The sequence below is a fragment of the Triticum aestivum genome, chromosome 3D (assembly GCF_018294505.1).
Source record: "Triticum aestivum cultivar Chinese Spring chromosome 3D, IWGSC CS RefSeq v2.1, whole genome shotgun sequence".
NCBI lineage: Eukaryota > Viridiplantae > Streptophyta > Magnoliopsida > Poales > Poaceae > Triticum > Triticum aestivum.
The window spans coordinates 26,539,550-26,611,638 of NC_057802.1; the positions used below are offsets into that span (position 1 = coordinate 26,539,550).

Sequence of the window (72,089 nt, forward strand, 5' to 3'; positions counted from 1 at the left end):
AGCATCTCATCCAGTTGTTTCTTCAATTCCACCAATTCTGATGAAGGCATCCGATAATATTTCTTGTGTATCGGGGTGGTTCCAGGCACCAAGTCAATTGCAAACTTCAATTCTTGGTCTTGTGGCACGCCTGGTAATTCTTCAGGAAATACATCTGGATACTCACTGACCACTGGAATTAATTCCACCTCTTCTGCCACGGCTGCGAAAACCATATCTTTCGTGGGTATGCGCTTGCGGGCATAAAAACTTGTGGTGCGACCTTCCGTATTTTTCAGGGTAACTTCTCTGGTTGCACAGCTGATGCATACTTGGTATTGGGTTAACCAATTCATGCCTAGAATAACATCCAATTTGTTGGAGTCGATGATTATCAAAGATGTTAGAAACTTGACGCCCTTGATGTCAATTTACAAATTATGGCAGACAAGATTGCTTCTGAGTAGGGATCCCGGGGATTGTACCAGCATGTGTTTTCCCAAAATCGAGCAAGGAAAATTGTTTTGGGCAGAAAAACTCCGCAAAATAAAAGAGTGGGAAGCCCCATAGTCAAATAAAATTACGGCGGGTATGTCATTAACAAGGAACATACCAATGACAACTTCCGGGGGTCCTCTTGGGCTTCGTCTACGGAGATAAGATGGATTTGCCCTTGGATCATATCTTGGGCGGAATACGGCTCCATGTAGTTGACTTGCGGATGGAATGGAGTTGCTTGTTTGTTGTTCTTGGGACACAATCTGGTGTAGTGTCCAGTTTGACCACAGCTGAAGCATGAATTGTTGCGCTGACAATCTTCGCACACCGGGCTGGTCACGATATTCTTGACTTGAGTGGTAGTCTTGTTGACATTCTGCTGCCTGTTGGGTTTGTACTCAACTTGAGTCTGTTGCCAAGTACGAGCCTTCTGCACTGGTTGCATATCCTTCTTCGGCTCGAATTTGCGCTTGTGGTCGTTAACAGCTGGCTTGTTGTCGTGGAGGAGCTTGTGTTCCCTTTCTGCGATGAGGGCCTTGTTCACCAGAGTCAGGAAGTCCGGAAAATCAAACATGCTGAGAGTGCACCTGAGATGCTGGTTCAGTCCTCCAAGAAACCTATCGATCTTCCGTTCTTCTGTGGCCACATCATGGAGAGAATAGCGGGCCAAATGGTTGAATTTATTCAGATACTCGTTTACTGTCATGCTGCCTTGAGTGGCGGCGAGGAATTCGCGCTGCTTGATTTTCATAATTCCGGTGGGAATATGATACTTGCGGAAATGATCCTTGAATTTTGTCCAAGTAATTTCCTCGTCCGCGGGCCATATTGCCTTGGCATTATCCCACCATATAGCGGTAGCTCCTTCGAGATAATGCATTGCGAAGGGAACCTTGTCTCCTTCTTCAGTGCGAGCAATCTCCGGTTTCCTTTAAATAGTTCTTAACCAATCATCGGCGTCCATTGGATCAATAGCTTGTTTGAAGCTGGGAAGGCTTGGTTCGCTCAAAATCTGACAGCTTGGAGTGATGACCATTCTGATTTCCATTCTTCCCAACCATAACTTGCACACTTTTCAATATTTCCAGCAAACCGTTGCTCCTTCTTTCTTCAAACATCCGCAGGATTTGCTCAGTGGAAGGCGGATGTGGCGGTGGAGACGGAGGTGGCTGGTATGGCTCGGGGGGATGTCCTGCCTGTCTTGCGGAGCGACGGACAGGGACATCCTCACCAGCTTGACTGCTGCTGCCTCCACGCGTCATCCTATTATTCATTTTTCCCAATACATAGCAACCATGATGGGAAAATTCCAAAAGCCAAGGACAAATCCCGGAAGAAAACCGCGAATGAAAACCAAAGCGAATAAAAGGTTCCAACATAATTATAAATAGGCTCAACATGAAAGTAAACATCATAACGGGTATACTACCCTCATACATGAAACTAAGCATCATGACACGTGCGATTACACCCATAAATCATACTCATGACGAAAGCGATACTCTAACGGTCTACTGCTCGGACTGCACTGCTGCGGGCTCCTCTCCTGAGCTGGACCCAGATCCTGAACTGATAGTAGAGACCTCCGGGTTATGAGAGACGCGACGGCCCTGCCTCGAGGGCTCTCCCTCAGGGGCAGGCAGGGGATGGGATCTAAGCATAGGAGCGGCAAGAGTAGCGACAAGGGAAGCCCACGCAGCAGGAGCACTGCGAGGGGTCACCGTCAGAGGGCTAACGGCACCCTGAGAAGTCACCGGTGGAACAGAGACTGGAGGAACTGGAGTATTATAGATGACAGTAGGAAGAGGGTTCCTAGCACGAGCAGCGGCGAGAGCTGTCCGGGCGCGTGAAAGCTCCCGAGCTAACTCGTAGTTAAGGAGATAACTAGCAGTGATATAGCGGGAAAGGTGACTAGTGGGACGATCGCACGCCGGATTAATCAAAGGAAAGCAAATACGCCCATTCTCGTGCAGAGATGGGTAGTAGAAAAGACCTGGGTGGGTGTGCATGCGAACCTCGTTGTAGCGCAAGTCTACAAAAGCCTCGATAGCAGCAAACTGAACCGCCTGAGATGGCGTAGAAGCAAGACCACCCTTAGTAGAACGAGTGTAAGTGCCAGAAGGGGAACTGTGGTGTAGAGTGACCTCAGCATAATACTCATACAATGCACCGGCCACATGCTCTCGATACACCCGATACTCTGGATCAGCACCCTCTGGGTAGAGTCGTCGCCACACGTTCTGAAGCAGGTGCGGCGATGTGTACGGAGCTGGCTCAGGATGGTACAAGATCGGTACTGGAGCCATCTACACTCACAAACCATACAGTTAGTAATAGCAACAGATAAACATGCATGCAATGCAACAACCAGTTTCTATGACTACCGGCACTCAAACGAAGCTATCTACCATTTCACTATCGCACTAACGGTCTAGCGTGTCCTACAATCAGCGCGGCTCTAATACCAAGCGTTGTGGCATCCTGGCTCAGAGCAACCGGTTTACCTTGCATTGCCAGCCCAGAGATCAAGTCTTCTGGCAATACACAACAACATGGTACAGAAACAACCGCTTTATTGATACTAGCGGATTACATAAGTCTGATATTACATCGAGATACGAGGACAGGCGGCACACACGATGCTGCTGAACAATATGTACATTATTTAATGAACATGATGAGGGCCTCGATCACTTGAACTACGCGGCAGCGGAAGAACGGCGAAGTGGAACTCCATAGCACAGGACGTGGACACGGCCTAGACGCGAGATGCGCTCTGATGCAAACCGACTTGCCTGAAAGCTGGCATGACACGCCAGGTCAGTACATTGAATGTACTTGCAAGCTCACAACAAACATAAGCACGATGACAAACAATATCATGACAATTAAGCAAATTAATGCAATGCAAGAACTACTACAGATGCAAAGAAAACCAATATGTGCACCGAGTCTCACGGACTCGCTTACCAGACGGTTACATTGTAACCAAAGGTGACCATACCAGGGTCACAACTGAAACCAACCACTCATGAACAACTCATGAGTTCATGAATCACACGAAACACAATGCATCACAACAATCATTTTAGTTTGCAAGATTAATTATAAAAGTTGATCCATGGTGTGACTTACTTCCGAGCTATGCCCACAACCGAGGATGCGGCTATCGATAGATTAAATACACTCTGCAGAGGTAGCGCACTTTACCCACACTACAGAACCCTGGCCTCGCATCCCCATTCGGGTGGACCAAAGCATTCCGACGAAACCCTCCCTTTGTCATGGCACTCTCCCGGTCACTCCGACCAACTCCCTCTCAGGGCTAGGTCTTGGGTGGCCCCGTGTCTACCAAAGACACCAACGACCACCGTCGTGGCAAAACTGTCCCAAACAGGGACAAGGTACCATAAAAACAAAAACGAGCACACAAGGTTATGTCTGCTTACCGGGCCAGGGTATGCACGCCCATAACCTTCCCTCGCGGGAGGCACCGTTGAGAGGCACAACAAAGGACCGAATCAAGACCTTCCCACAAGGTAAATGTGGTCGCACTGAATAAACACCCGATTCAGTGGCACCATGATGTGATCAACATCATATTCAAGTTGAAATTAATCAAGTTTAACTTTGACAAAAACTTTTTATAAAATAACAATGATACTAAGCCATAACCATGCAACTAATCGACATGCAACGCAAACAACTCATAGACATGGATCAATCTTATCAACATAATTATCTTGCACTACTCAAGATCAAAACTTCTCTACTTATAACTCATTTTCATTATCAAGCAATATTTTTGTTAGTTCATCATTTAAATGAAAATATCACTTCATAAAAGAACTATCATTATTTACCATAGCAATATAACTAGTGCAAAATCTTATTCAACTTGACCAAACAAGTGCATGCATTTAACCAGTAACTAAAACAAGCATATCAAGCATGGTAAACTAACTAGCAATCAACAACACACACACACACACACACACACACACATATATATATATCAAATTTTAAATCCAAATAAAAACTCATATTCAAGTAGAAAATCATAGATATTGAAATAACACCATCCAAATGCTAGTGTGGCTTGCCTTAGTGTAGAGGAGGATCACACCCCTCTTGGTTTGCTTCAAGACAAGCTTCTCCTTCTGAAAAGAATTTAGAACCACAAAAACAATTATCAAAAACTATTCTGAAATTTACCAGAAATTCTAGACAGCAAGGAAAAATCCACCTTTTGTGTGCTGCAAGAGCTTTCTGAAACAAAGACAATGCAAAAAGAATCAAATCATTTGGACTTATGGTTTAGAAATGGTGGCTGGTCAAAGTTTAGTCAAATTTCTGAATAAATTTGAATTAAACAGAAATCCAGGGGGTGACGTCGAAGGCGTAAAGCAAGAGTGCGCCTCCACTCGTACCGCTTTGGGCGCGAGTGGTGAGGTTGATGGGTGGGTCCCGCATGTCAGGAGAGAGAGGGGGAGAGCGAGATCAGAGAGGGGCGGCGTTTCGCCGGAGCTCACGCCGGCGACGAGGGGGTTTGGGGCTAGGCTAGAGGGATAGGATTGAAGCTGGGCTCATGGCGCTCCTGCCCATACCCGTGGCTTGGCTTGGGGTGGATGGAGCTGCTCGCGGTCGAGCTCGCAAGCCTCGGTGGCGGACGGGGTTCGCCGGAGTGGTTGAAGATGACGGCTAGGGGCAGCTCCGAGGGCTCAGCGGCGTCCAGGCAACACCAACAGACCCCAATGCCCCGCCCGAGCAGCTGCTTGAGCTCGAGAGGCACCGGAGTGTGGTGGCCTTGCTGCGGAGGTCGCCGGAGTTCTCTGGTCGGGGCGACGGCTAGAGGCCTGCCCGACCGAGTTGTGGCCCGTCTACGTGCTCGTGGAGGTGGTGAGGAGTGGTGCGTGGCTAGGAATCGAGGAGGGGGCGCTATAAATAGCCGGAGCGAGGGGAGGGATGTGTCGCCGCCGGAGCCCTCTGGATGCGCAGCGAACGGCGACGAAAAGCTCCAGTGCGAGGGGGCAACCATACAGCGTCAACGCAGGAGGTGCCCGCGCTCGCAGATGAGCACAAGAGGCGGTGAAAGAAGCGGACAAGGGCACACACGCACTGTGGCTTTTGGCTGCGACATGCCCGTGTTTGCTGCGGCATCTCCGGCTTCGGCGAGCGCTAGGGAGAGGTCAAGGGCAATGGGTCGGGGCTGTAGGTGCGGCGCGGCAGGCGTCAGCGAGCGCTGGATCGAGCACGCGTAGAACAGAGAGGAAGGCGCCATCCAGAGCGCGTCGAGACGCTGCCAGGCACCGTGTCTTCATGCGGTCACCACGCTGGCATGGTCAAGACGACGCCCAAACGCTGCCAAACCTTGTCTACGCTCTAGTCCACGCAGTGTTTAGTCTAGGAAAGTTGATAGCTCATAGCCAGACCGACCAGACTTGACTCAACTAAGCTGGCAAGTTTCTGACCAGGAACTTGGTCGCCAAGTTAAGCAATTTCTAGAAGGTCATTAGGGCTGATCTCCTGGGGTTTAGGTTTTCTTAGGAGGGTGTTTAAGCTCAAGAAAGATCAGGGCCAAAAGATCAAGGAAAAATGCACTTGCTGTACAAACTAGAATTTTGGGCCAGAAGAGAAATGATTTTCTATAGCAAAAATATTACAAAACGTTATGCAATATTTTGCTTGGGAAGGTGTGCCAAGGTTCAAGGAATATTCAGGAATTATTTCATATTTTAGGAGCAAGAAAAAATGGGGTTGCTTTGGAGCACAAGTTTCTGAATTGAGTTTCAGAGAGAAAAATGAATATTTTTCTTTTGTCAAAAATATTCATTTGATTATTTTGGGGATTTATCAGAGGAATAAAGTTGAATGAGGATTAGATCGGTCACTTTGGTGAAAGTCAAGGATATGCCCAAGTGACAAGTCCATTTGAAATGATTCCAAAACCCAAATCAAAGCAAGGCAAAAACCAAGTCCGAAAACAGAGAGAAGGCAAGTCCGGAAAAAAAGAGAAAGCAAAATCCATGCTGTAACAAAACAGAAACTGGCACTGGGCTCTAGGTTAATAGGTTAGTCCCAAAAATCATATAAAATAGCATATAAATGCATATAAAACATCCTAGATGGATAATATAATAGCATGGAACAATCAAAAATTATAGATACATTGGAGACGTATCAAGCATCCCCATGCTTAATTCCTGCTCGTCCTCGAGTAGGTTAATGATAAAAACAGAATTTTTGATGTGGAATGCTACCTAACATATTCATCAATGTAATCTTCTCTATTGTGGCAAGAATATTCAGATCCATAAGATTCAAGACAAAAGTTTAATATTGACATAAAAACAATAATACTTCAAGCATACTAACCAAGCAATTATGTCCTCTCAAAATAACATAGCCAAAGAAAGCTCATCCCTACAAAATCATATAGTTTGGCCATGCTTCATTTTCGTCACACAAAATGCTCCCATCATGCACAACCCCGATGACAAGCCAAGCAATTGTTTCATACTTTAGTATTCTCAAACTTTTTCAACTTTCACGCAATACATGAGCGCGAGCCATGGACATAGCACTATAGGTGGAACAGAATATGATGATGGAGGTTGTGTGGAGAAGACAAAAAAGGCGAAAGTCTCACATCGATGCAGCTAATCAATGGGCTATGGAGATGCCCATCAATTGATGTCAATGCGAGGAGTAGGGATTGCCATGCAACGGATGCACTAGAGCTATAAATGTATGAAATCTCAACAAAAGAAACTAAGTGGGTGTGCATCCAACTTGCTTGCTCATGAAGACCTAGGGCATTTTGAGGAAGCCCATTATTGGAATATACAAACCAAGTTCTCTAATGAAAATTCCCACTAATATATGAAAGTGACAAAATAAGAGACTCTCTATCATGAAGATCATGGTGCTACTTTGAAACACAAGTGTGGAAAAAGGATAGTAACATTGTCCCTTCTCTCTTTTTCACTCATTTTTTGTTTCTTTTTGTTTTTGTTTTTTTGGCCTTCTCTTTTTTTGGCCTTCCTCTTTTTTTTCCTCACACAGGACAATGCTCTAATAATGATGATCATCACACTTCTATTTATTTACAACTCAAGAATTACAACTCGATACTAGAACAAAAATATGACTCTATATGAGTGCCTCCGGTGGTGTACCGGGATGTGCAATGATTCAAGAGTGACATGTATAAAAAATCATGAATGGTGGCTTTGCCACAAATACGATGTCAACTACATGATCATGCAAGGAAATATGACAATGATGAAGCGTGTCATAATAAACGGAACGGTGGAAAGTTGCATGGCAATATATCTCGGAATGGCTATGGAAATGCCATAATAGGTAGGTATGGTGGCTGTTTTGAGGAAGATATAAGGAGGCTTATGTGTGATAGAGTGTATCATATCACGAGCTTTGGATGCACCGGCGAAGTTTGCACCAACTCTCGAGGTGAGAAAGGGCAATGCACGGTACCGAAGAGGCTAGCAATGATGGAAGGGTGAGAGTGTGTATAATCCATGGACTCAACATTAGTAATAAAGAACTCACATACTTATTGCAAAAATCTACAAGTCATCAAAAACCAAGCACTACGTGCATGCTCCTAGGGGGATAGATTGGTAGGAAAAGACCATCGCTCGTCCCCGACTGCCACTCATAAGGAAGGCAATCAAAGAACACCTCATGCTTCAAATTTGTCACACAACGGTTACCATACGTGCATGCTACAGGACTTGCAAACCTCAACACAAGTATTTCTCAATTTCACAATTACTCAACTAGCATGACTCTAATGTCACCATCTTCATATCTCAAAACAATCATCAAGTATCAAACTTCTCATAATATTCAATGCACTTTATATGAAAGTTTTTATTATACCCAACTTGGATGCCTATCATATTAGGACTAATTTTATAACCCAAGCAAATTACCATGTTGTTCTAAAAGACTCTCAAAATAATATAAGTGAAGCATGAGAGATAAATAGTTTCTATAAAATAATACCACCACCGTGCTCTAAAAGATATAAGTGAAGCACTAGAGCAAACGACAAACTACTGCGAAAGATATAAGTGAAGATCAATGAGTAGTTGAATAATTATGTAACTATGTGAAGACCCTCTAACATTTAAGAATTTCAGATCTTGGGATATTATTCAAACAGCAAGCAAAACTAAATAAAATAAAATGACGCTCCAAGCAAAACACATATCATGTGCTGAATAAAAATATAGCTCCAAGTAAAGTTACCGATGAACGAAGACGAAAGTGGGGATGCCATCCGGGGCATCCCCAAGCTTAGGCTCTTGGTTGTCCTTCAATATTACCTTGGGGTGCCTTGGGCATCCCTAATCTTAGGCTCGTGCCACTCCTTATTCCATAGTCCATCGAATCTTTACCCAAAACTTGAAAACTTCACAACACAAAACTTAACAGAAAACTCGTAAGCTCCGTTAGTATAAGAAAATAAATCACCACTTAGGTATTGTTGTGAACTCATTCTAAATTCATATTGGTGTAATATCTACTGTATTACAACTTCTCTATGGTTCATACCCTCCGATAATACTCATAGATTCATCAAAATAAGCAAACAACACATAGAAAATAGAATTTTTCAAAAACAGAACAGTCTGTAGCAATCTGGATGTTTCGAATACTTCGGTCACTCCAAAAATTCTGAAACATTAGGACGACCAGGATAAAAAGCATATTGATCTACTGCAGTTGGAATTGGTATTTTATCGCTCTCTGGTTAAAAATGATAATTATTCTCGTGAGCGCATACTTTCTGTTTTTATCAGCAAGATCAAACAACAATCACCCAAGAAGATCCTAAAGGCTTTACTTGGCACTTTATTCAAACAAAAACTATAAAACATGATTACTACAGTAGCTTAATCATGTGGGCACACAAAAACAGTAGGGGTAAATATTGGGTTGTCTCCCAACAAGCGCTTTTCTTTAGTGCCTTTCTAGCTAGGCATGACGATTTCAATGATGCTCACATAAAAAATAAGAATTGAAACATAGAGAGAGAATCATGAAGAATATGACTAACACATTTAAGCCTAACCCACTTCCTATGCATAGGTATTTTGTGAGCAAACCATTTATGGGAACAAGAATCAACTAGCATAGGAAAGCAAAACAAGCATAACTTCAGGATTTTAAGCACATAGAGAGGAAACTTGATATTATTGCAATTCCTACAAACAAATATTCCTCCCTCATAATAATTTTCAGTAGCATCATGAATGAATTCAACAATATAAACATCACATAAAGCATTCTTTTCATGATCTACAAGCATAGAATTTTTACTACTCTCCACATAAGTAAAATTCTTCTCATTCGGAATAGTGGGAGTATCATAATAAACTCGAATACTATAAATTGTTTCCATATTAAAAGAGTAATGTTCAGAAAAAGGGTAATCATAATCATGACAAGTTTTATAAATATAATCATCACTACTTTTTATAGCATAAGTGTCATCACAATAATCATCATAAGTAGCAACTTTGTTCTCATCATACTCAATTGAAACCTCTTCCAAGATAGTGGAATCATTACTAAATAAAGTCATGATCTCTCCAAATCCACTTTCATAATTGTCACAATAAGATTCAACACCCTCCAAAATAGTGGGATCATTACTTCCTAAAGTTGACACTCTTCCAAACCCACTTTCATCAATATAATCATCATAAGCAGGAGGCATGCTATCATCATCATAAATTTGCATATCAAAACATGGGGGACTAAAAATATCATCTTCATTAAACATAGCATCCCCAAGCTTGGTACAAACATTAATTGCAGCAAATAAATTCTCAAACATGTCATTCTCATCAAACATAGCATCCCCAAGCTTGGGCCTTTTCATATCATAAGCATAATCACTCTCATCATTAATAGTATGGATAGCACCAATATTATAGCAACTATTATCATCACAATGAGTAGTAGGAGCAACATCATTTGAGAGGGATGCCTTTTTACCTTTGCTTCTCCGTCTTTTATTTTTCTTCTTCGCATCATGTGTGGGTTTAATCCTCTTTTTGGAGCTCCTTATTAATGAGATTGGTTGAATAGAAGGCTCCTCCTTGTTACCTGATTCATCATAAGAAAGAATAGGAGGATATTAGGAAATCTCTTCCCTTTCATTAGTATTCTCTTCATGTTCTATTTGTTTTCTTGTCTTTATGTAATTTTCAATATAAGGATTTTCAATGCAATTCACCGCACAATACATATAAATTTCCTCTAGATCAAAATCAAGAACTTTAGTTATATGTTTCATTTCCTCGTAACCCACAAGCAAACTAAGTTCATTATGATGCGCAAGGGAAATCAAGTCATCACAATTTTTGGACACGATTCGATCATGAAACAATTTGCATTGGATATTTAAATGACCACGTTCATTGCAAAGTTCACAAGGATGGCTAAGAAAATTTAAAGTTTCAGCACAAACATCTAGCCTTTCTTGCAACCATTTAGTTTCTAAATACTTATGCCTCTTGCAAAATCTATCTTCCCTATTTGGTGTGTACTTGCAAACTCTATGCACTCCACAAAAATTGACATGCTTATAAGAGACATTTTCATCATGACTAGTGCAACCATCATTAGTACTATGGATATTCAAAGAGTTCGTACTAACAACATTGCAATCATGCTCATCATTCAAATATTTAGTGCCAAACATTTTAATGCATTCTTCTTCTAACACTTTGGCACAATTATCGGAATCCTTATTTTCATGAAAGATATTAAAAAGATGAAGCATATGAGGCATCCTCAATTTCATTTTTTTTAGTTTTCTTTTATAAACTAAACTAGTGATAAAACAAGAAACTAAAAGATTCAATTGCAAGATCTAAAGATATACCTTCAAGCACTCACCTCCCTGGCAACGGCGCCAGAGAAGAGCTTGATGTTTACTACACAACCTTCTTCTTGTAGACGTTGTTGGGCCTCCAAGTGCAGAGGTTTGTAGGACAGCAGCAAATTTCCTCAAGTGGATGACCTAAGGTTTATCAATCTGTGGGAGGCGTAGGATGAAGATGGTCTCTCTCAAACAACCCTGCAACCAAATAGCAAAGAGTCTCTTGTGTCCCCAACACACCCACTACAATGGTAAATTGTATAGGTGCACTAGTTCGGCGAAGAGATGGTGATACAAGTGCAATATGGATGGTAGATATAGGTTTTTGTAATCTAAAAATATGATAAAAGTGAGCGAAAACAGTATTGCAATGCGTTGAAACAAGGCCTAGGGTTCATACTTTCACTAGTGCAAGTTCTCTCAACAAGGATAACATAATTAGATCATATAACTATCCCTCAACATGCAACAAAGAGTCACTCCAAAGTCACTAATAGCGGAGAACAAACGAAGAGATTATTGTAGGGTACAAAACCACCTCAAAGTTATCCTTTCTGATCGATCTATTCAAGAGTCTGTAGTAAAATAACACGAAGCTATTCTTTCCGTTCGATCTATCATAGAGTTCGTACTAGAATAACACCTTAAGACACAAATCAACCAAAACCCTAATGTCACCTAGATACTCCAATGTCACCTCAAGTATCCGTGGGTATGATTATACGATATGCATCACATAATCTCATCTATTCAAACCAACACAAAGTACTTCAAAGAGTGCCCCAAAGTTTCTACCGGAGAGTCAAGACGAAAACGTGTGCCAACCCCTATGCATAAGTTCACAAGGTCACTGAACCCGCAAGTTGATCACCAAAACATACATCAAGTAGATCACGTGAATATCCCATTGTTACCACAGATAAGCACATGCAAGACATACATCAAGTGTTCTCAAATCCTTAAAGACTCAATCCGATAAGATAACTTCAAAGGGAAAACTCAATCCATTACAAGAGAGTAGAGGGGGAGAAACATCATAAGATCCAACTATAATAGCAAAGCTCGCGATACATCAAGATCGTGTCGAATCAAGAACACGAGAGAGAGAGAGAGAGAGAGAGAGAGAGAGAGATCAAACACATGGCTACTGGTACATACCCTCAGCCCCGAGGGTGAACTACTCCCTCCTCGTCATGGAGAGCGTCGGGATGATGAAGATGGCCACCGGTGAGGGATCCCCCCTCCGACAGGGTGCCGAAATAGGGTCCGATTGGTTTTTGGTGGCTACAGAGGCTTGCGGCGGCGGAACTCCCGATCTAGGTTATGTTCTGGAGGTTTGGGTATTTATAGGAATTTTTGGCGTCGGGAACAAGTCAGGGGGGTCTCCGAGTCGTACACGAGATAGGGGGCGCGCCCAGGGGTTAGGGCGCACCCCCCACCATCGTGGACGGCTCGGGACTCTTCTGGCCCAACTCTTTTACTCCGGGGGCTTCTTTTGGTCCATAAAAAATCATCAAAAATTGGCACGTCAATTGGACTCTGTTTGGTATTCCTTTTCTATAAAACTCAAAAACAAGGGAAAAACAGAAACTGGCACTGGGCTCTAGGTTAATAGGTTAGTCCCAAAAATCATATAAAATAGCATATAAATGCATATAAAACATCCTAGATGGATAATATAATTGCATGGAACAATCAAAAATTATAGATACGTTGGAGACGTATCACGCCATCGATTTTTGAGCACTACGACAGGGACCGCAGGAACGTCAGAATGAACTGGGAGTTCTAAAGATAAAGTCTTACCTGGAACGAGGCAGTGGCGCTGTTGGGAAACATGGAAGACCGGATGCACTTGAGATTGCGCTGGGAGGTCCAGTTTGTACGCCACTTCATTGATCTTGGTGATGATTTTGAACGGGCCTTAATACTTGAATTACAGCTTGTGATTGGCGCGTCGTGCAACTGAGGTCTGGATATATGGCTGTAGCTTCAAGTATACAGAGTCACCAACCTCGAATGCTCGATGTGATTTCCGTTTGTCCGCTTGAGCTTTCATGTGTTGCTGGGCTCGATGAAGGTGCTGCTGAAGAAGGTCTTGGATCACGGCGCGCTCGTCGAGCCAAGTTTGCAAGGCAGGCACCGCACATTCGGCGGTGTTTGTGATGCCCCAATGCCGCGGCTCGTGCCCGAACATGGCCTTGAAAGGAGACATTCCAATGCTTGAATGGTGGGAAGAATTGTACCAAAACTGGGCGAGAGGGATCCAGTAGCTCTAACGGCGCGGACATGCATGCATAGAACACCGTAGGTAAGTCTCGACGCACTGGTTGGCGCGTTCGGTCTGCCCATCCGTGTGTGGATGGTTGGCTGTGCTCATGCGTAACTCAGTGTCGACATACTTGAACAGCTCGCGCCAGAACATGCTGGTGAACACCGGGTCACAGGTCTGAAATAATGGCCCCTGGGAGTTCATGGATGCTGTAGATGATGTTCATATAGAGCAGAGCCATCTTGGATGCAGTATACGGGTGGGAGAGAGGAAGAAAATGAGCAAACTTGGTGCGCTTGTCGACCACCACCCATAAGCAGTTGAATTTACCAGATTGTGGGAGTCCGGCGATGAAATCCGTGGTGATCATATCCCATGGTTGTTGAGGGATTGGCAGGGGTTCCATGAGTCCAGGGGACGCTGCTCTATCAGGCTTGGCTTGTTGACAAACGGGGCAGTAGCGCACATAGTGGAGTACTTGAATCTTCATTTTGGGCCATGCGAACAGGCGGCGGATGCGCCGGAAAGTAGCAGGGAATCCAGAGTGTCCTCCTACCAGGCTGTCATGGAATGCAGCCATGATTTCTGTTGGATTGCCGTGGATCCCCCGAGCCAGATGCGCCCGCGGAAGCGCAGAATGTCGTTCTGGAGTGTGAAACGCCCTTTGGGGTCCTCTCTGATGGCCAGCTGCTCGAGCAATTTTTGCGCCTGTGGGTTGCAGTTGTAACTGGACATCGCGTCTTCGAGCCAACTGGGTTGACAGGAAGTGACGCAAGCAACGTTGCAGTTGGTTTGGAGCATGAGAGGGCATCAGCTGTTGTGTTCTCGGTGCCCTTCTTGTATCTGATTGTGTGATGCAAACCCAGGAGTTTGGCAAATGTCCGTTGTTGCCAGGGTGTTGTTAGTCGTTGCTCTTCAAGGTGGATCAGGATTTTCTGGTCTGTACGGATGATGAACTCACTGTGCTGCAGGTATGGACGCCATTTCTCCACTGCCACCACGATTGCAAGGTACTCTTTCTCATAGGTGGAGAGGCCTTGGTACCTCGGACCCAAACTTTTGCTCATGAATGCAATGGGATGGCCATCCTGCTGTAGCACAGCGCCAATGCCCTTGTCACAAGCGTCTGTCTCATCACAAAGGTCTTGGTGAAATTTGGCAGGGCTAGGATTGGAGCTGAGGTGAGCTGCTGCTTCAACAACTCAAACGCCTGCGCTGTGTTGTCCGTCCAAACAAACGGGGCCCCCTTCTTCAAGAGATTGAAAAGAGGTCTGGTGATGATGCTGAACCCGCGAACGAAACCTGCGGTAGTAACCCTCCATTCCCAAGAAACGGTGGACCTCCCTGGCGTCCTGCGGTGTGGGCCATGACTGGACCGCCTGTACTTTGTTGGGCTCTGTAGAGACAACCTTATCGCTGATCACATGGCCCGGGTACGATAGCTGTCGTTGCCCAAACTCGCATTTGCTGATCTTCACCTTCCACTGATCCCTTTGAAGGAGCTGGAGGACTTGTCGCAAGTGATCGAGATGCTCTTCCCACGTCTTGCTGAAGATGAGGATGTCGTCGAAGAATAGGAGGACATAGTGCCGTAGCAAAGTGTAAAATGTGTTTGTCATCGCTCCCAAGAAGGTTGTTGGGCCACCCGCCAATCCAAACGACAAAACCTTGAACTCATAATGCTCTGTGTGTGTTTGAAATGTTGTTTTGAATTCCTCTCCTTCCGCAAGCCTGATCTGATGGTAGCCCGCTCGCAGGTCGAGCTTAGTGAACCAAGCTGCTCCATGCAGCTCATCCAACAGTTCTTCTATGATGGGGATGGGGAATTTGTTGACGCATGTCATTGCATTGAGGTGTCTGTAATCGATGCAGAGACGCCACGTCCCATCTTTCTTCTTAACTAGAATTGTTGGTGATGCAAAACTGCTTCGGCTTTGTTGGATGACTCCGGACTGCAGCAGCTCCTCCACTTGCCTTCCGATCTCTGACTTATGCTCGGGCTTGTGCTGATAGGGGCGAATATTGACAGGTTGGGCTCCGGGCATGAGGGGAATTTTATGGTAACAGGCGCGGCGCGGTGGCAGTCATGTAGGTTCACCAAAAACGTCTTGGAATTCTATCAACAGTTGCTGCAATTCTGGTGGTGGTGTCGGTTTGCTTTGTTGTTCGTCAGCTACTGGATACAGGAGAGAAATATGCAGCAGCGAGCCCTAGTGGTACAAGTTCTGCAGCTGGAGACTGGTGATCAGATAGCAAGTGGATGAATTGGCTTCGTGGCCGAACAGATGGGCCGGCCCCAGCGGTGTTGGTATCTGAATAACCTTGTTCCTCCAGTCCACTGTCATGGGACTATGTTGTTCTAGCCAGTCCATCCCTAGGATGACGTCGTATGTTCCCAGGAGAAGAACCTTCATGTCAGTGGTAAAATCCTGCCCTTGTGATGACCATTGACAGCCAGATATACTTGCGGAGCAGGTGAGCTCACCGCCGTCAGCGACGCGTACACGGCATTGTTGGCAAAGTGGAATCACCCCGGATAACTGATCGGCCAGCCGTTGGTCGATGAAGGATGTAGAGCTGCCGCTGTCCACCAACATAAGGACCTCATGCCCTTGGATGGATGCGAGAAGTTGGAATGCCTTGGTGGAAACGCTGTCGTCCAGCGCTGCTCATGAGATAGCCATGACGGAGTCAGTCAGCGGCTCGGTGGCATTGTGGCCGATTGCCGCGTCGATGCCGAAGAGTTCCAGCATCTCTTCGACCACATGGAGCTGCACGGTGGGGGGCAGACGTGCTCATGGCCCCAGCGCTCGCCGCACTTGAAGCACAGGCCACGGGCGCGCCTATAGTCTCGGAGCGCCTTGATTTTGGTGTTGTCGGCGCGCGTGGCTTCCATGCCATCACGGTTCGTCGCTGTCATTGTAGTCGTTGATGCCCCCGATCGCGCCGGAGGTGGAGGTGGTGGCAGGGGCAATGGCAGCCCCGTGCGCGCGGACGCGTCCTGCGCCCCGTGGGAGTTGTGCGCCGTCCCTTCAGCCACTTCCTCCTGGAGAAGTACCAGGGCGCACGCCATATCCAAGTCCGGCGGTCGCTGAACTAGCACCACCGCGTGGATATCCTTCCGGAGCCCCTCCACAAAGCGAGTGAGAAAATAGAACGGATGAATTGTGTGAGAATAAGAGCTAAGATGATTGATAATTGATTCAAACTGCTCAATATAATCTGCCACTGTTGGTGTTTGTCGCACAGTATAAAACTGGCAAATCAATGTTTGGTGGCAATCGCGGCCGAAGCGCTTACAGAGAAGTGCAGTAAACGATTCCCAATCGAATTCTGCAAGTCGTTTCTGGATGGACTGCAACCAGATGGATGCTGAACCAGAGAAGTTCAATGTAGCCATGGGGACCCAGAACGATGGTAGAATAGCAAACATGGAGAAGTACTGCTCGCAAATGGTTTTCCACAGTTTCGGATTGTCTCCGGTGAACTGAGGAAATTGGATGGATGGGTGCGCCTGACCCAACCCACTGAGCAACTGGCTAGCATGCGCATACGGAGATAGAACGGGAGGTGAGGACAGGCCGTCGTACTAGCCGTTTGCCGGGGGCGGTGGCGGCGTCTGGAAGGACCCCACCGGGGGACCCCGTGGGATGGTGTAGAAGCCGCGGCCATCGGGCCCTTGTGGAGCTTGCGCCACGCCAGGCGCGGTCCCCGCATGGGTGTCGGCCGTCACAGGTGGGAGATTGGTCGGTGCAGGCGCTTGGATCATCACGCCCTCCACGCGAGGTGGCGGGGGCGCGAGTTGTAGAGCCGCCACCGTATCGCTCAGATCGGCGACACGCCTCTCGAGATCGGGCCGCCATGCCACAAGATCGTCGACCTTGACATTGGATGCTTGGATCACTACGGTGTGTTCCTTCAGGGTGGTGTCGAGCCGCTCCAAGAACGACTGGACAGCAGGATCCATGACGACGAGGTGGGCGCGGGCTTGAGTCAGGGATCTGGTTTCGATGAACTGCACCAGATCGACGCGGGGGAAGTGGTGGTGGTGGTCTCTGATACTAGATGTAAGGGATGAGATGGTGGTGACGATAATGGCACTCGATTCACTCTCACTAGCCCGGATTAACAGGTTCGATTATAACAGAGGAGTACAAGATGAAGAACAGGAAGGGGATTAGGGTTAGGGTAGCCGCCGCCGTTGCCTTGATCCTCTAGATACTCATTCCTCTGGTGGCGATGCCCTTAAGTAGTGGCCTGGTGGCTGGGCCTCACCGCACCCATGTTGGCCCAGTTACTCGCGGGTTGGGCCTCTTGTTCCTGATGGGCCTGGTGGGCGAGCCTGGCGAGCCCCTGGGCTGTGGGTCCTCCTTGTCAGCCTGGTCATGGGAATCAAGGATGCTGACACTATTAAAAACAATTCTTCAGAAAATTATCCAAGGCTGGGGGGCAGCGCCCCCCTGGCCTCAACATAGCTACAACACTGCACGGGAGTAGCTTTTGAGGAGGTTCGTTTACAAAGGCCGGCAGGTCATCACCAAGGCCCTCCACATAAAACTACGACTTGTGCCACTCCCGAACGGATTTTGGGAGGTCGAAGAAAAGAAGGTGGAGTTAAGGGGAAGTTGCAGGATGGCACCCCCAAGGTCGCAGACGGCGCCTTCGTTCGATTGAACGCGGACCTGGAAGAAGTAGCGAAACAGGTCAAAATGTGGGGCTATCCCAAGATAACATTCACATAAAGTGATGAAATTGGCGATATGCAGAACCCCGTTGTGCGGAATATGGTTGAGTTGGCATCCAAGAAAATGCAGGAGGCCACACACGAAGGGATGAATAGGGAAGCTGAGCCCCGCCCGAAGTAGCCTGAGCACAAGATGTGTTTGTTCGCATGGGGCTCTGGTGGAACCTCCCCGTTTGGAGTTCGCACCTTTAGATCTGTGGGCATGGAAAGGTTGTCCTTATACCCATTAATATCGCCCTCTGTTGCCACAGACGGAAACCACTTTCCTGTGGATTTAGGCGCAGCGCGCCCTGGTCTCGCTCCTCCTTTGGGGGTGGCCCTCTTACTCTTTCCGCCGGCGGACCTAGAGGGAGGCTTCAAACCCGAGATCTGCCTCCGTCCCTCACTTCTCTTCTTGGCCATCGGCAACGAGAAAACATGAGCAAAGGGAACAAATCGGCGACGCAACGGAAGGCTTGAAACGAGCAAGGAGGTGAAAGCCAGAATGAGGTAGGGTTTTGAAACCCTAAGTTTTCCTCTTCTTATAAAACGTCCGAACCCGAGGCGCCGTCCGCCCACAGCGGAAGCGACAACCTTTTTTTGCCTTTGGAGAGTTTTTATCTTTCCCCTTTTTGTAGAAGACGAAGGCGAAAATCACGGCGAGGTCCTCTTTTTAAACCCGTTGTGGGAGTATCGTCCGCGCCGAATCAATATTCAAGAGGTGCCTGATCCCTTGGGCGGGTCGAACTTGGAAGCCATCCATGTTCTCGAGAGACAAGATAACAAAGGAGCCTGTCAGAGGTCTCGCGACCCTCATTGCGACCTCCAGCACGCTCGGGGGCTACTAACGGAGTCCTATACCGGGGGTGGCTAATGCCAAGGAGCCCGACCTCATCAGCTACAAGGGGGCCTAACGGGCCCATGGTGTCACAATAACCCTAGGAGACCAGACAACCTCCTTGACGCCCAAGACTAGAGGGCGGCGGCGCCCCATATCGCATCCAGCATGTAAACCCTAGGCCTCTCCTGTCTATATAAATGGAGGTCTAGGGTTCCTCCTGATCATCCATCCTCATATAGGACAAATCTCGGTAGCAACATTATACACCATTGTAACCCCTCGCGCGAGGTATCTCTCCACTATGAATAACCAAAACCAGCAGGACGTAGGGTATTACTCTCCGGAGGCCTGAACCTGGATAAACCTCTCATGTGACCTCTAGTTCATGACTTCCAGCTGCGCTTGGGCCCCTACCGAGGGATCTGACGAAAATATGCTCCATCAGCTATCGATCTGAAGGCGGGCCACTGATCCTTCTTGACCACACAATAGGACCTGCATGGGCCACCTATGTCGGTAATAAAGCTGGCAGATATCGGGTAGGGGGTCTCGAGTTGTTGATCTAGAATCGATGGTGAACAGGAGACAAGGGACACGATCTTTACCTAGGTTTGGGCCCTCTCGAAGAGGTAAAAGCCTACATCCTGTTTGATTGTATTGATGATGGAGTATCGAGTACATGATGATTTACCTCGAGATCGTGTGTTGTGTTCTAAACACTAAGGTAGGTAATTGTGATTGTCCCTCTATGGAGTAAACTCCGTGGTTTATATAGGCACCGGGTTCATCTAGGGTTACACATGGTCAGTTGCCAACTAGGAATAAACACGCGGATAGCTAGGGTAGTCCTTGAAGTACACGCCAAGTCTTCGGTAGAGTCCATCTTGATCACGCCCGGGTTCTAGGCTTGTGAGATCGGCGGGCCATATGCTTGGCCCATGGACTGTGGGCCAACTAGGTTGGTACCCCTTAGTCCAGGACACCGTCACCTTGGTAGCAGGACTTTGAATTGAGCCTCACAGAGTCAACAAAAGACGCTAGATTGCACTGGATAGGTCACTAGAGAAGAGGGCGTTGGAGCGTGGACCTAAACAGTGATGTTCTCTACCTCAAGTCCGGATCTGGCGTTCAGCGGCAGGGGCGACTTATGTTCATGTTTTTTCTCTAGGTAGTATATGTGTCTAGTTTGGGGTGGCAAGGCGGCGGCGTTGTCCGAGTATAGGAATAGTGTTTGTTCTGCCCTATCCCGTTCCATTGGTGTGCTTATCATCGGCAGAGGGCGTGTGAAGGTGTGCCTTCGGAGGATCATTTGGGATCCGGTCGGTTTTGCGCTCCGTGGATCCATCTGGATTCGACCAGCACTCATAGTCTTTGGAGTTTGTACTTACCCTTTTCGGTGTTTTCTTCTTTGGGGTGACGATTTGATAAGTAGACCACGACTATTGGCATCTTTTGCTCATCGATGTTCGTGACTGTTGCTTCCATAAGCTTATGGGTTTAAACAAGTTTCATCTGCCATGATGGAGGCCTAGAGGCGGCAACAATTTTTGCTCATGGTGTGCCGCCGGTGGATGCAGGAGGAAGAAGATTTCAACAACTCTAAGAATTTGGATGTATTTTTGTGTTTCTTGTAAGAGTGTGTTTGTAAGGAAATGTGATACTTGATATGTTTCGTAGAGAGAGGTCTACGTCGGCGACATTAATCCTAGTTGCCACCCATCTACTTCCCCTCTCGCTGCCACCAACGCGTGTCATCGGGTAAAGACCGTGCGATGTCGGCACTGGCGGGGAGGTCCTAATCGGGGGGAGAGAGGCCATCCTACATGTGGGGACGTTGGAGCCCTGTGGTGGGATGGCGAAGGAGATGTATGCTCGAGTGGCGGTCTTTGTCAGATGGTGCTCGACAATGACTTTGGTGATACAGCGCGGCGATCTTCAACGGTGGCCCGGCCTACCTAGGTCACCGAAGAAGAGGGAGTCGGTGCATGGTCCTGAACGTCGGCGAGGTCGACATCTCACTCGGACCTGTCGTGCAGCGGCATGGACAGGGTTTTCCAAGTTTTCTTTAGTGAGTCTTCGAGTTTGATTTTTTGGAAAGGGGGGGCTAGGCGGCGATGCTGATCTAGTGTAGGAGTATTGATCACCCCGCTCTTTCCCAGTTTTGTTGGTGTGTTTATCACCGCGGCTAAGGGCATGTGGTGCCTTGGTTTAGGTTTTTGGTGGATGCATCTGGATTCGGCCGGCTTTCATGATCTCCAAAGTTAGCACATGCCCTAATCGGTCTTTGGTGGATGCATCTCGATTTGACCCGCTTTCATGATCTCCAAACTTTGTACATGCCCTAATCGGCGTTTTCTTCTCATGGGCCACGACATGCTTTCGCTGATCATGGCAGCCGGCATCTCCTGGTTTGCATCGACAACTTCCCAACCACTGCTTCTACTAGTTCTTATTACGTTTAAAAGAGTTTGCTCCATCAGTTTAAAATGCACAGTTATTAATAAGGACTTAACTTTCGCATAATTTAGCAAATGTCAAGATGGCCGAGTTGGTCTAAGGCGCCAGTTTCAGGTACTGGTCCGAAAGGGCGTGGGTTCAAATCCCACTCTTGACACAATTATTTTGTTTTTATCTGCCTTTGCTTGTTTCGGAATCATAACTACTACAGTAAAAAAAATTAAAACAGTTAAATGGACTAGCTTTTTATGCGAACCAACCAAAGGTTTCATCTCCATTCTGAACAAATTAGAGTGGCGATGGAGTTGCTTATACTTACAGCACGATTGATTCCCGTTCTGAAACTGTAGACATGCACAATTATTTTGTTTTTATCTGCCTTTGCTTGTTTCGGAATCATAACTACTACAGTAAAAAAAATTAAAACAGTTAAATGGACTAGCTTTTTATGCGAACCAACCAAAGGTTTCATCTCCATTCTGAACAAATTAGAGTGGCGATGGAGTTGCTTATACTTACAGCACGATTGATTCCCGTTCTGAAACTGTAGACATGCACAATTATTTTGTTTTTATCTGCCTTTGCTTGTTTCGGAATCATAACTACTACAGTAAAAAAAATTAAAACAGTTAAATGGACTAGCTTTTTATGCGAACCAACCAAAGGTTTCATCTCCATTCTGAACAAATTAGAGTGGCGATGGAGTTGCTTATACTTACAGCACGATTGATTCCCGTTCTGAAACTGTAGACATGCTGTGCAGGCAAGGTTGGCTCATGCTTCGGATATGGTCGGTATACAGAGGATTCAGACTACGCCACAAAGGCACAGTAACAGCTGATGGATATACCAGACAATACTCCCTCAGCGTCAAAAAAAAAACGAAAACCCGTCTTATATTAACTTACAGAGATGGTATGAGATTAGGAAAGCAGAACAGCTTAAACCTTCGGTAGAAAAAGAAATATTGAATTAGAAATGCATCAGCACCGATCTCGCCTAGTGCATCGGATCAGATTGACAACACTAAAATATAAACACCGACAGTAACTTGGCAGCAGCAGGAGTAAATTAGTAAAAAAAAGAAAAGAAATCATGAATTACATATTCAAAAAAAAGCAGAACAGCTTAAACCTTCAGTAAATGTCTCTTGTAATTTCTCTAGCAACGGACGGAGCAATCTTGTTATCACTTTCAGTTATTCTTCTTGTTTGGATACTTTACAAGAAGCTCAAACCAAGCCACAAGACATTATCACAAAATTCAATTGCTGATGACCACTACAAGAGAATCCCGTATCAAGTATTATTGAGAGGAACTAACGAATTTTCAGAAGACAACTTGCTTGCGAGAGGAAGTTATGGAGCGGTTTATAAGTGCGTCTTGGACAATGAGGAAAGAACATTGGCTGTCAAAGTGTTTAATCTTGGTCAATCTAGGTATTCCAAGAGTTTTGAGACTGAATCTGAGGCCATGAGAAGGATACGGTATCGTTGTCTCGTGAAGATCATTACCTCTTGTTCAAGCATCAAGCACCAAGGTCAAGAGTTCAAGGCATTAGTTTTTGAGTTCATGCCCAATGGTAACTTGGCTGGTTGGATTCATCCAAAATCTCAAGAGCCTGCTACAAGCAACACACTCAGCCTTGCCCAGAGACTTGATATTGGTGCCGATATTGTGGACGCAGTAGAATATCTGCACAACTACTGTCAACCATCAGTAATCCATTGCGACCTTAAGCCAAGCAACATTCTTCTTTCTGACAACATGAGTGCCCGAGTTGGAGACTTTGGCATATCAAGGATCCTTCAAGAAAATACAAGCGGGGTAATGCAAAATTATATAGCTATAGGCTATGTTGCTCCAGGTGACTGAAATTCTTTCAATATTACTATCTTTTATTTTTCACTCAAATATGGCATGCTGTCCACAAAACTTTGCATAATTGTAGAGTATGGAGAGGGCTCTGTGGTATCCACTCATGGTGATATTTATAGTCTTGGCATATTGCTGCTTGAGATGTTTAACGGAAGAAGCCCAACAGATGAAACGTTTGGGGATTCATTGGATCTACATAAATTTGTCGAGGATGCTCTTCTGGATAGAACCTTGGAGATAGCTGACCCAACAATCTGGCTGCATGGAGAACCAAAGGATGATATGACAAGTAGTTGAATCCAGGAGTGCTTGGTTTCTGTCTTCAGGCTTGGCATATCCTGCTCAAAGACACAGCCTCGAGAGCGGATGTTGATAAGAAATGCAGCGGTAGAGATGCATGCAATCAGAGATGCGTACCTCATGTTTGCTGGTAAGCATATTGGGGAACATGGAGCAGAAGGGGAGCCTCGGCTCAAGATATTCAATCTGGAATGATATGATCCTGCAATAATAGGAGTTGCTTATGTAATTTTAGTTAGCATTTGTTGTCAAAGATATTTTATTTGCAACTGTATCAGATAAATGTAGAATGTAAAATCCTGTTGTTCTACAATAGCACTATATCAATAGCAATTTTCAGCATATAACATGGGTTCTCAAAATTTGCAAAGATTTGAGAAATCACATCCTTGATCCAGAAGGCTGGCAACATGAATTTATCGCTCCAAGCAAATCATCAGCAGTCAGACTGCTAACAAAGTATTATCCATTTGTACCAGAAAAAAAAGACATAGCGGGCAATACCAAGTAGTAACAGAATTTGACCTTAATATTTCACATATCTAGTAAGAAATGCATACATTTGAAAGCACGAGGAATTTGTCACAAAACAGAAATCAGTTATAGCACTAGCAATTTTCATGGCTTCTCAAAATTTGCAAAGATTTGAGAAATCACATCCTCAATCCAGAAGGCTGGCAACATGAATGTATCGCTCCAAGCAAATCAGCAGTCAGACTGTTAAAAAAGTATCATCCATGTGTACCCAAAAAAAAAAGACATAGAGGGCATTACCCAGTAGTAACAGAAATTGACCTTAATATTTCACATATCCAGTAAGAAATGCATATATTTGGAAGCACGAGGAATTTGTCACAAAACAGAAATCAGACTAGAAATGCATTAATATCATTCAGTTTCAAAAAGCAGCAAAACATGTAATCCTTCTAACGCATGTGATAAACAAGTTACCCAGCTACATACTAGCACATCCCGCATCAATTCCCATCAAGTACTCGCAATAATATTCCAACATAATCATTCTCGAAAAGAATATAACCAGAATCTAAGCAGCAACTGACACCGGACAGTGCTAGCACTACCAGAGAATGTGCACTTGGGGCCGTCCTTGATTGATCTGGAGATGGCAGAGTTGAACAGCAGGACAGCAGGAAGCATAGTCTAAGATTGACTTTCCTTATTTCATTCCTTGTGGTTAAAGTTAAAGGCAGCATACACAAAAAGCATTGAGATTAAGCATGTAATTGGCCTATTTTGGAATAACCAGCCAATCTCTATGCAAAAGGGAAACTGACATTGAAGAAACAACACCAAGAGCCAGCAGAAAGAAAAAAAGCAATTGCCCACAGGAGTACACTGAGAATTACAATAATTGTTATAGCATTGTCAAATCAAAATCTAGTCACCAGGAAGTACAACATTAGAGTGAGATTGTGCACCCGAAAGAAGCGACTGTATATTCTGGCGTCCCCGGATTGTGTAATTGCCAGGTTTAAGGCTATCCACCATTTGATCATATAACTGGAATGCCTTTTTATATTACCTACCAGGAAACACTCTTCTATCATGACGTTAGAAGTTGTTTCATTTGGTACTAGATTGTTGTCAATCCTCTTATTAAACAACCGGGAAGCTTCATTTGGCAGAAACCATTGATGAGGGCTGTTAATGTACAACAAGTCCATGCAACAATCTCTGGTGGAGTTCCATGGCACTGGAGAGACCCCCTTCTCTATAGAAACCAGCTATGAGTGGAGACTATGAAGCTACCTTCAATGTCACTTCTATCTTAGCCATCTCCCCCACAAAGCCCATCTGCAATGTCCAAATCCTCCTGTTTTGCAGCAATCATTAATTAAGGAAATGTACTGATAAACTGTCACTCTGACTCCCTTCTCCCACATCCTATCAAACATATGAAGTGCACTCACCCCCCCTTTTGCAAAGTTGAATGCATCAGTATAGCATAAGTCACCTCATTTGGCACCAGACCCCTGTCTGACACTTCATGAAAAACCCTATCTGCCTCACCGAACATACCATTCTCGCACAGGTTATCAGGCAATGCATTGTATGCAAATATGTTCGTCGCCATACTCAACTCGCTCAACTAAGAAGCTAAACTGAAAGCCTCCTCAACCAGACCCCTCTTTTGCAGCCCATCAAGCATAAATGAGCAACTGGCCCTCTGATGGCACAAAACCAAGCCTGGCCATGTCATTCTCAACGCCAATTACAGCTACTCCGTCCAACAAAACCCATACAGCAGCTCCCGGTAAGTCACTTCATCAGCTGCAACTCCTCACCAGTCACCACCACGTTATCCTTTACCTCCGCGGCTCCGCTGCCTCCTGAATGCGTTGATTCTTGCACAATCCACACAGCAGTACATACGACACCATGCTGGCCTTGACCCCCAATCCTCGCCAGGAGCCTCTCCGCGCCGTGAGATTCCCTGCCGCTTTGTAATCCTGAACCCCAGCCGTGTAAACATACTCGTCCAGGCGAACACCAGACTGCGGCATTTCATCGAACAGGACACGGGCAAGGGTGAGCTGACGAAACCTGACAAGGGGGAACGATATGTGGGAAGCCGCATACTGGTTCGGAGTGATGCGGCGTGCGGGGAAGATGGCGAGACGGTCGGCGTGGGCATTGGGAGGGAAGCGCGGGGAGGGAGAGCCAGAGCGGGGAGACGGTGTGGGGAAGCAGGAGCAGGAGGAGCGAGGAGCCGTGGGCGGCGGCGGGCGGGCGGGACGTCGTGGAGGAGGTCGGCGAGGAGCTTGACCATGCCGGGATGGGTGCGGAGCGAGGGGCCGGCGGGCCGGCGGTGAGAGTCGCCGGAGCACGTGCCGGATACGGCGGGTGCGAGCTGTACTATGATGAGCTGCGGCCGGTACCGAGCTCGAGCTGTGGAGTGTGTTGCCGTTGGATCACGAATCAACGCCCCGCAAAATGAACTGTGAGGGCATATAGTGCTTGATAAGAGAGCGAAATTTGATAAGAGCATCTACAACCGGAAGTAGTAAAGTATGCCTCCAAACGATCGCGCATGTGTCTGAACACGCCTGCTGACGGTGCCCAGACAGTTATCATTTCCTCACTTCCCAGACACAAACCCATGCAAATTACGTCGATCATACGATATAGCATAGAACTTGGCACTTTCGATGTTGAACATCCACATGGTTCATACAAAAGGGCCGAAACAGTTCAAATTTTTAGCTAATTAAACATAAAGAAACGTAGATATAAACGGATAGGGCTGCTGCAGCTCGTTTTGCCGCGTAGTGTCGGGCCGCCGCAGCTTGTGTTGCCGCCTTACCGTCGATGACAGAGAGCGGGCAGGGCAGCGTCGGGCCGCCTCAGAGGAAGAGCTGTCGACCCACGAGCTCGGGGACGCCATCATGGAGGAGCTCCCGCCTGGTCCATTAGTGAGCGTCGGAGCGCAATGCGAAGCGCGAGGTCCTCCTCGTCCAGCTCAGACGAGGTGGACGGGTCGCCGCCGGCAAGCCCCACCCAGTCGAGCTCGTTGGAGCTAGAGCCGACCATGGCGGAGGGGACGGAGGGGGTCGCAGATTGGAATGGGAGGGGACGGAAGGGGGTGGAGAGGGCGAGAGAAGTGAGTGGAGTGGGGTTTAGGACTAGGGTTTGGCTTCGGATTTGCTTGTGGGGATGATGGTGGGGGTGGCGTGGGCCATACCGAGCCGAACCGATGTGGACGCAGTGTCCGCGCGCGTTCGGCCCTCCCTATATCTGTCCCACATATGGACTTGATATGGGAGTTGCCGGACGGCCCGGGCATTTGGGCTAGGTTTGAGGAGCTCGGTTGGGTAGCAAATTTTTGTCTGGACAGTGACTGGACATGCCGCCTGGTCGTTTGGGACGGAAATGGGGATTTCAGTTGTAGATGCTCTAAGGTAGTCTTACCTTAAGCCTAGATATGACAAAAAAAAGGATGTACAATGAATTGTCTCTTACAGCTCATTTGGCACCCAAATGCATGGAATCGCGGGTCCCACTCATTTGGCTGTCACGAAATCGGCCCTTGGAGTTGTGCTAAAATATCCCTAAATATGTGATGAGCGATATTGTGCTAAAGGCATCTCGAATGGCGACTTCTAAAACGAACAGTCCGTGGACAGTGACACTAGAGCCGGCCATACAATCATGCCATGTATCCATTTTGAAACAAATTTGAATAAAACAGACAAACTACATCAAACACGACAAAATTCACAAAAGTTCGGACATAATTTACATAAACATATGATATTTTGTCAGTTGAACTCAAACTTAAAAAAAACTAGACTATCTTATAGTGGAGGTGTGGTGTGAATGGCATCGGATCCCGGCTTAAATAAGCGCAGCCAGGCGAAGGGACGTGAAGCCGTCTTGAATAAGGGGCGACGGTCGGAGTAGGCTCCTCGGTCGCCACGTCAGCATTGAAGCGGCACTCCCTGCTTGTTCGGTTGCATCCCCCTGACCGGACATCAATGCCGTTGAGTCACGTCCACTCTTAAGCGCTGCCGACGGACATGAATGCACAACAACCGCATTGCGCGGAGAGGGTTCTTTGGACGGAGGATTTTTAGTGGGATGGGATTGTCGGATGCAAATGTGTCTGCCGTCCGGACAGTATCATGGTTTGCAAAAAAAGGAGCAACCAGACCAGTCCACAGACCGATGAGGTACCCATTGAATGGCAAGTTACGTCCAAAGTCCAAACCGTTTGATCCGAACGAATGCGGACCGTCTGAGCGAGGGTTTGCGTTGAAGTTGCCCTAATAGTTTTATTCTTCTATGAACTATAAGGCCCAGTTCTTTTGCCAGAATCTGGGGATTCTCCCAGAATCTGACCCCTACCCAGCTTCTCCCAGAATTTTTGAGCCCCATTTATTTTACAATCATATCTAATTAGGGTCTAATTAGACCGGATTGTAAAACAAATGGGGCTCAAAGATTCTGGGAGACACCGGGTAGGGGTTAGATTCTGGGAAAATCCCATTCTAGCAAAAGAACTGGGCCTAAGCCTAGTTTAGACCTGGCAACGTGCTCTGCCCGTGCCGTTGATCGCCAACGTTGTCCGGTAAACCTTCCACCGTCAAGTCCCAGTCACATGCCGTTGCCGCCGGCCGTGTCAGTGTCGTACTCGAATCCGTATGGTGAGCTAGCTTGTTGGACCCCGGTTTGGGACCCCGGTTGGGTGGCTAATTTTTGTCCGGACATGCCGCCTAATCGTTTGAGGCGGAAATGAGGGATTTGGTTGTACATGCTCTAAGGTAGTCTTACCTTAAGCCTAGATATGACAAAAAATGATGTGCAATGAATTATCTCTTATAGTCCGTTTGGCACCCAGATATTGGGCATGGAATCGCAGATTATTTTCGAATTCTGTTACCCACTCATTTGGCTGTCGCGGAATCGGCCGCTGGAATTGTGCTAAGATATCCCTAAATATGTGATAAGAGATATTGTGCTATGGGCATCTCCAATGATGACTTCTAAAATGTCTGCGGGGAGGGATATGAGAGCCAACTATCCAATCATGCCTCCATCTATTTCAATACAAATTTGAATAAACCGAACGTCCGCCCTTGAGCGGGGCCGACGGACATTAATGTGTGACAACCACACCGCACGGAGAGGGTTCTTTGGATGGAGGGTTTTTTGATGGGACCAGATTGTCGGACGCTAATGTATCTGCTGTCTGGACGGCGCCAAAGTCTCATGGTTTGCGAAAAAACGAGCAACCAAACTAGCCCGCGGTCCGCGCACCGATAAGGTACCCGTTGAGTGGCAAATTGCGTCCAGACCGTTTGACCCGAACGCTGCGGACGCTTTGAGTGTTTACGTTAAAGTTGCCCTAATAGTTTCATTCTTCTGTGAACTAAGCCTAGCTTAGACCACGACAACGTGCTCTGCCCGTGCCGTTGATCGCTAACGTCCTCTGGTAAACCGTCCGCCGTAAGCCTAGCTTAAACCGGCGGCCGTGTCAGTGTCGCACTCGATCCGTACGGTGAGCTAGCTTGTTGGAGTACGTGTCGGTTCCTACTTCCGAGTCACCCAAGAACTCGGCGTCTCATCGAATCCGACTAGACTCGTATCTCGCTCCCTGTCGCCGACGCCGAGTTTATATATATATATATAGCGCCGCGAGTTCGCTGCGGCCGGCGTCCAAAGACAAGACAACACAGTAGATCAGGGCGGTGATCATCGAGGCGAGGGAACAGGCAGGATCGGCCGGCCATGAGGATCACGCTGGGCATGAGCCTGGAGGCGTGGGTCCCCACGGACGCGGCGGCGCCTCCCATGGCCATGGGCGCCTGGCGCGCCGGCGAGGTGGTCTGGGGCAACGGCCACTCCTACGTCATGCGCTGGTTCGACGGCGGCTCCGACTCGGGCCGCATCCTGAGGAAGTTCGTCCGCCCGCTCCCGGACCCCGCCGTCAAGCTCCCCGCGGACCTCGTCCCCGGCGACAACGTCGAGGTGCTGGACGGCAGCCTGTGGAAGTGGGCCGAGGTCGTGGCCGCCGCCGCCGACCGGTTCGAGGTCAAGATCGTCGGCTCTTCCCAGGTCCTCACGGCGGACCGCAGCGCGCTCCGGCCCCGGCAGGTGTACGGGGAGAAGGGCTGGGTCGTGCTCCACAAGGGCAACAAGATCCCCGTCGAGAGCGTCGTGCCGTCGCGCCCCATCCCCGGCAAGAACATCAAGCTTAAGGCCAACAATGGCAACCTCGGAGGCGGCAAGTTCGCCGCGCCCCATGCCGTCAAGCTCGGGGGCACGACGACGACGACGAAGAGGAGCAGCCACACGGTGACGGTGGACGGCGACGTAGCCCCGGATGCCAAGAGGTTTCATTTTCATAGTAGCAGCAAGTTGTTCCCCAAGGAAGCACCGGATGGCAACAGGTTGCATAGTAGCATCAAGTTGTTCCCCAAGGATGCAAGATACCCAAGCCATTGTTATCTGATGAAGAAACGGCGGCAAGAGACGAGCAATGATGATAAATCCTATAACGAAGAGTCGTGTGATGCGGTCGGAGGAACAGCAAGAGACAGCAGCGACACCGACGACGGTTCTAGTAGTAGTAGCACGTCTGATCGATCGTCGTCATCGGCGGATGGCAGCGACGGAGACAGCAGCAGCAGCAGCAGCGGAAGCAACAGCAACGGAGGCGTTCCTGAAGTTCCCGCCGCCGGCGAGCGTTGCCAAGAAAATCGAGAGGCGTCGATCCCGCCGCCGCCGCGGAGCCGCGAGGAAGAGGAACACGATTCTTCCGACGGTCGTGCCAGCGCGACAATGCAGCACCGCCCGGCGGACGAGGACGAGGAAGAGGCGGTGGCGATGAAACGAAATCGGCAAGCGGCAGAGGTACATGAGGACCACGGCCGCGTCCATGGTCTGGAGCTGGAGGCGTACGTGAGCGTGATGAAGGCGTTCCGCGCCACGGGGCCGCTGAGCTGGGCCAGGGAGGAGCTGCTGTCCGACCTCCGCCTGCACCTCCACGTCTCCGGCGACGAGCACCTGCAGCTCATAAGGAGCTTGAACGGCAATAACTAGACTAGCTAGAATCCGGCCTAGCCCAGCGATAGATTCTCCTGTTGTAGTACGTAGTACATGGATGAGGGTGATTATTTGGCTTCTTCGTGTTTGTACAAAACATGAGTACGTACTCTCTGATGAAATAGAACGCTCCCAACATGCATGCACAATTACATATGAATTTGGACAACCTTAGTAGTAGAATTCTAAAATATTCGAGTATTTACCCCAAAACTACCACTTTACATGTACCGGTCTCAGAAATCTACCACATTTAACTTTGTGTCTATAACCTAGCACTTTTGTCATAGAGAATTGCTAAACGGGAACATGTACCGGCCGGGCACCAGTGTGGTCTCGACCACACTACCATACCGACGTCCCGGTGGTCACGAGGACACGACATGCACAACTGCGAGACATGGTGCCGACGACGTAGACGCGGCAGGCCTTCTTCCGCGCGCCGCCATTGCCTCTGACGACCGAAGTCTCGCATTTTAGGCACACTACCCCCTCGGGAAGTTCTTGCATGGGCCCATCGGCGCCCGAGTCCTCTCCCCCAGCTTTCACCTTAACTCTCAGTGGGTGCACACCATACAACTCCAAGCCCAACTGTAACTTTTCTTGTACAAAATATTCGACACGGTTTCAACAGTACCAGCAACACTGGTTTGTGCGCCGCAGGCAAGAGCGCACAAAGTGTCATGGCGTTCCAGGTTGAGTTGGTCCCGATGAAATCGATCATGGCGGCATGGCAGAGCGATGCAGCGCGGCGCGCCGCTCCACGTTCACCAAGTTCAACGATACGCCCGCCTTGGTCCGCGTGGACCCTCACCTCGCGAAGGCCTGGGCCCTCGACCGGTTGCTGACCATCGCCGAGACGGCGTTCGGGCAGGGTTGTCGTGCCCCCCGCGCCATTCTGCCACTAGATGGACCACTCCGACAACGACAACAATGACGGAGATGCCTGTGGCCAGGCCGACGACATGTACAAAGCCATCGTCTGCTACTAAATAGTTTAGGTTTTAGTTGAACCGACAAAATACCTTTTATGTAAATTATGTCCCAAATTAAGTGAATTTTGTTGTGTTTGCATGAAAAACCGCGAGGTTTGTTCAAATGCACTTTGAAATGTAGGTGGCCACGTTTGGATGACCCGCTCCCATATCACTGTCCTGTGCCCGTTTTAGGGGTTTGCACTGAAGATGCTCTTACGGTGACTTGCAGGGGAACAACGCTCCTTTTTAGGCCTAATTTGGTTGCACGGGGAAACTACCCCAGGGCTTTAATCTCACTCACGGGATTTCCATAGCCATCGGGGATCCTCTCCTCCCACCAGTGGCGGGGCTACCCAAAAAATGTTGGGCGGGCTGGATGGTGCAAGCAGTGCTACAAAATTAAAAATCAATGCGTTATTATGGGAATAAACTTCATGTAAAACTTGTTTTGGCTCCATCCCAGGGCGGGTCATGGCCCTTTGAGCCTTTCCATAGCTCCGCCGGTGCCTCCCACCACGGGGAGATCACCACATCAGCTTGGATGACAGGGGAGAGGGAAGGAGATCACGTCCAAGGAAGACCTTGGTCGATGGAAGAGAAAGAAGAATGCTAAGACATGATAGACTCCTCTGGCCGCCGAGATCTTGGCACGGCTGCCGACCCGTTTCCATCACCAGAGGGCAGATGGTCTTGGAGGGATAGCGCTAGGTTGCCGGGCGAGATCGCGAGGCACGCCTCGCGCCGTCCTGGCTTTTGTCCTCGACCTCTCTAGGCGTGGATGTCCCACCCCGGGAAAGGGCAAGGATCGGGGCAGAAAATCCCCAGCAGGCGAGCGACCAAATATTGCGGCAGGTTTTTCATGGAGCGATTTGCCCCGTAGGCTCTACGCCCTGGTTTTCGAGGGGGATCCCGGCGGTATCGCAGACTACCAAACTAGGGCCCTTACAAATAAGGTTTTCCATCGTCAAAATAAATAAAATAAAATAAATTAAGGCCCTAGAGTTAATGGAGCAGATTCGATACAAGGTCGGAGAGACCAATGTGGGGCGTTGATTCGTGATCCAACGGCAACACACTCTACACAGCGCCGTACCGGCACCTGCTCATCATAGCACAGCTCGCACCCGCCGCGTCTGGCGCTCCGGCGACTCACCGCCGGCCCGATGGCCCCTCGCTCCGCACCCATTCCGGCATGGTCAAGCTCCTCGCCGACCTCCTCCACGACGTCCCGCCCGCGCCCTGCACCGGCCTCGCCCGCCCCCGCCCCCGCCCACGTCTCCTCGCTCCTCCTGCTCCTGCCTCCCCACACCGTCTCCCCGCTCTCGCTCTCCCTCCCCGCGCTTTCCTTCATATGCGCACGCCGTCCGTCTCGCCACCTTCCCCGGCACGCCGCATCACTCTGAACCAGTATGCGGCTTCCCACATATCGTTCCCCCTTGTCAAGATTCGTCAGCTCACCCTTGCCCGTGTCCTGTTCGATGAAATGCCGCAGTCTGGTGTTCGCCTGGATGAGTATGCTTACACGGCTGGGATTCGGGCTTCGGCGAGGCAGGGTATCTCACGACGCGGAGAGGCTCGTGGTGTCGTATGTACTGCTGTATGGATTGAAGCAAGAATCAACGCATTCAGTGCTAATGAAGTGACCTACTGGGCGTTGCTGTATGGATTTTGGTTGGACGGAGGAGCTGTAAATGGCATTGAGAATGGCAGCATGACCAGGTTTAGTTTCGTGTCATCGGAGGCCAATTCGTATTTATGCTTGATGGGCTACGAAAGAGGGGGCAGTTTGAGGAGGCTTTCAGTTTAGCTTCGTAGTTAAGCGAGTTGAGTATGGTGACAAACATATTTGCATTCAATGCATTGCCTGATAACCTGTGCGAGAATGGTATGTTCGGTGAGGCAGATAGGGTTTTCAATGAAGTGTTAGACAGGGGTCTGGTGCCAAATGAGGCGAGTTATCCTATACTGATGCATTCACTATGCAAAAGGGGCATGGTGGAGGATGTGCTTCATATGTTTCATAGGTTGCGGGAGAAGGGAGTCAGACTGACAGTTTATCCGTACATTTCCTTAATTAACGATTGCTACAAAACAGGAGGATTTGGACATGGCAGACGGACTTTCTGGGGGAGATGGCTAAGATAGGAGTGACGCTGAGTGTAGCTTCATATTCTCCACTCATAGCTGGTCTCGGTAGAGAAGGGGGTATGTCCAGTGCCATGAAACTCTGCCTGGAGACGGCTGAGAAGGGTGTTTGATGGACTACTTATACTGCATGGATTCTGCAGAGAAGGAAGATTGAGCGAAACATACGATGTTTGGAATGAGTGGCAATGTGGGGAGTCAAGCTTGATCTTGTCAGCTTTATCATTATTGTGTATGCAGCTTTGAAACATCATGATACAGAAAAATCATGTGTGTTACTGAGGGATATGAAATGAAAAAGTGCGATGCCAGACAATGTTTTCCATACATGCATGATTGACATGCACTCAGAAGGAATTATGGTTCATGCATTAAACTGTTGAGATAAGGTGATTCTGGTAAATAATTCTGCAATTCAGGGCATTTGAGCAGTGCAGAGCGCCTTTGTAAATAAATGTTAGCCAGTCACTTCCTTCCTAACAATTATACTTATAGTTGTTTTCTTGATTAATTTACAACTGAAGGGAACCTGACAAAGCTAAAGATCTCTATTTTGCTAACATGGTGGCAGTTAAAGCATTGATCAAGTGTTCTGTAAGGTTGGGCGGATTCAGTAAGCAATTGGCCTTGCAGGAGGCGGATCAATCTTAAACTAGCCCTCCTGTACTCCTGCTCCTCGACTCTGCTTAGACTATGGTTATATTGGAGTATTAATGCGAGTACTTGATGAGAATTGATGCTGGATGTGGTAGTATTTAGTTGGGTAATTTGGGTTCACCCGTGTTAGAAGGATTACATGCTACTGCTTTTGGAAACTCAATGATACTGATGCATTTCTAGTCTGTGATTTCTGTTTTGTGACAAATTTCTTGTGTTTTCAAATATTTGCATTTGTCACTGGATATGTGCAATATTAGGGTCAATTACTTGCTGCTACTGTGTACTGCTGCATATGTTTTTTTTTGTACACATGGACAATACTTTCTTAACAGTCTGACTGCTGATTTGCTTTGAGCGATAAATTCATGTTGCCAGCATTTTAGATTGAGGATGTGGTTTAAAACATCTTTGAAATTTTTGAGAAGCCATGTAATATGCTGAAAATTACTATTACCATAGTGCTATTGTAGAACACCAGGATTTGACAGTTTACATTTATCTGAGCAGTTGCAAATAAAATAGCTCCGATAATAAATGCTAACTGAAGCGACATATGCAACTTCTATTATTGCAGGATCATATCATTCTAGCTCGAATGGAGCCGTGGCTCCCCTTTTGTTCCATGTTCCCCAATATGCTTACCAGCAAATGGGAGATATGCATCTCTGATTGCATGCATCTCTGCTGCTGCATTTCTTATCAACGTCCGCTCTCGAGGCTGTGTCTTTGAGCAGGATATGCCAAGCCTGAAGACAGAAAGCAAGCACTCCTGGATTCTACTAGTGGTAATATCATCCTTCGGTTCTCCATGTAGCCAGATTGTTGGGTCAGCTATCTCCATGGTTCTGTCAGGAAGAGCATCCTCGACAAATTTATGCAGATCCAGTGAATCCCCAAATGTTTCATCTACTGGGCTTCTTCCAGTAAACATCTCCAGCAGCAATATGCCAAGACTATAAATATCACCATGAGTGGATACCACAGAGCCTTCTCCATACTCTACAATTATGCAAAGTTTTGTGGTTAGCGCCATATTTGAGTGAAAAGTAAAAGATACTAATATTCAGGAATTCCAGTCACCTGGAGCAACATAGCCTATGGAACCTCTAATTCCAGTTGAGCTATATGAATTTTGCATTCCCCCGCTTGTATTTTCTTGAAGGATTCTTGATATGCCAAAGTCTCCAACTCGGGCGCTCATGTTGTCAGAAAGAAGAATGTTGCTTGGCTTAAGGTCGCAATGGATTACCAATGGTTGACAGTAGTTGTGCAGATATTCTACTGCGTCCACAATATCGACACCAATATCAAGCCTCTGGGCAAGGCTGAGTGTGTTGCTTGTAGCGGGCTCTTGAGATTTTGGATGAAGCCAACCAGCCAAGTTACCATTGGGCATGAACTCAAAAATCAATGCCTTGAACTCTTGACCTTGGTGGTTGATGCTTGAACAAGAGGTAATGATCTTAACGAGACAACGGTGTCGTATCCTTCTCATGGCTTCACATTCAGTCTCAAAACTCTTGGAATACCTAGATTGACCAAGATTAAACACCTTGACAGCCAATGTTCTTTCCTCATTGTCCAAGACACACTTATAAACCGCTCCATAACTTCCTCTCCCAAGCAAGTTGACTTCTGAAAATTCATTAGTTCCTCTCAATAATACTTGATAGGGAATTCTCTGGTAATGGTCATCAACAATTAAATTTTGTGATAATGTCTTGTGGCTTTGTTTGAACCTCTTGCAAAGTATCCAAACAAGAAGAATAACTGAAAGTGACAACAAGATTGCTCCGGCTGTTGCTAGAGAAATTACAAGAGACTTTTGCATCTTCTTTTTGTTCTTGCTCAAGAGGCTTGTGGAGCATGGAGCCAAATGAAGTTGAGGTGTACCTCCACACAAATTGACATTCCCATCAACTGCTAAGTAAGTGATGTTTCTGAAAACACCTTCATTTGGCACCTCACCTTGCAAATTATTGAAGGATACATCCAATTTAAATAATAATGTCAAATTCTGTAGACCTACTGGTATTGACCCTGTCAAGTTATTGTGTGCTAGGTACAGTTCCTGCAGGTTTCCAATGCTAGCAAGGGCATCAGGAATATCACCAGATAACTTATTCATGGTCAGGTTTAGTATACTGAGCCCCTTTATATTCTTCAGTGACTGTGGTATGCTTCCCTCAAAGGAATTATTGTCTAATGATAGCCATTGCAACACTATGCAGTTCTGGATACTGTCGGGTATCTTGCCAGATAACTGGTTTCCTGCTAGAATTAGTATGTTAAGGTTTGCCAAGCTACCAACATCATTAGGAATGGGCCCAGAAAAGGAATTGTATGACAAATCCAAGTACCAAGATAGGCTGGATAATTTAAAAATCTCTCTGGGAATTGAACCGTTAAGTTGGTGATTCTTTGACAAGTCAAGTACGAAGAGGTTTTTCAACTCCCCCATGCTTGCCGGAATTGGTCCCTCCAAGTTGTTGTTGTATGCATAAAACCTATTCAATTGTGAAAGATTTCCCAGAGATGACGGTACGAGGCCAGACAACGTATTATTGTACAAGCCCAGCTCAATCAAGTTCTCTAGCTTACCAATGCTATCCGGAATCACTCCTGATATGGAAGTATTTGCTATTAACACCACGTTGAGACCAACCAGATTGCCAATATCTGCGGGTATACTCCCAGAGATCCTAGTGTCATCTAAGTATAACTGTTGGAGAGTTGTCGAGAGGTTTACAATTGAACCTGGTAGTTGTCCTCCAAAAGAATTGTTGCTGAGTATCAATTTCTGCAGTTGGCTGCAGTTGGCCAAAGAAGTGATGAATTCCCACCCCTTGTTGTCGTTCGCTTCAAGCTTATTGTCAGCCAAGTTCAGATATTGGAGAGCTCCCATCTTCCCCAATGTGGGAGGCACATGCCCACTAAACCCATTCTGCACGAGGCCAAGTGCTACGAGGGAAGAAATGTTTGATATCGAGGAGGGGATGGTTCCTGTGAAGTGATTCCCACCCAAGGCAAGAGTTTTCATCATGGGGAACTTGCTTCCGATATCATCCGGAATGCTTCCGTGCAGCATATTTACCCCTACATTAAGTAATTCCAGAGATGACAAGTTGTAGAGAGAATCTGGAAGCATACCAGAGAGGTTGTTTCTGACGACAGTGAACTGCCGCATGTTGTGGAGGGTGCCGAGCCCTGGCGGGATTGAGCCCACGAGTTGGTTAAGGCCGAGATCAAGGTTTTGCAGATAGGACAGATTGGCCAGCGATGCCGGGATGGGCCCTGTGAAGCTGTTGTTTCTCAGCGAGACCACTTTCAGGGACACGAGCTTGTCCCCGAGCTCGGTCGGGATGCGCCCGCCAAGCTTGTTGTTGCGCAGTCTCATCTCGGTCATGCTGACGCAGGAGCTCAGGTTCACAGGGAACGTGCCGGAGAAGGAGTTGTCGCTCAAGTCGAGCCTCTGCAGGCGGCGTAGGCGTCCGAGGCTTGCTGGAATCTCCCCGTGGAACCAGTTGAAGCTCAGGTTGAGCGTCCGCAGGAACGTGAGGTTCCCAAGGGCTGGGGAGAGTGCTCCGACGAGCGCCCTGCCGTCCAAGCGCAGCGCCACCGCCCGCTTTGGCGCCCAGTGGCTGCACGTCACGCCCTCCCAGCTGCAGAAGCCGGCGCTGCTGTTCCAGGAAGCCAGCGCGCCGCCGTCGCTGATCTGCTCTCTGAAAGCAAGCAGCGCGGCCTCGTCGCCGGCGCTCACCACGGCGATCGTCAGGGCGAGCACTAGTGACCATGGCAAGCTCATGATCCCCATTGCCATGCCCATACTGGTTCGGTGGTTCCAACTATGGGTCTCCAAATAGCAGTTTCTCCCTCTTCAGATAGATATAACCTGATCTGGTCATACGTGCCTGTGGCTTGCCGCATTGCATTTATTTATTCGTCTGAAAGGGTAGTGCTAAAACTTCAACAGCTCCTTCACCGCTTGGCTGACTTTCAGGAATGATGTAGACCTTCAGTCCTATCTTTGACAAACCTGCACGATTGCTTCTCCGGAGTTGACAACCATCAGCACGTCGAATCATCAGCGATGACCATGACGAGCCGACGACAGCGTAGCGGTGCCACACAGGGATTGAGCCGAAGATGCTCGGGGCCGAAGCTCCACACGGACGCACGGTCGAAACCCGTTGTAACTACGGTATTCCTCAGTAGTTTGAAAGTCCGATGGATAGAAAGATGATGTGTCTCGTTCCTTCAGAGCCTCTCATAAATCAAAACGCAGCACCTGGAAGAAGATGGGGTTCAGAATTCAGATGCTCTGCTTCGGTTTATTTATATCTATCCATCTCTTGCTTCCGTGCTTTGAGAACAGCCGGATATGGTGTGGACAGGGTCGGTGACGCCATGTTCCGTTTTAATATTGGGTCACACTTGGCGTGCTGCTTGCCTTGCTGCTATAATATCTCTGCATAATATTGGGTCACACTGGACAATACTCCCTCCGTTCTAAAATAGATGACCCAACTTTGTATTAACTTTGTACTAAAGTTAGTATAAAGTTGGGTCATCTATTTTGGAACGGAGGGAGTAGCTTCTTTTGTTGACTCTGTGAGGCTCGATTCAAACTCCTGCTGCTGCCAAGTTACTGTCGGTGTTTATATTTTAGTGTTGTCAATCTGATCCGATGCACTAGGCGAGATCGGTGCTGATGCATTTCTAATTCAATATTTCTTTTTCTACCGAAGGTTTAAGCTGTTCTGCTTTCCTAATCTCATACCATCTCTGTAAGTTAATATAAGACGGGTTTTCGTTTTTTTTTTTGACGCTGAGGGAGTATTGTCTGGTATATCCATCAGCTGTTACTGTGCCTTTGTGGCGTAGTCTGAATCCTCTGTATACCGACCATATCCGAAGCATGAGCCAACCTTGCCTGCACAGCATGTCTACAGTTTCAGAACGGGAATCAATCGTGCTGTAAGTATAAGCAACTCCATCGCCACTCTAATTTGTTCAGAATGGAGATGAAACCTTTGGTTGGTTCGCATAAAAAGCTAGTCCATTTAACTGTTTTAATTTTTTTTTACTGTAGTAGTTATGATTCCGAAACAAGCAAAGGCAGATAAAAACAAAATAATTGTGTCAAGAGTGGGATTTGAACCCACGCCCTTTCGGACCAGTACCTGAAACTGGCGCCTTAGACCAACTCGGCCATCTTGACGTCTGTTCCAATTGACTAAATTACCTTTTATATTGGCAGACTAGTTCCCAAACTCACCAATCTCACAATCGTTTCCACTTATTTTGAGTTATTTGGTTCCGTAAAGTTGCACAGAGAATGTAAAACTGTATGCGTAACTTAGCAAATCCTTAGTCTCCTCCTGGAGTGGCCTCCTCTATAATCTAAAGGTGTCTCGTATGCTTCTCAAGCTTGACATCGTCGGGGCTTTTGACTCCGGCCCTGTTTGGTTCATAAGTCCTAGGACTTTTTTTTAGTCCCAACTTATAAGTTATAAGTCCCTAAAAAGTCCCTATCTGTTTGGTTCCTGGGACTTAATATGGACTAAAATACCATATTACAACTATAAGTCCCTATAAGACTCTCATTGAGAGTCTTATTTCATAAGTCCCAAATGCCCACTTTAAGTCCCTCCTGTTTGGTTTAGATGGGACTTAAAGAGACTTTTTTAAGTCCCTGTAACCAAACACCTTGGCCCTTCTTCCTCAGGCAACTCGGCTTTGGCCCTGGTGAGCGGGAGTGTAATTTTGATTTCCTTTCTTCGACGTCCATGTGTGTACTTCAATAGCGTGTTGGGTCTACTGATTGGTCACAATAAGGGGCTTGTTAAGGCGACCCCTTATCACTGATGCTATTTACGCTTGTCATGAGCATCCTCGACTCCATGATCCAACGTGTGGTGCAACATGGGATCCTCCACCGCCTTACCATGCATCATGCGACATCTATGATCTCTCTGTATGCCGATGTTTTCTCTTAATTCTTGCATGCAGCGATTTAATGTACTTTAAAATCTAAACATGTGACGGAAAGCAATAAATTAAGACTTATAAAACGGAAACACTAAAATTTTAAAATAAGTCATACAAACCAGAAGAGAGAGAGAGAGAGAGAGAGAGATGGTCCAAACCTTCCCTAGCTTTTCTTCCCATCATCGCCTCCAGTCCAATGGCAATGGCCTTCGCCTCTCTTCCTCCTCCCATCCTCTCCCCCGAGATCCAGACCCTCCCTTCCCGGCGAGCTCGCCAAGTTCGCATCCTCTTAATTTCGTGGAGCACTCTGCCTCAGTTGTACTACTGAAAGTAATTCCGGGAATTCAGCATATGATGCGCTCCTGGAAACTGTTGCGAATTGGCGCTGATGCATTTCTAATTTGTGATTTTTTTTCTTCTCCTGGCAGCCTACAGATGGCGGTTCAGATGCTTTGTGGTGCAGTCTGGATTTTTTTTGTCTGCCGATCTTATATGGTGCATGAAAACTAACGTTGCCTGATTTTTCTGTTAGAATGCAAACTGATCGAGCTACAAGTATAGGCAACCCCATTGCACTCTGATTTGTTCATCAGTGCTACATACATATATATGCCAGTTAAGTCTGGAACTAATTCCCTCGCAAAAAAAAAAGTCTGGAACTAATTAAGTCTGGAACGCTGAACTTTAGCTTGTAGTTGTAAAACTCTGTATGGTTTCATTCTGGTTAATGGAACCGGAGAGAGGCCTCCCTGTTCTTCTAAAAAAAATGCCAGCTTTGGTTAGTTCGCGTTATTACCCTATACAAGTGTTTGAACCAAAATATTTGGGTTTACCGGTACCTGAAGGAAGAATGCACAAGGGTCAATTTGAAACACTTCAGGCAAGCTTGAGCAAAAGACTAATAGATTGGAGTGAGCAGTATCTATCGTCTGGTAATAAGGAAATCTTGATAAAGGCGGTCGCCCAAACAATACCCACATATGTCATGAGTGTGTTCAAGCTTCCAGCCTCCGTGTGTGATGACCTAACACGGATGATGCGACAATATTGGTGGGGTGTTGAGAATGGAAAGAAGAAGATGGCCTGGCTTAGTTGGGAAAAAATGAAATTGCCCAAATCAATGGGAGGAATGGGATTTAGAGATATGCGGGCATTTAATCAAGCGTTGTTTCTAACAACGCTTGGCGGTTGCTAGATAACCCCGATAGTCTATGTGCTCGTTTATTGCGTGCAAAATACTATCCTAATGGGAATTTGTTGGACACTATTTTCCCTAGCACTTCGTCGGCAGTATGGAAGGGTATTAGTCATGGTCTGGATCTGCTGAAGAAGGGGATTATCTGGAGAGTTGGTGATGGTACCTTAATTAAAACCTGGCGTGATCCTTGGATTCCACGGGGGCACGACCTCAGGCCAATTACACCAAAGAGAAATTGTCGTTATAATTGGGTCGCGGACTTTCTGGATGAACATGGAGCATGGAATGTGCAGCGACTAAGAGAGCACTTTTGGGACATGGATGTTTGTGAAATTCTAAAAATCCGTACTTCTCCAAGGAATCAACAAGATTTCATTGGTTGGTTCCCGGAGAAGAACGGATGCTTTTCTGTGAGGAGCGCCTACCGGCTGGCAACCGGGAATCATGCGACAGGTGCCTCGAGTCACAACCCTACTGGAGTGCGTCCTATTTGGCAATGTATTTGGAGCTCTAAGGTTCCCCTGAAAATGCGTATTACAGCCTGGAAAGTGGCGACCGGTGCTCTTGCTACAAGTGTGTGCAAAAAGTACAGGCACCTAACTAAGCGTGATGGTTGTCCCATTTGCGGCAAAGATGCAGAGAGCTCATTTCATGCATTGATTGCTTGTGATCATGCACGTACACTCTGGGAACTAATGCGGAGAGTGTGGAAACTCCCTGATCAAAAGTTTCTAGTTGACTCAGGGAAAGAATGGCTCCTAAACGTGCTGTCCAATTGCCAAGAAATTGAACGGGATCATGTGATAATGCTTGTGTGGAGGATTTGGTCTCTGAGAACGGATATGACACATGGGAAGGATATTCTGGCGGCGAGTGTTTCGGCGGATTATCTTCAGAGCTATATGAACTCTCTTGCCTTATCTACGAGGTTTAGCACGTACGGAGGATATTATTAAAGGAAAAATGCTAGTGAAGAAGGACGTCCACAGCGTTCAAGCCAGTGTGTTCACCAAGGTTTTGCCTTGGCCTCCACCGCCGGCGAACCGGGTGGCACTTTCCGTTGACGGAGCGTTCTCTTCGGCTGATGGCTCGGCAGCGACAGGGATGATCTTGAGGAGACATGATGGTTCTATCATCTTTGCAGCATACCGCTGCTTATTTAACTGCAACGATGCTCTGGAGGCGGAGTTGCATGCACTAATGCAGGGTATGGCGTTGGCCGTGCAACATACCAATGTTCCTATTATCGTCCAATCGGCCTCCTCCGAGGCATTGACGGCGTTGTCGGGAGATAATCTGTCCCGGTCAGCATATGGGCATTTGATAGCTGAGATTAAGCATCTTATGGTAGATCGTGAGTTTATTCCTCAAAAACTAAAGCGAGAGCAAAATAGGGTAGCAGATCGTTTGGCAGTATATAGTCGTACGGAGAGTACTACTGCCGTATGGCTTCAGCGTGGACCACCTTGTATTGAGGAGTTGGTGCCTCTCGATTGTAACCCTATGCATATGGAATAAAACTCTTTACCCCGCAAAAAAAAAACTGCTCTAGTTGACGGTGTGTTCAGCAGCTTACGTTCTACACCTGATGAGCAATCCTCAAAACAAAAAAGATAGAGGGATGGACTATTTAAACAAGAAAATGAAAAAAAAATGATTTTGTCAAGAGTGGGATTTGAACCCACGCCCTTTCGGACCAGTACCTGAAACTGGCGCCTTAGACCAACTCGGCCATCTTGACGTTCTGACCACCGTGTCGACAACAGCTTTCATATAGTATATGGTAGAGTTCTGAAGCTCACGAATGTCATTTTGTTTTCGTTTTACTTTTCCTCTGATGTGCTTGAGTTATTTGCTTCGGTAAGGTTGCAGAGAGAATGCAAAAACGTATACATAATTTAGCAATTCCTTAGCATCCTCCGCAATCTCAAAGGGCCGGCTGCGATCCTTCTCAAGCTTGGCATCGCTGGACTTCGACTCCAGTCTTTGTCCCATCTTCCGCGCCTCCACTTTGGGGTATGTTAGGGATGGGTTCTCCCGGTTCCGGACTGATCACTGGATCAATGGCAGTCAATCCCTAAGATCACACCTCTCATTTATCCTCACGTCTTATTGCAACAAGATTTGCTTGTTCCACGAGGGCTTTGCCTTGTTGTTCGTGATTCGAAGGCATTCGTGGTTACCCTCGGTACTGCTGCCATGGTCCAGTACGCCAAACCTCTGACACCATCTTCGGCCTCTTCTCTCTCTCTCTCTCTCTCTCTCTCTCTCTCTCACGGAGCTCTGTCGACAGTGGAGGGATTACCGAAAAAGGCTTTTGCCCGTTTTATATATAAAGCAACGATCAATAGCACCCGGTACAAACACTTTATATATAAAGCCAGTGGAGGGATTCCAGTCAATATGCCACCAAGTCTTGCGATGCGGCACCTTTCTTGAGCTCTATCTCGAGTCCCCATTGACGTCTCATCTGGAAAACATGGGTGTTGTTGCACATCAAGATTTCCCTCTGGTTCGCCCTCTAGAATAGGCGTTGGAAGGTCGACTGCCCGGCTCTTGTGGACTATTGTACCCTTTGGGACCAGGAGCTAGAGAGCATGCGACACATGTTGGCTGGATGCTCCTTCTCCAGGTAGCTATGACTTGAAGTGCTCTCCTGGTGCACATCCACTATTGTTGTGCCTAGCCAAGACTTCCCCTTCAGGCTGTGGTGGGCGGGCTCCCTTCATCAGACGTCGGATGCCCTTTGCAAGGTATTCGCCTCCATCGGGGTGCTCACGGCCTGCTAGCTTTGGAAGCTCAGGAACAACTACAACTTGCATGACAAGCACCCTTTGTGAGGCACCTGATCCTAACCATTCAAGAGGATGTGCATCTTTGGGAAGCCAAGGGTTCTGATATCATCCTACCACCACTACTAAGAAAAGGCCTGCTAGTGGCGCACCTGTTTTGCCTACTAATGGCGCACTACAGGTGCGCCATTAGCACCACGCCATTAGATTTTATTACTAATGGCGCACCACATGTGCGCCATTAGTATACCAGATACTAATGGCGCACCATGTAGTTCGCCATTAGTAGACCATACGGTGCGCCATTAGAATGCCTCCCAGGGGGTCATATTTAACCATGTCTCTGGCTTACTAATGGCGCACTTGTTGCTGATGCGCCATTAGTGTGCATTTTGCAGTGTGCCACTAAAGTTCTGGGTGATGCACCACTAGTATGAATATTAGGGATTTTTTTTTCTTTTCTGATATTTGCACAGGTTACAAAACATATTACTGCACAGAATATAGACAACACAACATATAAACAACAGAGTTATCGAATACAATAGAAGATTAGTCTCCGAATACAATTCATCATATTAGTCTCCGAATTCAAAAGACCGAACAAAGTTAGAACATTACAAGTCTCGAAACCGCGAGTAGCGAGTTTGTCTTCACATTACAAGTCGATATCGATCATCTAAACTACCATCACATAGAAGAGAGCTGCGGTCATCACGATTAGCATCATCGCGATGAAACTGGTCTTCATCCGGTTCCTCCTCCGCTCCCTCCTCTCTCCCGCTAGATAGCGCGCGTATCTAGCTTCCGCCTCCGCCCTAGTGGTGTACCCTTTGTAACTGTTACCGCTGAAACGGTGAACCTGTCTCCGACACTCCTCCCAGTCGTCGTAGACTCCGGGAACCTTACCCTTGTACACGACATACGATGGCATCTCTATGCACTAGCCAAACAAAAAGTTAGTAGCAATTCACAGACAATACATAAGCAATATATAAGTATGCAACAAAAGGATCGGAAGAGAAAAGCAACACATTAATAGCACGATTCATGGTCCTACTAATAAATAGCATCGATTACATATAAGTTGAACGACTGTCCAAACCAAAGAGACATACAAGTTCATTAAAGTTTAATATTACAACATGAGCCAATCGACATTTCAGAACTACATAGCATCACTACTTTCGACTCGACTCAGGGACCGGAGCGTGGATGAAGCCGCCGTCTTTCGTGATGGTCATGAAATCGCGGGCGTTGTCAGCCTGCATTTGTAGCGTTGTTTCTATCTCACTGTTGGACGGTTGATGTCTGAGATAGAACTGCCCCGAGGTACGAAGGACATCTTGATGGATGATTTCCGCAAACTCCGACTGGATGCGAAAGAATTCTTGTCTGATGTCCGCGTCCTGGATTGCCGACAAGCGTGCGGCCCAATCTTTGAGATTACTTGGTAGCAGAAGGTGATTATGGTCCCGTACGATCGCCCGCATGTGATGGAGGGCGTAGTAGGCATCCTTCTGACCGCCAGGCGGCTGCTTGACGCAGGAGAACATCGTATTGTGGCTGAAGATGTGCTTGCCGTACCTACGAACTGGCCTGCTGAAGGTGCCTCCAGATCTGGCGTAGCCGGGGAGAACATCATCAAGAACTTTCTTGATATTTGTGTAGTCTTTCTTCGACTGACGGTCCGGGTCGAAATACGTGGCCATGGAATATTTCGGGCTTAAGAGGATGAGTGTGCAATGTGTGTCACTGCACAAAACACGGAATGTTAGAAAAAAAAGAACGATCGAAATCTAAGAAATCATATGTTACGGGGCGGTGAGGGGATGACTTACTCGGGAAAGTAAGGCACGAGGAAGTTATCCTTATCTGGGTTTGCCAGAATGACGCCTTCGAGGTATGAACTCGCGACTTGCCGGTCCCCAGCGCTGCCCAAGATCTTGGCACGCATGTAGAAGGGGTCGACTATCACGATGTCCGGGGTCTTGTCTCTAATGATCCGCATCTCCATACTCAGCGAAAATAGCCGAACGAAGGTGTAGTGCAGCGGATGAAGGTTAAACATAGCGAAGATGTCATCAAACCGCAGGACGATCGTACCCCCGATGGCGCTATCCACAAAGCCCTTGCCCTCTGGCACCTTGGCCACGAAAACCGGGTATGCCACATCATTCTCGGAGAGACGCCGCTTCTCCAAAGAAAGAACACTGTCATGCAGACTCCGCATAGCACCGGTTGCAGCATTGAGCAGATTAGTCGGTAGCATCGGCCTACCCGCCACATGCACCCTCCTCGAGATATCCTTAGGTGAAGGTGGCCCGTCCTGAGCACGGATCGTACTCGGTGCCGGCTGGCTCGCACCGCCCTTGTTATTCTTTCGTTTCCGTCCCTTCTTCCTCATCTCCTGTAATGGGATCGAGTTCTGCTCAGAGACCGCCTTCTTGAGTGTGTTGGGGCTGATAATATTCCGCACCTCGGCTATCTGAGGCTCGGTGAAGGCGGCAGCTGGAGGCGTCTCCTGAGAACTGAACGCCAGACGACGCCTGTTGCAATTGGGTTTCTCCGCGGTACCAGCTCGATCGCGGTCGTCTTTTTCAGGGTTGGGTTCTTGAGAAGGAGGCCCGAAGAATTCGTCACCGTACCCATGTTCGGCAAAGTACTTATCGACGTTGGTAAATGTACCGTCGTCGTTGTCGTCGTCGTCCGGATCCTGTGCCATATGCATGTCCGGATCCTGTGCCATAGGGATGTCCGGCATGTCCGGTAGCGTTGCGGCGGTCTTGCCATGGCTTGGCGCCGGCACGACTGGCGGTGTTGTCTGTGGGGTGGTGTCCCCCGCCCCCAAACGAATCTGGCTCTTCGGCCAAAGCAGGGGCCAGCTTACGCAGGCGCTGAGGGTCATCACATCATCTTCGTCGGCCCCAGCGGGTCGAATCGGAGGTAACAACTCGTCGCAGCCTGGCAGCACCCGAACCAGTTCAACCCTATACACAGTGGGTGGCATCGGATTACCGTGGAACACGGGGTTGCCCGGTTGAACGATTCTGCCCTTGGCGACATCGATCAACTCGCCGCCCACGAAGTGCAGGAGAGTGCATGGAACGTCGGCGGCGCCCTGCGAAAACATGTAGGGCGTCAGGGATGCCCAGTCAAAGGCAAGGAGATGAAGTCATCGGCCGAGAGGCTTAGTTACCGTGATGGCGTCGAGCTCGGCTAATGTCGAGGCACCGCCAACGGCGGGCGTGCAACTGACGGAGGGGCCGCTTGCTGCCGAGGTGCCGGCCGGCGTACACCCGGGTGCATTAAGCTCCAATGCCCGTGCCGGCGCCGGAGACACCAATACCGCCTCCGCCGGAGACACCAATGGCGCCGCCTGCGCGTTGTGCGAGTTGCTGGCCGTGAAGCTGGGAACCGGGGGCGGCCCCTGTTGGCCGCCCGCAATCCACGCCTGCAGCCCCTCAATCAAGCTAGGCACAATGGCGGTGAGCGTCGTTCCCAGTTGTTGTTGCACTTGCTCTTGGACAATCTCCGGAATCCGCGCCACTTGTGCCTTGAGTTCTTGAACCTCGCGCGACTGGCTTTCCGAGCTGGTCTTTTTCTCCTTTCGCCCACCAGCGTTATAGTATGACGACCATTTTGTGGACAAGCCTTTGCCGGCCACACGACCAGCTGACGACGGCTTACTGAGCTTATCCTTGTTTTTCATTATGTTCAACGCCCTATTTAGAGTGCTGTCCCAAGCTGGGGAGCTCTGAGACGACCCCGCGCTACTGCTTTCAGTCTCCTGCGGAAGGAATGTGAACCATTTAGAAATTTGGCTTCATTAACTAGAATGCAACCATATATGTAGCTAATTACGCGGGGGTGTATTCCTTACCAGAACTTTCTCAAGCGCCTTGGTCTTCGGATCCGTGGTAAGCTCCTTTGTTACCGGGTCCTCCTTGTACCGGGCCCTGACATAGTTCCTGGTCTGCTTCTCACGGTATTTCTCGAAGCGGGGCGGTAGGCCTTGCTCGGCACGCTCCGCGTCCTCCTTGTCCCATATAGGTTCCGCCACTCTGTAACCGCCGGGACCGAGTTTGTGGACCCCTAAGTTCAAGTCCCGCATCTCTTTCCCCCACTGACTTGATTCCTCGGATGCGCCGCTCTCGCACTTGATCTTGAACTCCTTGTAGTCATCTTCGCTGATCGAAGGATTTTTCGCCTTGATCTTCTCATAACTATCACCTTTGTTAATCATTCTCTTCACCGTGCTTCTCCAAGTAGACAGGGCCGTGCTCATCTTCGTGAGGGCGGCACTGTTCACTTTATTCCCTGAGAGGCGTGTGTTTGCAAACTCAGCGGGGAACTTGTATCGTTCGTGCAGCTTCGTGAAGAGGAGGTTGCGCAAATTCCCTCGGTCCTTATGCCTTAGGTTCTCGGTGTTGATCGAGACGGTGCTCCGGAGAATGCACCCGAGCTGAACCGAGTACCCCTTGACTAATTCTTTGGGCGCCGTTGGATCCCCGTCGCAGTTCACTTCAGTAAATTCCTCCTTGACGGTGCCGAGCACGTTCGGGCGCCGGTCCTTCCGTTGCCTCTTCGGTTGGCTGCCATCTGTGCGTGCGCTGCCATCATCAGTGGTGGCATCCTCGGCGGCACCATCAGTGGTGTCATCCCCGACGCCACTAGGGGTTGTGTAGTCAGGATCGGTGTCTTCCGCGGCGTCCTCATAGCGGTGAGGTTCTTCCTCCATCTCCTGGGACAGCTCCCAGAATGCCTTGCCGCCCGAACCGCCGGCCTCATCGTTGTGGGCCATGTTTCGCTCTAAATAGGAAAAAAGTTTGGTCAAAAAGTTGGTTATTGTCAAGGAACAAGATCTCTAAGTTGACCAAATAACCTAATTCTCGAGGAATTCGCTGTTAGTGTGTTGTTGCTAAGGTCCAAGTCCCTTCCTAACCCCCTTCTTCTTGTCTCCTCTCACTATCTCTCTCACACACATGGCAAGCAAGGGTGTCTGAGTGTGTGAAAAAATACTAAACTAATCCAAGGGCTGAAAATTGATCATTTAGGTTTTTATCGACACCGAGGCACCCTAAAAGCCAAGGTTTTATCATTTAGGGTTTGACTCTTGGCTAACCAACCTCACCTCCTCCTCCTCCTCCTCCTCTTCTTCTTCGTCGTCTTCCTCTGATTAAATGGATTTCCAGGATGTAGGTGGATTCATGTGTATATATACACCTACACTAACTACTAGCCAGCCAGTGTGTTTAGACTAGATCGGGGGGTATTGTCTTCTGTTGTGTCATTTTCATAGTTTCTTTCTGATCACAGTGGATGAGGAGCTTGATTGGTTACTTTAATGGCGGTCAGGGCCAGGTAGGGGAGGTGGGCAGGCAGGACAGGAGCGAGGTCAACGGCTCGTGGATGGCTCACACGTGGCCGCCCCAGCTCCAATGGTGAGATTACGCAGGCAAATAAACAAAGAGGATCCTACTTAATTAAGTACTAAGATACCCCAGCCCATGCATTAGTCGCAAGTACCCCATATGTCCTATTTTTAGCAAAGTCATGCTAAAATTCACGGAAAATTTCAGCATGACCTTTGCTGAAAATAGGACATATGGAGTACCCGAATTTGCCGGAACGGAAGTTAATCGACATTCCGGCAAACTCAAGGGCCTCTCGGGGTACCTGCAAAATCATTATCCCACCCCCGCCCCACTGCAACCCCACAACACGACACGATGGTCGGAGACAAAACCCAGCAATATATCTTCTAGCCATAAATTGACTTAGTATGCTGGCTTTGGCATAGCAGAAAGCAAACTGAATAAAAATGACTTAGTATGCTGGCTTTGGCATAGCAGAAAGCAAACTGAATAAAAATGACTTAGTATGCTGGCTTTGGAAATAGCAGAAAGCAAACTGAATAAAAATGGTAGTTACTGTGCATATTCACACTAAACCACTAGCAGCCCTGAATCGCCAATCCGGGAAGTCCTGCTGCACTATCATTTGAACCTAATTAGGTTCAAAACTCACTAAGCTTGTGGGTACAGTAAGTTAGTGTTCTAAGTATGCACTGAATAGTCCTGCTGCACTAGTGGTTAACTGAACTGCAATAGTTCAGCAAAATGACTACTCTTTTCTGTCTTTGTGAATGAATTTGCTTTCCTGATCTGTTGGGTATAAAATAATTCCTATCAAGAATCGCAATATTATACCAGCTGTTAAGACCATATGGATAAGAAAGATTTTACATTCAAATTTCTAAACGATGGCATAACAGTGTAAAGCATTCGACTTCAACCATTTGTATTGCTCAGAAATGTAGTGGAGTGTTACTTATGCCTAGCAATCAAGCAGACACTCATATTAAAATGAAATTGAGTTAGGAACCACTTTCAATACTAGTTTCTGAAACTGGAAATAATATTATTTGACCAATTGAAATAAGTTATATGGAAAATTTGCTACAAGAAATCATGTACTCCAGTCGGGCTTGGGCTGAGCATTTGATTATGGTTAATAGTTTACTGCTAAATAAATCAACAAACTTAGACATCCGTGTTAAACACCAAAGTGAGTGCAATGACAGCCAAGAAAATCCTGGTATGAGAGTAGATGGTTACAAGAGCACTAGAAATAACAGAATTTCATGATGTGGCTCTAGTGAAAAATGGCAGCTCACTTTTGTTATATGCTATAAACAATCATGCTATTGGGATTTGGTAATCTAAGGGCGCACACCAGCAAGAGCAGAGAAGTAGCATATCACTGGTGTAATGGAAGTTTATGGCCTAATGCCTTGCAACCAGACACATTTCCATAACTAGCAGCCCCAGCATATAATCAGTAAGATGCCCTACAACAGACACATTTCCTGAACAAAAACAAGTTTAGTCCACCACACCCTGAACAGGGGCATCACTAGGCAAGCAGCAATGTGTATCCACCAGTAGCCATGTTACTTATAGGTAATAATAACAGGAGCAAATACTACAAGTCTGTCTCTGTTTTCCTTGTGCAGCAACGAAGGAAGCTAGAGCAGAGCAGAGCAGACCTTGGTTGTGCGGCAGCGTCAAGGTGACTTCCTCGTCCAGCACGTCGTGGCCTTCCCCTTGCCCCTGCCGTTGCCGTGGTGGTGGTGGCCCCTGCCGTTGCCGTGGTGGTGGTGGTCGCAGACGCAGTCGTGGTGCTCCGGTGGACGCGGCTGCATCAATCGTTTGAATTGACATTTAATCAAACACCTCACAGGCAAGAACAGAAGGTGGAGACAGAGAAGAGAGGGGATCGAGCAGAGAGGGAGAGGGCAAGGAGGAAGGAGCAGAGAGGGAGAGGGCAGGGCGTGGTGGCTCACCGGTGACGTCGGAGGAGAGGCCCCGACGAGCACGTCTACAGCGGCGAGCACGTCTACAGCGGCGAGTTCGGCTCTGCTTCCGCTTCGGCTCTGAAGAAGAATCGGAGGGGGGTGGAGGGGAGGACCGGGCGGCCGGGCGGGGTGGCCGGGCGAGGGCCTCACCTCGAACGGTACGGAGATGGTGGGGGCGGAAGGGCTCGTCGCCGCCGGGGCGAGGGTCGGAGCGGGGGAGGCGGCGGGGGCGGCGCGGTACGGGTCGGGGCAGCTGTGGGCGGGTGAGAGAGATGGGGAAGATAGAAATTTTTTTAGTGGGGGGGAAGGGTTAGCAATGGCGCACCCCCGAGCGGTGCGCCATTAGAATTTTTTTTGATAGCAATGGTGCATCCACACGCGGTGGCGCCATTAGAAATATATTTTTTTTGTATAGCAATGGCGCATCCCAGAGAGGTGCGCCATTAGTAATCTTTTTTTGTATAGCAATGGCGCTCGGGGGGGGGGGAGGGAGGGGGAACCGAGCGAGGAGACAGGGGAGGGTGAGGTGGGTCGGCGGTGGAGCGGGTAGGGTGTGGGGGTCGGGCGGCGGCGGTGGAGCGGGGAGGGTGCGGTGGGTGCTCGGCGGCGGTGGAGCGGGGAAGGGTGCGGGGGGTCGGCGGCGGCGGTGGAGCGGGGGAGGGTGCGGTGGGTGCTCGGCGGCGGTGGAGCGGGGAAGGGTGCGGGGGGTCGGCGGCGGCGGTGGAGCGGGGGAGGGTGGGGGGTGCTCGGCGGCGAGGGGGATCTGGCGAGGGGGGATAGCGATCGAGATGGAGGGGGATCGAGATCGAGTGTCCTCATGAATATTCAATATTTTTTCATATTGAATATGAAAAAATATCATCAAATTTGAAAAAATATTCATGAATTCAAAAAGTGCCCATGAAATTTAAAAATATTCATGAGTTCAAAAAATATTAACAAATTCAATACTTTTTGTGAGTTAGAAATTCAATACCATAATAAACATAAATAAATATTCATGAGGACACTAGAACAGAAGAAATATCATTTCAATATGTCGAAATACAATCGAGAAATGAAGGCTACAATTTAAATACAATCGATCTTAGCTAGCTATCTGTTCACAATCTTCTTGCCCTTATTTTTCGTAAATGGAGTTCTTCTCTTGAACGGACGTCCTTTAGGTAGGGTGGTCCTGCTTCTTCTTGTGGTGTATGCTGGTACTTCATCGTCGTCGTCATGTTCCATCTTCGGGTCGCCGTACTTGTCGAAGTCTTGCTCATTGGCGACTCCATCCATTCCGATGATCTTCCTTTTGCCTCTCCTCACGACAACACGACTGGGCTTTGACGGGTCGGTAATGAAGAAGCATTGGTCCACTTGGGAAGCCAGTACCCATGGCTCATTTTTCGCGGTGACGTTTGCGCCCGCGGTCTTGGATTTGGCTTCGGGTATAACCATGGTGGTGAAATACCGGTCTTCTTTTAGGACGCTCTTGGCCCATCTGACACGGAACATCGGGACCTTCTCTCCAGCGTAGCTCAGCTCCCAGATCTCCTCGATCCTTCCGTAGTATCTGTCCTTGTCGTTACCGGTGTAGGATTCCATCGTTACCCCGGAGTTCTGATAACCATCGCTCTTCATGTCCTTTCCCTCGGTGTAGAATGTGTAGCCGTTGATATCGTACGCCTCATACGTCATCAGGTTGTGCTCGGCGCCCTGTGACAAGGCGAATATGAGTTGTTCTTCCGCGGAAGAATCCTCATGTAAAGGGTACGACAAAAGCTTCTGCTTGAACCAACGCGTGAAACATGAGTTGTGCTCTTTGATTATATCTCCGTCCGTCCTCTGTTGGCCTCGGTCATTGTACGTCTTCTCAATAAAGGTTTTGTGCTCTACCACCCAAGGATCGACCACGTCTATGTGTTGTAGCGCGACTAGGTTTGCTCTTTCAAAGTCGGCGAGTCGACCCTCGAAGTCGACATGCATTTCGCGGCGACCCTCACGGTGACCCCATCCAGCGAGCCTGCCGAGGTGCCTGTTGACGGGCAGACCAACGGGGTTCTCGATGCCTAGATAATTCGTGCAGTAGGAGATGCACTCTTCGGTCAGAAAGCCCCTGGCTATGCTTCCCTCTGGACGTGACATGTTGCGAACGTATCCTTTGATGACACCATTCATCCTTTCGAACGGCATCATGCTGTGCAGGAACGTCGGCCCGAGTTGGATGATATCCTCCACGATATGGACCAGCAGATGCACCATAACGTCGAAGAATGCGGGCGGGAAGTACATCTCAAGCTCGCATAGTATCACCACGATCTCTTCCTGTAGCCTTCTGAGTTGCCTCACGCCAACCGACTTCCGAGAGATGACGTCGAAAAAGTTGCATAGGCCAAATAGCGTTTCACGGACGTGCGCGTCCATGATCCCACGGATTGCAACTGGAAGTATCTGCGTCATCAGCACGTGACAGTCGTGAGACTTCATCCCGCTGAACTTCTGCTTCGCTGAGTCTAGGTATCTGCTTATCTTCCCCGCGTAACCGTAAGGAAGTTTTACTCCTACGAGGCAGGTGAAAAACTGATCGATCTCCTCCTGACTTAGAGTGAAGCACGCGGGAGGGAAGTCATTTCCGGTCTTCTTGGCCTTTTTGCCTTTGCGACGACTTTCCGTGTCCTGCTTCGCCTCATCATCATCATCATTAGCGTGAAGCTCCTCCCTGATGCCCATTGATTTCAAGTCTGCCCTTGCTTTCGGCCCATCTTTGGTCCTCTCTGGCATGTTGAGCAGGGTACCAAGCAGACTCTCGCACACGTTCTTCGTGATATGCATGACATCAAGGCTGTGAGGCACACGGTGGATCTTCCAGTACGGCAAGTCCCAGAAAACAGACCTCGTTTTCCATACCTTCAGCAGCGGCTCTTGCGCCTTTCGCTTCTTTCCCGGCTCTGGCGCCTTTTGCTTCTTTCCCGGCAGTGGGCAATCTTTCCAATTTTTCAACAGCTCGTCTATTTCCTCGCCGCTCCTCGTACGCGGGCGTCTTCGGGTTTCGGTTTCACCATCGAACAGATCCTTGCGTTTCCTCCATGAGTCATCGTCGCGAAGCCACCTTCGATGTCCCATGAACACGGTTTTCGAAGACCCGGGATCTCTATCTAGCTGGCGATACGTTGTGTCATCCATGCACCTGACGCATCCAGAAAATCCGTGGACCACCTGCCCCGCGACATATCCGTAACCGAGATAGTCGTGCACCGTCGTGAGCAGTGCGGCTCTCATAGGGAAATATTCTTTCTCTGCGGCGTCCCACGTATTGGCTGGCGTTTTCCACAGCGTGTCTAGCTCCTCTTTCAGCAGCCCCAGATACAGATTGATGTCGTTCCCTGGTTGTTTCGGCCCTTCAATTAGCATACTCATGTGAATGTACTTCCTCTTCATGCACAACCAGGGGGGAAGGTTGTACATCCACACAAACACAGGCCAGGTGCTATGTGTGCTTCTCTGGCTGCCAAACGGATTGACTCCATCGGTGCTCGCGCCCAGCACGATGTTCCTTGGATCGTTCCCAAATTCTGGGTGTTCGAAGTTCAACGCTTGCCACTGGCTCCCATCCTTAGGGTGACTCAGCATCTTGTCTTTTTTATTTATCTCCGGATCATTTGCGTCATCTTCTCGCTTCTTCTCCTCCCTATCCGCGTGCCAACGCAAGAGCTTTGCTACCTTAGGGTCCGCGAAATACCGCTGCAGACGAGGAGTGATCGGAAAGTACCACACCACTTTTCGAGGAGCTTTCTTCCTCTTCTTGTATCGAGTGACGCCGCACACCGGACATATGGTAGACTCCGCGTGCTCGTCCCGATAAATGATGCAATTGTTCATGCACACATGGTATTTCACGTGCGGTAAATCCAGAGGACACACGATTTTCTTCGCCTCCTCGAAACTGGTCGGGCACTTGTTCCCCTTGGGAAGACGTTCGTGCCAGAATGACATGTTCTCGTCGAAGCATGCGTCGGTCATTTTGTGTTTTACCTTCATCTCCAGAGCCATGAGCGTTACTTTCAGGCGGGTATCCTCGGGCCTGCATCCTTCATACAATGGAGTAACCGCGTCTATCTCCAGTTGATCCAGCTTGGCTTTCTCTCGGGCGGCAGCTCTTGCGTTATCCGTCTGCTTGAGAAGCAGCTCTTGAATATGAGGGTCCTGCACCCAGCCCATCGATGGTCCATCGTCGTCTGCTCCGGCATCTTCATCTTCATGATCATGCCCTTCGTCTGCTCCGGCATCTTCCTCATCATCATGTCCGGCATCTTCTACATGATGACTGTGTACTGCATCTACTTCGTGATCATGTCCTGGAGATTCTTCGTCTTCTCGCCCGCCCTCGCCGCGGTTGTCTTGCTGCCCTTCCTCATTTCTTGCCGGCCGGCCCCCATGGACGACTTCATAATCATCTTCATCACCTTGCCACCGATAGCCATCCATGAAACCACGCAAGAGCAGGTGGTCCCGCACCTGTACGGAATCCGGGTCCATAAGGCTCCTCAGCTTGCATCTTCGACACGGACATCTTATCTCCGTCTCGTTCTTTTGAAGCATCTCGGCCTTCACGGAGCTCAAAAACCTATTCACGATGCCTTCGGTCATCGTGCGGACAATGGTCGCCTGTGGGGTAGAGCAAAACGATATTTTAGAACCAAGAAAAAATTTGGCATGACTTTGCCTAAAAATAGGACAAAAAAGAATGCATAGTGCCAAAATTCTCGCCGAAACGGAAATGAATCAACATTCCGGCAAAATATTGGCAACTATCGCATTTCAAATACCGGTACCTGCAAACACAAACATATATGCAACACCACAAACATATGCAACACCACAAACATACATAGATCTAGCTAGGCCATAAAAAGTGCATGTGCATGTTGTTGGAGGGAGAAAAAACTAGATCTACAACATAAAGAAAGCTTTCCCCTTACTTACCTATCAAAAAAGGTAATTTAACCACTTAATTTGGATGAATCTATGGTGCAAATGAGGTGAGGAGGAGGCAGCCGAGACAAGCTTGGAGGAGGAGGTGGAGAGAATGAAGTGGGAAAAGTGAGTGTGTAGGTGGCTGTCCAAAATATCTAGTTGGTCCCAGGTTACTACGCGCACCACCAACAAATGCGCCATTAGTAGTTTTGCAAAAAAAAATGATAGTAGTGGCGCACGGGGTGACTGGTGCGCCATTACTAGTTTTAACTAGTAATGGCGCACTGTGCCACGGTGCGCCATTAGTATTAAAAAAACAAATTTTGTTAGTAGTGGCGCACCAGCACACGGTGCGCCATTAGTATTTTTGGAAAAAAAAATTGTTAGTAGTGGCGCACCATGGTTGTGGTGCGCCATTAGTGTCTATCACACTAATGGCGCACCAGCACACGGTGCGCCACTGCTATATAGTAGTGGCGCACCGCATGTCTTGGTGCGCCATTAGTGTCCATATTATCTATAGCCCTTTTCCTAGTAGTGCACCGAGGTAGCTATCCTTTTGTGGTGCCGAGCATCCCCTTTTGTTCTGCTCATGCGATCACATCATGTCGTCTTCCGTGCACCGGATCAACGTAAGGGCCGTCGGCATAGGCCCTTCCCCGTCGGCGCAGATCTAAGCCGACGGCTGCCGTCGGCATAGGCCCGTCGGCGTAGATAACGTCAGCGTAGTCTTGTCAGACCGTCGGCATAGATATGCCGTCGGCGTAGGGGCCTATGCCGACGGTGTCCGTACGGCCGTCGGTGTAGAATGACCGTCGGCGCAGTTTTCCATGGGACGGCCGTTGACGGCACCGTCACTGCACCAGTCGAACCAAGGGCCGCCACGTGGCAGCGATAAGCAGACGGCCTGGTCGTCGGCATAGGGCCAAGTCTAAGCCGACGGCCTGGCCGTCGGCTTACCTCCAGAGCGAAAAGGTATGCCGACGGGGCCGTCAGCTTAGCTTGCCACGCGGCAACCCCTGGGAGTTCCTGGGCGAAGGACTATGCCGACGGCAAAGCCGTCGGCATAGCCCTGCCACGTGGCGGCTGCCGGTTCACCTGGGCATAGCTATGCCGATGGCTTTGCTGTCGGCATAGTTCTGTTTTGATTTTTTTATATGCCCTGTTTTGTCCATTTTCATTCAAATTCATAGCAAATTGACTCATATATGACATATATAGATATATAACAGATCACAACAAGATCATCATCATCATTTAAAGATCATCGAGATCATCATCATGTAAAGATCAACATCATTATCATCGGCGAAACACTTAATGAACATAAGTACTTCGGAACATGAGGAGAGGCCACATGCACGGGTAAATAAGGACTACGGATCATGAAAAGTATGCCACGACGGCCACAGGCATGGGTATCATTATCGACATCAGCCAAGACCACCACCGCCAAAACCGCCACCGCCAGGACCGCCACCGCCAAGACCGCCACCGCCAAAACCACCACCGCCAAGACCGCCACCTCCTTGCCTGATTGGAGTGACTGGAGTCGAGCCGCCGGTCCCCTACATGTTCGAGACGAGATTGTAATGGTAAATATGATATGATAGTGTTGAATGAAGAGATTGTAAGGGCAAATGTATACTAACCGGAGTATCACTGCCTAGTGCGCAGATTCGGAGTTTGATGTGCGAGGATGGACTCGCGCAGGAGGAGGACGCTGTCTGGCATCGTGGTGGCGTCGGTGGCAGAGAGACCTGGCACGATAGATGCAACAGTATAGCTCTGAAGATGGATTGGTGGCAGGTGGCTGCGGCGGCTCATACCCGGCGGACGTCCTGGTTGAGGAGTGCGCCGGACTGGTAGGTGCCCCATACCCGGCAGGCGTCCTGGTTGGGATCTCAGGTCTTAGATGTTTAGGTTTGGCTGTCTGTTTGATATTAGGCCCAGGCTATCAGCGCCCATTCATCAATTGGATGGGAGCGACAGTTGTTGCTTAGACGGTGGCTTTAGTTTTACTGTTGTATGATTTTGTAAGGTCTTGTGAGAATAATTAATAAAGTGGACGCATGCATCGCCCAGATGCAGAGGCCGGGGGTCCTCCTCCTTTTCTAAAAAAACGTCTGTCGCTCTCTCTACCCCCTTTGTCTCTTCTTATCATAAATGAAAGAAAATAAATCCATCAGGTTCGATCAAATCATTTGAGATATGCTCCATAAATCCATACCTAGAAATCTTATATCTCAAACATTTATATATGCAATCACACTTCATAGTAAGTGAATCGCGGAATATCTCAGGATAATACGCCGTATATTAAGCATTAAATGAGTGTTTATATGCACTACCATTTACCATTTAGATCACCTGACTAAACCAGGAAGCAACAGATACGAGCGTTAGGCGAGCAACCACCACCAAGAAACCATGACGAGCAGCAGCCCAACCATCCTCCTCGTCGTCGCACTAGTGCTGGCCGCGACACGGAAAATTGGGCGGCCCGGTAGGTACCGGCAACCCGCTAGCCTATCAACTGGTGACATCTGGTACCGTATATTGACTCTTGTGTTGTATAAAAGGTTTTTTCTGTTTATGAAATATTAGTATTTCAATAGCTGGTCCATCACCAACGTACTACTTTTGTCAATCTAGCAGCCCCGAAGTACTACTTTTTGTCAGAGAAGGAGGGGCATGCATCAGTCTCTTCTCTCTCCCTTGCAAACAAATCCACAGACTTTATTCCATCTTAGCAAATTAAAAACACTCATATCTTTTGAACCAAAAGGTAGTATTTGAAATAATATATATATTTAAATTCTTGACGCCAAGACCTTTGAAACTAGACAGATCTTGGATACATTTCAAACACATTTAAATTTCAACATTTCACATTTGGTATGTGGACTAACACATTTCAGTTCAGAAAATGTGGAACAAGCCAATAGCATATTTCAGAACCGTGAAATAATAACTACATAAAATGAAATTTTAATATACGACTGTAAAACTGATTATTTGAAAATGTGAACAATGTATTTCACTTTCTGTGCTTACTAGTTCACAATTCAGAACCAACATCTCACTTTTCACTGGCTTCTTTCGAAAAAATAACACCTATTTCAATTGCACATTTCTCAAATAACGTATTTCACTTTTTCGTAATAAATTGTTTCAGATTTTCAAATAATCTGTTTCACAATTATTATATATTATAATTTCACTTTTTGCGGTTACTAGTTCACAATTCAGAACCTACATTTCACTTTACACTAGCTTGTTTACAAAAAACATATATTTCAACTGCACATTTCTCACATAAACTATTTCACTATTTTGAAATAAATTGTTTCACATTTTAGAATAATCAGTTTCACAAATGATACATTATAATTCACTTTTTGTGGTTGCTATATCACAATTCATAAGCTATACTTTTCTTTTCACTGGCTTGTTTCATAAAAGGCACACCCATTTTAGTTGCTCATTTTTTAAATAACATATTTCACTCTTTTGAAATTAAACTATTACACATTTCCAAATAATCAGTTTCACAAGTTGACATTTCAGTTTCATAAATTTTTTCACTTTCAAAACCAATATTCACTTCCGCTGTCTTGTTTCACAAAAAATAGATTTTTCAAGTGAAATAGATTTATTTCACATACGAAATGTGAAAGGTTGACATTTAAACGTGTTTGAAATATATCCAAAATTGTTATTTTCAAATAATCTGTTTCACAAGGATATACTACAATTTCACTTTTTGTGGTTACTACTTCACAGTTCAGAACCTATATTTCACTTTACACTGGCTTGTTTCACAACAAAACATATATTTCAACTGCACATTTCTTAGATGAACTATTTCACTATTTTGAAATGAATTGTTTGACATTTTCGAATAATCAGTTTCACAATGATACATTATAATTTCAGTTTCTGTGGTTGCTATTTCACAATTCAGAAGCTACATTTTTCTTTTCACTAGCTTGTTTCATAGAAAGCACATCTATTTCAGTTGCTCATTTTTTGAAATAACGTATTTCACTCTTTTCAAATTAAACTATTACACATTTTCAAATAATCAGTTTCACAAGTTGACATTTCAGTTTCAATTTTTCTTCACTGTCAAAACAATATTTCAGTTCCGCTGTCTTGTTTAACAAAAAACACATTTTTCAAGTGACATAGGTTTGTTCCGCATACGAAATGTGAAATGTTAAATTTAAACGTGTTTCAAATATATCAAAAATTGGTTTACTTCTAAAGGTCTTGATGCCAGGAGTTCAAATACATAAATTATTTCACAAATAACCTTATGTTTTAAAAGATATATATGTTTTAAATTGGTCAAGATGAAAAAAAAAGTCCATGGATTTGTTTGCAAGGGAGAGAGAAAAGACAGATGCATACGTGTGTGAAGAAAGAGAGAGAAAGAGTGAACTGTCACATCTATGCATGTGAGGTAAGGACAAAAGGTGTGGGCTAATAGCTGTATTTGATCTAGTATTTATTTTGTATAGCAAAATGGGATGAATAATTGCTCTTCGTGGACCGCATCTTAAAGCAGCTGTTCAGTGGTAAGATGGTTGCCGGCACATGCCGGAACCACGCAAAAGGAGTTTGCGGTGCTGGCCATCCTTGCGGCCGGCGCACCGATGGACACGGTGGTGGATTCATGCAACGCGATCCGCAAGGTCGTGACTACGGCTTCTGCGTCTCTGCACTGCGATCCAATATTATATGCTTGTTCTCGCAATATTATAAAAAGTCAATTTTAATGTAAATTGTGTGCAAATTTCGACATTGTTTGTTCTAGATTATTTTTTCCTTCGAAAACTTCATATTTTGATTTTTTGTTTATATTTAATTTTTTATTTTTGTTTAATTTATTTTTTCTTACATTGTACTACCAATGATATTAATCCATTCCTTCTTGGAAAACTTCTTATTTGCAAAAACTCCACTATTATATGCTTACTCTTTCATATTGTAATAAAACACAATTTCTGATTAAATTGTGTGTTAGTTTTTTTTTTCATTTTTTTTATTTTCTTCTTAAAGGGTGATACTAATGTCACTCATTCATTCTTTGTGAGTAAACTTCATTGTTCTAAGTTTGAGAAGTAGAGACATTGTGGATCAAATACCAATGCAAATAATTCATTCATTTTTTGGGAACTTCTACTTTTGCAAAAATTTCACTATTACGGGCCTGTTCTGATCTCCTCCAACTTCACAAAACTTCACAAATCCAGCTTCCCTAGCCAGCTTCTCGCTTCATATGGTGATTCCCGAGCGTTCGGCGTCGTGTGCAGCTTCTCCCATCGCTGCAGCCCAGCTGGGAGGTTGTGGGCCTATTGGGCGCCAGTTTGGGCCGGTTGGAGGCAGCCCAATATGGGCTAGACATCGAGGGAAGCCTCCTCTGTACCGATTCGATGGAGAGCAAGAGGAGCGTTATGTTTCGTGCGAGCGTACCGGTTCGCTGGCTTGGACTTGGCGGTGGCATTTTGGTTGTAATACTGGCCAACTCCAACTTTTCGCATTGGTGGAGCTGGGCCGACGCTCCTCCAGGATTTTGCACTAGAGTAAAATGCATCATAGGTCCTATAACTATCCAAGGTGTGTCACTTTAGTCCTATAACTATCAAAGTGCAGATTTGGGTCCCAAAACTATTTTGAGTCGTTCACTGCAGGTCCTATGGTCGCCCCAGCCGTGATTGTTGGCTGACGTGTCACCTGGACCAGTGCCACAACGACCCAGGGCGCGTGGTGGAAGATTTCCCGCCATTGGTGGTTGATACATTTTGCAATTTGGTCCATCAAACTGTTTGCTCTCCAGCCGCATCCCTCCTCTCTGCAATCTCATCTCTCTTTCATCAGTTCTGCCATGTTTGGAACAAGCTCGACGGCAGCAAGATGTAGCAGGAACAAGCCAGCGCGGCAAATGATCATGCAAATGACAAATGAATATATATTTCACACCCTCTCTCTAAGATTACAAATGATAAATGATACTTGGTCTGGACAATCATAGAAGAGAGAAATGATGTTGCAACTTAACAGGCAAATATATAGATGAGAATTGCCACAATTCCAGGAAGTAGCACATCATATTGTCATTACATAAAGAGTGCTCTTACATAAACATAGATACACACTAAAGCTTGCAACTATGTAATGTGGTACTGGGTTGCACACTGCATGATGCAGTACCACATTACATAAGTAGTACCTCCGTCCAAAATAAAGCCTTCAATTTGTGAAGGCCCTAACCATCTCTACCTATCCAAAAGAAACCAAACTCTGTTCAAAAAGAAACCAGGTTCTGTCCAATAGAAGGCATGTCCACTTCATCTTCTATTTCTTCTTCCTAGGAATAACATTCTCCTTCTCTGTGATCTTCTCCTTCCTTTTCTTCTTCTTTGCTGCTACATGGATTATAGTTGTGGTCTGTTTTGTCATTTGTAGATCCTCTATTTGGCTTGCAAGAAATTGATTGTCAGGAAGAGGTCTTGGTGCCTGGGATTCTTGGGACGGCTGTGACTGCAAATGTGAAAACATGTGTTACATTAGTTTTGGAATAGGAGAGTTTCCATGAGATTTACAAAAGTTGAAAAGAACTTACGGATTGCATCAGTATGTCGAACACAGACATGTTCTGCTCCCACACTTGTATTACACTAGATCCAACCACACTTGCAGAAGATGTGGTCTACAATTTCAGAGTAGTTTTGGATTTAAGTTAGCAACTAACTAACTAGAAGTAACATAAAGGAAATTATCTAGTAATTGTTACCTGATCAGTTGAACTAATCCTTCTCTTCACTGGTAATTTTGCCTTTTTGGCAATATGCCTTGGAATTGAGTTTTGTCCTTGAACTGCCTCACCTTGCTGCACTTGTCCTGCCTCTTGCTGCTCCCCTTGCCTTGCCTCATCTTGTTGCTCCTGTCTACCTTTTTCAGGGCAAGTTCTTTTATTATGATCAACTGACCTACAAATACTGCAGTGAGAAACCGCACCATGCTTGCTCAACTTTCCTTCATCAGTCTCTACAGGGTTCTTCTTTCTTTTATTGCTAGGCCTCCCAACATGCTTTTCGTATAGGGGTGGCAAGATTGGAGCAGCATTCACCTTTTCCCACTCTCTTGGGTCTCTGCAAGGCATAATAACTTCACCATATACTTTCTTGAATGCTGCAATACTATAGCATGGAGAGACAACATTCTCTGGTTTGATTCTTTCACCTCTGAGACAAGAGATGCCATGTCTACATGGTATGCCTGTTAGCTGCCAAGCTTTGCATGAACATGTGTATTTGTTTATGTCAACCTTGTACTCGCCTCTGAGTCCCAAGACAGTAAAGATGCCTTTGCCAGAAGGCAATGCCTGACAATTATTAGCCATTTCTGCATTCTTATCAAGTATCTTTTTGATCTTGGGACAAATTGTTCCACACCACTCTTCACTTTCCTTGTTCTTGCTATAAAACCTTGTCGACAATTGATTTTTGATTTTTTTGAACATGCTCATGACAGGCAGCTCTCTAGCATCAAGTATCCACCTTCATTGAGAAGAAACAAATCAGTTCAGAATGTAAATTCAAACCAGATATATCCCCGACATAGCAGCGAGATAGTGCACTATGTAGAACTACAATGGAAAAATATATACCAAAATATATTAGAATGGAAAAAGCAATAGGAAACTTACTTATTAAAGACCTCACAATTATTGTTTAGTAGCAGGTCACACTTTGGTAATTCTTGGAAAAAGGCCCTGCACCAGGAACTTGGTTCAATTGCTTCTAAGTACTCATAAGCTTCCAGATTTAATTCCTTCATGTCATCCATGTTTTTTCTCCAGTCAATTTTATTGTACGACCTTGCAATTGCCCATAACTTGTTCTTCAGGTTCTCGCCCTTCCACTTCTTTGCAAAATTTTGGTAAAGGTGCCTCACACAAAACCTGTGTTGTCCATGAGGGAACAAAGCAGTAACGGCATTTATTAGTCCTTTTTGCCTATCACTCATCACTGTCCAAGGTGCTGTGTTCACTATGTGCAGATCATCTTTCAAAGTCTGTAGAAACCACTTCCATGTTGGTGTGTCCTCCACTTCAACTACAGCCATAGCAATGGGGAAAATACAGTTGTTTGGATCAATCCCTACAGCAGTCAACAATTGTCCACCATATTTTGTTTTAAGATGGCACCTATCAACACAAATAACAGGCCTGCATCCAGCCAAAAAGCCTCTTTTACAAGCATCTAATGACATGTAACATTGGTGGAATCTGCCATCTTTGAGTTTGATAAACATGCTACTTCCAGGGTTTGACATTCTGATCTCTTGTGCATAGTCCCACATCATCGAGTATTGTTTCTCCTCATCTCCATGAATCTGCTTTATTGCTATCCTTCTTGCTCTTGCTAGCTTGCTCCTTGTAGGGATCATGTTGTAGTCCTTCTGCACCAACCTTGCAAAATTCATCAATGTCATCTTTTCGTCTGCCCTGAAGTTCTCCAAATACTTGCCTGCTAGATATCTTGATGTGAATCCATTGACCTCCCATTCTTTACTGCAGGTGTGATCCCCCACATAAGTTTTCACCACAAAACTTGTGGTTCTGCTGTCAGGTGCTGCGAATAAATACCATGGACAGTCATCCGAGCAGTGTGCCCTAATTCTTTGTTTATCATTCTTTGCATACTTGATTGCAACTCTATTCTGAATAGCGTACTCTCGAATTGCCCTTCTAAGATCAGCTGCAGTAGGGAACTTCATACCCAATTTGAATATTGGTGCTTTCATGTCCTCTGGCTTGAAAGACCTGAGCTTCACCTTCTTCTTTTTCTTTTTCTTCCCTTTTTCCATAACAACCTCATGTTCTGATTCATTTCCCTCATTCTCTGAAGCTGGCAGTTCTAGCTCATCAGTGTCATAGTCACTATCCATCTCGTACTGTACTGCTTTATTTTTCTTTGCTTTGAGATCCTTATTGAAGTCATCAACCCACTCCTCAAACAGATTATCATCGCCATTCTTAAAGTCATTGTCTGAGTCAGCCCAATCTTCATAACTACAATCACTATCACTATCATCACTATCACTGTCATTGTTTTCTGCACTTGTTCTTTAGTTCTCCCTTTTTGTGCCTTGCTCTTGATCCTAGGACTACTCCTAATATAACTCTTTGTACCTCTTTCTTGTGGCTTCACAGGAATCATGATATCAGGCATTGTAGGTGAGCCAATTATGCATATGTCATCCATATTCAGCTCGCTATAAATATCACCATGATCCATGTACAACTTGAAATGCTTGAACTTTGGCACAACAGCAGTCATACTAAGACAGTCTGCATCTCTATCAGTAATTCTCAGTCCATTATCCAAATTCATTCCAGGAAGTAACCAGAAACACTGCACTTTACTTGGATCATAGCCAAGCTGCTGCACAAAATCTTTAATCCACAGCGGCGACCAGGTTTCAACCTCACAATGATCAAAGAAATCTGTTTTGCAATCCATGTATTTCTTGTTTGCTCCAAAGCCGAGAAAAACCCCACCATGATTAATCTCTACTGAGAACAGCTCCTCCTTGGGTCCTATTACATGAAAAAAAACAGAGTACATATATACATCAGCAGTACAATTTCAAATGGTACTATAGGTGTACATGACGAGCTTATAATGCAAAAAAAGATACCACTGTACATAACAAGGCTTCAGTTACAGCAGAGATTATATACTGCAGGAAAAATATTGCCCAAATCACCATACGCACAAGAAGATGCCCAAATCTCCATACGTACAGGAAGATGCCCAACTCTTTTGAAATAGATTTCAATACAGACAGAAGATTTCAGTACGGGAAGAGAAGCCATATGTACATTCAGACTGAATCGACACAATATCTAAGCTGTAATGCCCAAATCATGCCAAATCTTGCTACTCTATTGAAATCTCTAAGCCAAAAGGGGGTGCAGCAGGGACTGGGGTTAGGGTTCTTACCATACTCCGGAGGAGGGGTGTTGGGAAGCCGCCGTGATGGAGCCATCGGACCAGCGCCGTGGTCGGATTAGCAGCCCCGACTCCCGTCCTGCGCCTCCAATCGCTGGACATCAATCGCGAACGCCGCCGGTCGCCACCATATCGCCGCCTCAGAGAGATTCGTTCGTAGAAGAGAGATGGAGGGTCTGAGAATGAGACGAGCTGAGATTTCAAGGGCTTTCCTGCAAATAAACGCTTCATTGTTTAGCCTGGTGGGCCCCTCTGGTCAATGTGGCACCGGTCCAGGTGACACGTCGGACGGTCAACGCTGCTGGGGCGACCATAGGACCTGCAGTGAACGACTCAAAATAGTTTTGGGACCCAAATCTGCACTTTGATAGTTATAGGACTAAAGTGACACACCTTGGATAGTTATAGGACCTATGATGCATTTTACTCTTTGCACTATCATCGGGCATAACTTCGAGAAGCCAGCTTCTCGTAGCAAAACTGTTCGGGAAAAATTCATCTGTGAAGTTTGTGAAGTGTGGAGTTGGAGGACTTCAGAACAGGCCCGTTGATTCTTGCATATTATAACGAAGTGCAATTTACGTGTAAATTGTGTGCAAATTTGCCATTTTTTTGTTTTTACTTATTTTTATTTTTCTTTATTGGTAATATAAAAGACATTCATTCATTCCTTCTTAGGAAACTTCCTTTTGCAAAAAAGTCACTATTATATGTTTACCTTGCATATTACAAAAAGTGTAACCTCTGTGTAAATTGTATGGAAAATTTTCCATTATTTATTTTATTTCATTATTTTCTGTCTTTGTAAAGGTTAATATCTATGTACTATTCCATAGACTTTTTTATTGGCACTAGTTTTTTCATTGGACTGCCACATGGCACGTGATACAAAGAGATGGATGAGTATTGACCAAATGGGGTTCCCTGTAGCTTGTGATCCAGATGTCTTCACATTTTATCTTCATTATTATTTGTCTTTTTTGTATCTATCGCGTACAAACATGACTTTTTATGCAAATTCGTACGATACATTACACTATATGTGCGCGTACAAAAAAATACATTTTTTTTTAAGTTTTAGAAGTCCGTTTCTTTGAAATTTAAAAAAGAAACGGGCTCATAGTGCCTATGCTAACATTATTCGGTTTTGCTATGCTTCAGGCACCCGTTTTTATTTTAAGTCTCAGTCCATTCTTTTTCCCAAGCAGACTTACGTAATAACTGCACCTATAGCTGGAGTAGGCAAACTAGGCATGCAGGGATGACATGTAGACAAGTCCCCGAAGCAGCATGAAGCGAGTGCATGTGTCGAAAAGTGCATGCAGAGGCCGATCGAGCTCCATTGAGCTCTATATATTTTTCCAGCAACAATACCTTTTCCACATCTCAAAACAATCTGAAAAAAGTTTCATGTTGACATATACTTGTAGTATACATGTATAAAATTTCATGAACATATATGTTCATATGTGATGTACGCAAAAAAGACAAATATACAGATTAAAATAAGCATTTTCTTTGTTTAATTTGTGTCAGATATTTGTCTTTTTTGTACGATGCAAATAATCAAATTAGTTGATGAAAATTTATACATACTTGAAGAATATGCATATGTATTTGTAGAAAAAAATGACATTTTTTTTAAACTTCTAAATATATTTCGATTTTTTGGCAAAACGAGCTCCATGAAGTTCGGCGGTTGCAACGCCACACTCGTGCATGTGTCTAGTTTTTTTCTTCCTGTGGGTGAACAGTAAAATTAAAAGAAAATGTAATCAAATTCAAAAAATTCTGATTTTTTGTGGTAACTTTTGACAAAAGTTTTATATGTTTGAAAATTTTCATCACGAACTGACATTCATGAAAGTTACGGTAAAAATAACAAAATCAGTACTCCAAAATGCTTTCAAAACTAACATTTTTGGAGTATCGACTTTGTTTTTTTCCACGACTTCCAGGAATGTTCATTCATGATAATTTTTTGCAAGCACATAGAACATTTGTCAAAGGTTAGCACGATTTTTTTTGGATTTCCGTTACTATTTTCCCTGATTTTACTGTTCACCATGAGCATTTGAGCTCGGGTGCAAATACTCCACTTTCGTATTTTCTTTCTTTCTTTCTGTGTGTGTGCGCCTCCCTGTCTTACTTATGTTTATTTGTGTGTGTTTGTGCATGTCCGTGTGCGTCTGCGGGTGGGTGCCACCATGTGCTTGTGATGTAGGGTGGAACCCTAGATGGCCGATCTTTCACGAAAGGAGCGGATCCCAACTAAGAACACGAAGAACACGAGGGGAAACACGAGGGGAAGACACGAGAGAATCACTCAAACCAACAAGAACAATCACACATGTGCTAGATCCTCGAAATACAAAGAGATACACGATCCAAATCCAACAAGGGACGATACATAGGTAACCGGTTCTTCTCCGAAAGGAGGTCTTGAGGGGGGCCACCCAAGAGGGGGTCTTGAATCCAACGTGGATCGTCTCCGAAGAGGGCCGCAGTCTCTCTCGAGGAGGAGATCCGTATGGATGAGCAATGCTCTATCTCACATATGAGCTAAACCAATGCTAACCCTAGAAAGATGGAGGAGAAAGAGTATATATAGTCTAGGGGGTCGGAGGGGTACACGGGCTTCGGCCCTTTACTATGCGCAGACAGAGGGGGCCGGATGTCCGGGCCTTCCCGAGGGGCCGGATGTCCGGGCTGGAGGGTTCAGCTACTGTAGTTTCTGTCGCGTGGCGCCGGATGTCCGGGTGAGGGGCCGGATTTCCGGGGCTTCGGGAGGAGCCGGATGTCCGGGGCTGGGGCCGGATGTCCGGCCCTGTAGCACTTCGATGGCTGGGCTGCTGCTGTTGTTGACATCTTCAGGGGCCGGATGTCCGGGGCCTGGAAGGTGGACTTGCCTTCTTCCGTTGGTTCTCTTCATCCATGGACTTGGCGGCTTGTCCGTCTTCACGTGCATCCTCGGGAGGCTCCTCTTGACACCTAGTCATGCATAGCATATCGGACTTAGGTAGTAGCCATGTCTCGAGTGGATCATATGTGATATCACTAAGGAAGGAAGTCACCTCGTTCTCGAGAGCTCTAGCTCGTGCTCGTGTCATAGGTCCTCTTGGCTCTTGATGAGACGATGGTAGGTCCATGGGGATGACCGTAGGATGCTCCGCATCATCTCCCCTCCCTTGGGAAAGATCCGACCTCGGATCGAAATCCTCATCACCATGGTATGGGGATAGATCTTTGATGTTGAAGATGTCGCTCACGGAGTACTTGTCGCGTGGGATGTGGATCTTGTATGCGTTGTTGTTGTAGCGTGCAAGCACCTTGAAGGGTCCATCCGCTCGGGGTAGTAGCTTGGACTTGCGTTCCTTGGGGAAGCGATCCTTACGAAGGTGTAGCCACACAAGATCTCCAACATTGAACATCATGGGTTGCTTGTTGACGTTGAGCTTGGTCGCGAGTCGTTGTACTTGGCGCTCGATGGTGTTTCTTGTATCTTCGTGCATCTTCTTGAGGAAGTTGACTCGGGCACTCGCGTCCATGTTTGTGCGCTCTTGTAGCGGTAGAGGTAGAATGTCCAATGGAGACAATGGGTTGAAGCCATAGACGACCTCGAAGGGGGACTTGCCGGTAGTCGAATGTCTTGCACGATTGTAGGCGTACTCGGCGATGGGTAGGCACTCCTACCACTCCTTGATGTTCTTCTTTATCAACACGCGTAGTAGAGTGGAGAGCGTGCGGTTGGTCACCTCCGTTTGGCCGTCGGTTTGTGGGTGATATGCCGAAGAGAACAAAAGCTTGATGCCGAGCTTGGCGCACAAGGTCTTCCAAAAGTAACTCAAGAACTTGACGTCGCGATCCGAGACAATCGTCTTGGGCACTCCATGAAGGCGCAAGATTTCCCTACAAAACAAATTTGCAACATGTGAAGCATCGTCTATCTTGTTGCAAGGAATGAAATGTGCCATTTTGGAGAATCGGTCCACAACAACAAAAACGGAATCCTTGCCATTTCGAGTTCTAGGAAAACCAAGCACAAAGTCCATGCTAATGTCTTCCCATGGGTGATATGGAATTGGAAGTGGCATATAGAGGCCATGAGATTGAGCTTTGGACTTAGCTTTGCGACATGTAGAGCATCGGTTGGTGAAGCGATTGACGTCACGAAACATCTTGGGCCAAAAGTAGTTCTTGGAGAGCGTAGCAAATGTCTTGTCGCGTCCAAAGTGTCCCATGAGTCCGCCTCCGTGAGATTCCTGCAAAAGCAACAAGCGAAGAGAGGACTCGGGGATGCAAAGTTTGTTAGCTCTCATAAGATATCCATCTTTGATGTAGTATCGATCCCAAGAAGTATGCGTCAAACACTTCGCGTAAGGAATAGCAAATGTAGGGTCATGCTCATACAAGTCTTTTATATGCTCAAAGCCAATGACATTTAACTCAAGTTGAGTGACAAGCATGCATATACGGGAAAGCGCATCCGCCACAACATTTTCCTTACCTTTAATATACTTGATGACATAAGGAAACGACTCAAT

The 72,089-nt window shown here is 46.8% G+C and overlaps 2 protein-coding genes and 3 non-coding genes across 5 annotated transcripts; 2 read left to right on the forward strand and 3 right to left on the reverse strand.

Moving 5' to 3' along the window:
- Positions 1-21,767: 21,767 nt before the first annotated feature.
- Positions 21,768-21,848, forward strand: TRNAL-CAG (transfer RNA leucine (anticodon CAG)). Its single transcript has one exon. It is a non-coding gene; the product is annotated as a tRNA-Leu (tRNA).
- Positions 21,849-30,053: 8,205 nt separating this feature from the next.
- Positions 30,054-31,592, forward strand: LOC123073895 (uncharacterized). Its single transcript, XM_044496894.1, has one exon. The coding sequence runs from the start codon at positions 30,119-30,121 to the stop codon at positions 31,430-31,432; it is 1,314 nt and encodes a 437-aa protein (XP_044352829.1). The 5' UTR covers positions 30,054-30,118; the 3' UTR covers positions 31,433-31,592.
- A 4,068-nt stretch (positions 31,593-35,660) lies between these two features.
- On the reverse strand, positions 35,661-39,057 carry LOC123077055 (probable LRR receptor-like serine/threonine-protein kinase At3g47570). Its single transcript, XM_044499260.1, has 2 exons — positions 36,298-39,057; positions 35,661-36,216 (listed from the first exon to the last, which is right to left on the reverse strand). Exons 1-2 carry the CDS (start codon positions 39,041-39,043, stop codon positions 35,804-35,806), a joined length of 3,159 nt encoding a protein of 1,052 aa, XP_044355195.1. The 5' UTR covers positions 39,044-39,057; the 3' UTR covers positions 35,661-35,803.
- A 1,300-nt stretch (positions 39,058-40,357) lies between these two features.
- Positions 40,358-40,438, reverse strand: TRNAL-CAG (transfer RNA leucine (anticodon CAG)). Its single transcript has one exon. It is a non-coding gene; the product is annotated as a tRNA-Leu (tRNA).
- Positions 40,439-44,066: 3,628 nt separating this feature from the next.
- On the reverse strand, positions 44,067-44,147 carry TRNAL-CAG (transfer RNA leucine (anticodon CAG)). Its single transcript has one exon. It is a non-coding gene; the product is annotated as a tRNA-Leu (tRNA).
- Between the last annotated feature and the right edge of the window lie 27,942 nt (positions 44,148-72,089).

What these genes read in the sequence shown, in the direction of transcription:
- LOC123073895 (XM_044496894.1), top strand. Translation starts at nt 30,119, where the DNA reads ATGAGGATCACGCTGGGCATGAGCCTGGAGGCGTGGGTCCCCACGGAC.
- LOC123077055 (XM_044499260.1), bottom strand. Translation starts at nt 39,043, where the DNA reads ATGGGCATGGCAATGGGGATCATGAGCTTGCCATGGTCACTAGTGCTC. An exon ending in CATAGGCTATGTTGCTCCAG is followed by an intron (nt 36,217 to 36,297) that starts GTGACTGGAATT and finishes GCATAATTGTAG; the next exon opens with AGTATGGAGAAGGCTCTGTG.